The sequence below is a fragment of the Propithecus coquereli genome, unplaced genomic scaffold, assembly GCF_000956105.1.
Source record: "Propithecus coquereli isolate 6110/MARCELLA unplaced genomic scaffold, Pcoq_1.0 Scaffold224, whole genome shotgun sequence".
Lineage (NCBI taxonomy): Eukaryota > Metazoa > Chordata > Mammalia > Primates > Indriidae > Propithecus > Propithecus coquereli.
This window is the reverse complement of record NW_012147634.1, coordinates 5,381,994-5,454,082: the sequence shown is the minus strand read 5'-3', so window position 1 is coordinate 5,454,082 and position 72,089 is coordinate 5,381,994.

The window sequence follows — 72,089 nt, the reverse complement described above, 5'->3', positions numbered from 1 at the left end:
GTTAAGTCATAATCCACAGGGATATTATTATAAGCATTATTTTGCAGCTTTATTTTTTAAAGTGATAGCTAACGTGCTGTATTAAACACTAGCCTCCCAGGTGTTTATTTTTAAGGGTCTGTTACTAAGATTAAATTGATTCATGGATTCATTTGTTTCTCATATATTTTTTTATTTGTTCTAGGCAGTTGTTAATGCTTGAACTTATTTGTGGGGCTTATCTCTGTGTGACTTGGGACACATTTGTCCATGTTCTCAGAGGAATCGGCACTGACAATAGGCCTTCAGCACATCCCAAAGACAGCTGGTTGGAAAAATAAATATGCCTGGGCATGTATTCCCAGAAGTGGTGCCTGTCCCTGAATTGGAGTAAAAATTATAGGCAGCCTTAGGAAAACTATATTTGGAGACATTTTATCTTCCCCAAAGAGATGTTAATGATTTAATTCCTTACCCTGTGCTTTGGTATTAGCAAAAGCTTCTCAGGGTTGTGTGTGTTCTTAATTGTTAAAGACATGGATTTCTGTCACTCGCTGTTCTACCTATAGAATTTTTGCACAAGAAAGTTGCTTTGGCAAGGTGGGCATTATGTTTATTTTTACACTGAGTCCTCTAGGCCTGATACCGAAATGCTAATGCTAGAAATGCTAGAAGTGATTTCTAGGTTCTTGTCGGGTTGCGTTGGGGTCATTACCACCTTTGAGTCTTAACAATGTGGTACTTGGAGGCTTTATAACTGTTGGAGCAGTACCTCAGTGCCTGCTTTCTGCTAGAGAGAGGAGCCTCTGTCCCTCAGTGGAGGTGTTTCCTGTGTTCTTTTCCCTGTTAAGGAATGTGCTTTAAACTAGAGGAAGCCTCATCTCACCAAGGAAAAGTAGACAAATAAGTGGCTTCTGAGAATTGGGGCAGGGAACATTGGCATGGAATTTTTTTCCCTCAATTTCTGGTGTGTAGGTATGTATCTTAATAATTTACTAAACGTCTAACACAAATTTATGAGCAAGCTAAGTTATTCAGGTATATTTTATAACATTTATTATATAAGTAATACATGCCATTATAGACAAATTAGAAAATAAAATTCTGATGAGTAAAAGAAAATGAAAACTATTCCAATAATCCCACTGTCTGGAGATAGCCTCTGTTTTTAAAATAATGGATTTTGCTGTATAAGTTTCCTATTGTTTAGGTTTTTTTGTTTTTGTTTTTTTGTTTTTTTTTCAGAGACGGAGTCTCGCTCTGTTGCCTGGGCTAGAGTGCTGTGGCGTCAGCCTAGCTCACAGCAACCTCAAACTCCTGGGCTCAAGCAATCCTTCTCCCTCAGCCTCCTGAGTAGCTGGGACTACAGTCATGCGCCACCATGCCCGGCTAATTTTTCTATATATTTTTAGTTGTCCAGCTAATTTCTTTCTATTTTTAGTAGAGACGGGGTCTCACTCTTGCTTAGGCTGGTCTTGAACTCCTAACCTTGAGCAATCCTCCCACCTCAGCCTCCCAGAGTGCTAGGATTACAGGCGTGAGCCACCATGCCCAACCCTATTGTTTAGGTTTTTTTTTTTTTCAAAATACTTTCCCCTGTAGATTCAAAATGTCTCAAAACTGAAATTCATAAATAAAAATGCCTACATTTTTTATTTTGCATTCATTTATTCCAAATAATTGCCTGTTGTCATGGTGGAATTCTTATAATCATGGAATTCTACCATAACAGAATCCATAGAATTCCATAGCAGAAGAATCTTTGGAAAATCTTATGTCTCTAATGGTCCTTGGAAGGTGACTTGAGATGGTGATTTGGAAAGTGGGATAGCCCAGGATGATGTTCTAGTCACTCTGAGTTAGTGACACTTGAGAACTCAGAGTATCGGGGTGGCTTCCCTGTTTAGGGCTTGAAGGATTGGAAGGATTGGAAATCTGGAAAACACTAACTGCATTTTATTCGTGTTCTTTCCTGCTGCCTTTGGGGTCCGCATTGTGCATAGCTTGTAGCTGGAGGGCCAGATAATGGGCAATAAATCATGATGTGGGAAGTCTGGTCTCTGAACAGCTGTCAGCCAGCTGCTGTGCTGGAAACTGGGCAAACAGTGAGTTTTTATCTGATCATTTGAAATCGTGTCAGCGACAACAGAGCCATATTCTGATATCCTGAGTTCAAATCCTTCCTCTCCCCCGCGAATGGCTCTGTGACCACAGGCCAGTTCGAAAGCTCCTGAGCGTCAGTTTCCCCACGTGTCAGATGTTGGTGCTGTACCCACACCGTGGGACTGGCGTGAGGAAGGCGTTAAACACAATAATGCAGGGAGAGCAGCCAGCACATGCCTGGCTCATGATAATCGCTCGGCAAGTTCCTGTCCTCTGCCTGCTAGTGTGTTGTTACAGTTGCATGTAGGAGGGGTTTGAAGAGCTTATCCTTGGGATGAGTCTGTTCTAAGTTGATGTTACAAAAAGGTCCCCCAAATCTACACAGCCACTGCCCTTTCACTCTGCTACGTAGGAAGCTGGTCCAACACAGGAAGCATGTAGGTTAAATCTAATGTACACTGAATCCCTTTGCCAGAAAGAAGGGAGGATGTTGGTGAGGAAGGTTTTTTTTGTTTTGTTTTGTTTTTTTTTTAAGATCTTTCAAAATTAGGGATGCAGCCCCCCTCTGTCTGGGTGATACTGGAATTCTTTTATTCCCAAGAAGACACCTGGGTGGAGGCCAAACAGGAGACTGACCAGTAGTTTTCACATGAACTTTTATCCTCAGTGCTTTTAGTGTCTTCAGTTATCCAAAGTGTCCTGAGACCCCTGAGCCTGTTTTTCCTCAGTCTGGGCGGGCACAGCTGAGGGGCTGTGGGATTCCCTACAGCTCTCACTCATGGATGACTTTCTCCCGGCCGAGGCACGGACCCTTGGCAAAATTTAATTACATCTCCGCTTATGGCTGGACCTCAGCTGGCTGAGTCTCAGGGGCTTTAAACAAAAGCACAAGCCTCCCCAGCAGTGGATTAGGGAGACAACCATTCAGGCAGGGGATTTGGACATGTTAATTCTCCTCGGAGCAGATATCTGCCTGGGAAAGGGCCGTGTGACCTTATTTAGAAAAATGGCTCCACTTTGTTAACCTTTATTCCCTTAAGAAGGAAAAATCATTACATGGCAGAGGTTCAGGCCCCAGGGGGGATTTTCTGGATGATTCTCCGTTTTAAGAGTCGTGTCTCCCCAGATGTGATAAAATTATCAGTCACTTCTAACTCCACCCTCCCCTGCTCTTTTTAGTTGAAAAATAAAATCTCTATCCATATTTCTTGCATATCCTAGGCTTTTGTCCCTTCCTTTTCAGCTGTACACGTCAAGGATAAAGATTTTTTTTTTTTTTTTTTTAAAGGAAGAGGGGAAAAAGGCATGCATTGGAAAAGACATTGCCCTGTGTACTGCCCTCCCACCGTGCTTCGATTCTGTCCCGGAAAGCGGTCAGCGGATTCTAAGCAGACACAGCCCAGCAGAGCTGAGCAGTGACACTTGCTCCTTACTGTCAGCCTGCTCAGTGCCTCCAAGACGGACTCAGACTGCCCGGGGAACACTGTTCGCTTCTCTTACAGAGAAGTCCATTTGGGGCAAGGGAGACCACACTGACGTGGAGTTGGAAGACCCGGGCCCAAATGCAGGTTTTACCGTCTGCCAGCTGTGCAACTCTGGGCTCTCCACACTGGATTTCCTTCTCGGCGCTTGCAGTTCTGCTGCGCGGTGCCGTCTCAGTCTCCCGGCCGGAAAACTGAAGGACAGGATGTTGTTCATCCTGTTATTTCCAGTCATTTATCTAGTCATTCATTTCTTTATACAGTTACCCTTCGAGGACCCAAGAGTAGGGAGATGAACATGATACATCATGGCACGTGGTAGGAATTGCAAACTGCTGCTTGCTTTTTTTTTTTTAAGTGATCCACGTATGGTTGAGAAAGCGTTGACTCTTTCTCCCCAGAGCATGCCACTAGAGACAGGGAGCGGGACATGGCCCTGTCTGCTGACCCTGCCTGCGACACTCTGAAACCAATCTTAGGAAAGCCTCTCGTGGGAATGGCATTTCCAAGATTAGAGGTCAACTGAGACCTCTCTGTTGAAGTTTTCCTGCTTTCCTGCTCTCTGCCAGAGCCTACAGCCTGGAATGAGATGGGTAGAAATTGGGAGCATGGAACAGAATTTGAAGTGGCTTGTTAATGAAGAGAGGATGGAGGAAAATTCGAAATGCTGGTATTTCAGCTGGGCCCAGACCTATCACCTATTCCACCTGGGAGAAGGGTGGACTAGATGATAGGACAATAGGAGATTATTATTCCTCTTCCTTTTCTCAGAAGTAATTTTGTGTGTAAAAGCCCTGAAGGACCACATTCCACTGATCCCTTTTATTAACAAAATTGTACTTTGCGGCAAGGTGGGGTGTGGCCGCAGAGCCCTTTAGAGAGGGGAGCCCGTGGTCAGGGGGCTGCTTAATTGCATGTTTGCCTTTTGGCTTCTTTCCAGTCTTTCATTATGGATGACCCCTTATCTGTAATTTCTAGGCAAAAAAAAAAAAAAAAAAAGAAAAATTCTGTTTTTGCTCTCTGTGTGCTTTTTAGGAAGCTGAACAGCTTATGATCATGATCTAAGCACTGGCTTAGGAAAGCAATTACAGTGGATGGAAAGGGTCAAGAAGGATTCCCTGCCAGCTGTCAGCTGGGGAGGCTGTGGCTGCAGACGTCACCATGGTCGAGTTGACCAGTCTGGCCACTTAGCTGGGCCACCTCTTCCTGACTCACTGTCCTCTGGTTCTCTGGAAGCTGCTGGTTCTTACCTGTCTGTAGGGAGAACTGACTCATTTCCTGGGGTGAGGTGTGCCCAGAGAAGACCCACTTGACTGTAGTTCACAACTCTGGCTATATATACACCTCAGAATCACCCCTGCATCTTAATGCGCAAGTACAGGGAACCCAATCTCCTAGAGATTCGGTTTCAGATGAGAATTGACACTTGTATTGTTAAAGAGCCCCATCTGTGACTAGGATGGCCAGGACTGGGGACTGTAGGCCCCGCTTACCCTCCTCACCCTTGCTACTCAGAGTGTGGGCCGTGGCCCAGCACCTTCTGCCTCTCCTGGGGGTCAAGAAGGATTCCCTGCCAGGTGATTTGTGTGCACATTAAGGATGGAGAAGCCCTGCCTCAATATGGTGTGTGCTATGATCGGTGCTTGATTGTTCCTGGAAATGGATGATTGGCCCCGTGCATTGACTTGTTTGCTTTACCAACGCCTTTTCTCCTAAGAATTTGGCCCAAATTTGCATACACGGATGCAATTTTTTAAAAAATTAAAATGTGAATCGTCTCTTTGTGGATTGTGACCATTTTTACTTCTGAGTTGCTTTGCCTTCTGTTGTCCAGTACGTGCACAACAATGTGGTTCATTTGCATGTACTGAATTTGTAATGTGAGCTGTGTTGTGTAGGCAAGTAGGAGAATTTATGTTCTGCCTTTGTTGTGTGTGTTACCCTTGTCACTGTTCCCTGTGTTGTGACGTGGTCTCTGGTTGTGCCTCCCTCTCCCAGATGGAGGTGATTTCTTCCTCTGGATTCTGATTGTCCCTTATATACATGACTATTAGCACACTTATCCCATGTATTGGAATTTTTTGTTGACATTTCTGACACTGGTGGGAATGAGGCCCTTTTTTATTCATAGCCACGTCCCCTGTGTCTAAGGCGTATTTAATACTTAGTAGGGATTCAGTGCATGTTCACCGAGGGAGTGGATGAATGAATGAATGAGTGGTGGTGGTGATTGACAGCTCCCAGTATACTCTGAGTATGGACTTGTGTTTTCTCCATTCCTCCCTCCTCAAAATATCTGGGGTGGAGGGGGAAAATCACTTCATTTTCGATTTGAAATTGTGGTACTTGAATCAAGAAATTTAAGTCTATGAAGGTGAACACAATTAGGCTAAATGTATAGCCCCTTGATTAGATTGTTAGGACAGCCATTTAGGTTTGTATTGATTTGTATTGGTACTTTTCTCCGCTCCTTCTGGAACTCCAGCTGTTGCTCCTTGCCTGCCTATGGCTGCAAGATTCCTACTTCCTCAAAGTGGGAAGAATCCTGTTTCCAGGTCCAGCACTAGTTTCGGTTGATACTTCTTTTTGTTTGTTTGTTTTTTTCAGACAGGGTCTTGCTCTGTTGCCCAGGCTGGAGTACAGTGGTGTGATCATAGCTCACTGCAGCCTTGAACTCCTGGGCTCAAGCGATCTTCCCATCTTAGCCTCCTGAGTAGCTGTGACTACAGGTATACACCACCACACCTCGCTAACTTTTTTTGTATTTTTTGTAGAGATGAGTTCTCTTTATGTTGCCCAGGCTGGTCTTGAACTCCTGGCCTCAAGCAATCTTCCTGCCTCAGCCTCCCAAAGTGCTGGGATTACAGGCGTGAGCCACTATGCCTGGCTTGGTTGATACTTCTGAAACGAATTCTCAAGAGTTCTTTCCTAAAGTCATAACCATCCAGGACTGAATTAGCCACACATTGCTCAGTGATAGTGAGAGCCTCATTACAATATGATTTTTTTTCCCAAGGATGATTTTACGTTGAGAGACTCTACAGTCAATTTAATATAACTGTAAGCAATTCATACTTGAGAAGATATATTTATAGTTGAAAATTTTAAAGAGGATTGATTTCCAGTGCTCATCTAAGTTCTTTTTTCCGTGGCGGGGTTGCAGGTACTTTTCTATTAAACAGCATTCTGGCGCCTCTGTGCTGCTGACTTAAAACTGAGGGAAGGCCTGAGCTTCCTGTCTTAATTGAGAAATGTAAAGTATGGAGTTTTATACCTGTTAAAGATATAAGTAAGAATTAGATTATTTATTTTGAAGTGAATGCTCTGGTTCTTCTACCTGACCTGGACTTGCTTTCTAGGTATGTTTTGTGCAGGTTTCTTTAGGATTCGGAATGATTGGATCCTACAGAGAATGGCCTTAAACCTTTTATACAGTTTTAGTGTTCAACACTTTGGTTTTTTTACAGCTTTTTTGGCCTTGTGGTCAGTTCCTCTACACTCAACCTGCCTGTTGTTTCTTGCCTTCTTAGTCTCCTTGTGACCTGGCAGGAAGGCCCCTTGGCAAGTTTGTTGGGATCATCAATACACGATAATCAAAGTTCCGAGAGCAGGCGAAAGGAACTGGCTTTTGTAGGGAAGTGTGGAGCTATTGGGCAGTCTCTTCATTTGCCAAAGGATATGTTTTAAAAATATGCTTTTGGCTTGGTGGCTGTGTGCTGGAGAGCTGGGGTTACCACAAGTCTGACCTGTATCTGAGTATTAATCTCAGGAGTGTGAGGCATGTCCAGGTGTCAACTGGTCCCTAACATGTGGGATTTTGCTTCCTAGGAGGCTTTTTTCCCTTAAAATTTAATTCTTTTGATGGATAAATATTAATCAGTCACCAATCTATTACATTTTAGGAATGAGAGGGTCTGTGGAGGGCATGAAAAATTAAGAAAAATTTGGCAGAAGTATTCCTTTAAAGGAATTGCCACCATCTGGAGCGAGCCGTGTCGGGGTTATTGTTCTTGCTACACAGTCAAGATCAGTCGGTGGACTGTGGTAGAGCCTCAAGTCATTGCTGATTGAATGACCACAGTGAGAAGATTTGATTCTTGCCATTATATTTACTATGACTGAATCTGACTCGCCATGTTAACTTACCGAAGTTTCTGGGAATAAATTTGCTGACAGGGACTTTTTTTGCTTGGCCTACATTTATATTTTTAATCTGTTCTTTCTGCTCCCTGGGACATTATTTTTATTGATTACAAAACATGGAATAGAGAAATGGCCTGCATATGGCTTGATACTAGGCTTCCTTTAAGCAGATGTATTTTGAATTTGAGGAGAAAGGAGGCAGGGCAAACATGCAGACCGGTAAATGTAGTTTGCCATTCCTTAAAGGGCAAAATTTCCTCAAAAAATTCTTTAAAAGTTACAATTAGACTAGAGTAGGAGGAGTGAGTGTTCAAAATGGACGCGGCCATTGGTGGTTTAACAGCAATGCCGCAGGGCTTTCCTTGCCAAAATGGCTCCACGGAGCTTTAGTTGCTGGGGAGCAAATATTCATTGTCTCCAATGTGCTCAGAATATAGGGAGGCATTTTGGCTGGACTCCCTACCGCAAAACAAGAGGACACCTTTGCCGTGGATTAAAATGTTTAAACTGGGTTCCAGATGGGTCAGGGGGAGTCTGACTGGCCTTTGGACCGCTGGTGTCTAAACAGAGCCAGATTTATAGTAGGGAAACCTGAATCGAAGCAAAGGAAGAAAGATTTTTGTAAAGCAGAATTCCTTTAGAAATGGCTGAGAAAGACCCGGATATCCGTTGTGTCAATCTGAAGCCACGACAGTGCCCTCTTGGGTTTGGGCACGATGTGAAATTCCTTCTTGAGGGGGCTCTGTTGGGAAAGGAATTTTTGCCTCAATTGAGTAACTTTTCCCGGCTATTTAATATGCATACTCTTCTTGAGCATTTAAAGATGCAGAAGAAAGATAGCATTGTTCAAAGACAATCCTCCCAGGCTGCGCTTGGACTCTCTTCTGAGTGTGCCACAGTCCATATGTCAACACAGTTCTGTTTGTTTAGAATTTGGTAACCTGAGGGGGCTTGTGGTCTTGCCAGGGAACTTCTGTTCCTCACCAATAGTGCCACTGAAAAATACCTCTTGTGCAAGTTTGGGAGTTTAGAAATATTCTGCTTAAAAGTGCAATGTGCTATGGGGCGTGCTATAGACCATCCCAGTGAGCAGAAGACAAATGGCCTTTCTCAGAAGGCTGAGGGAGCCTGGGACAGGTAAGCTTCCCTCTGTTCATTGTTTAAGAAAAGGAGAAACTTGTATCTCTACTCCTTGCTTCCACTTGGCAGAAGGAAGTGGGCTGGGCCATCTACTGGCATACTCAAGGCTATACAAGTCCCTTTTGTTCCCCTTCCTCCTGAGCGGGTCACATGTGCTCTCTTTGCCTGAACTTCTCAAACGAGCCTCCAGCTGAGGCCAAGGGCAGGGCTGGGGTGGATGCCCATGACTGGCCATTGAGAACCCCCATCAGTTTCATCCCTGCTAGATTCTTACCAAAGGAGTGACCCTCCCACAAGTTTGCTCGATACCCTTGGCTGTTCGGTTGGCTCTCCAGAAATGAAGCCTGCACTCACACTAACAAAGAATTAAGGTTTTCCCAGGACAGCATTTGTCATGATTCTGTCATTTCCTGACTATAAGACCACCTGCTGTGGTGTAGAATATCTGAATTTCAAAAGTGACTGGCAAGTATTCCTTGGGAAGGAAGAAGCACAGTTAGATTCATCCACGCTGCTGGGAGTGAGTGTCCCCTCCCACCCAGTTGGATATGGTTTTACCAGCAGGATTGTAAGTTGGTAGATGATTTTATGCCATGACTAATGAAGGCTCACCAATCTTTTCATGTTGTTTAATTTAATTTTTAAGTATTTTGAAGAATTGAATAAGCCTTATGGCTGAATTTTGAGATGATTATTTTTAAGGTAGGGAATGAATGGCATCGTTTCCATAGAGGTCAAATACTAAGACACTAGTTGAAAACCAATGAAGATGTAGTTTGTGCACATTGGGGTCGGTGGGTTGGATACGGAGCACAGCATGTGGTATGGCTTCCTGACCTTTATTTTCTCTTTGTCCTAAGTCTGTGATGGGCCCAGTGGGAGAACCGGTCACAGGTGGTTTTGCTAGTCTGACATATGGATTGGAGGGCACTGCCACAAATTTCCTTAACTGATGGAAGCTTTATAGAATTTGGGGGCTTATTCCCCTGACAAATCTGTCACTTCCTTCTCATTTCCTTTTTAAAGCAAGATACGCGATGTTTTTTCTAGGGAAAGGCATGGGAGCTTGGATTTATTTGACAGCTTTTCTCAAATGACTTCAAAACATGACATTGCCAAAAAACAAAGGCTTGAACTGCTGACTTCCTTTTGAGAGGACGTGAATTTAGTTTTGGGATTTTTAAATTTCTGAGGAGGAAGGATGTTTTTGTGGGACAAGGCACTGGGTAGAGAGTTAGCCAGGATAGTCTGGCTGTGCCAACCGCTGCCTGGTGCCTGACCTGGGATAAGTCTCTCTAGGCTCTGGGCATTGGGTTTATTGCCAGAACGCTGGGCCTGGTGATAAGTGGGGTTGCCTGAAACCATGAATTTCAGGCAGAAATCAACTATACTTAGCTCCAAAGCCAGTTATCACAACTATATCGATCCATAAAGACTCATTACATGTCATCTGTCGCTTGGCTTCTGGCCTGGCTTGAGGAGAGGAGAGAGAGGCCACATCTGTGGCTCTGGATCCAGGTTTGCAGATGAAATTTGGAAGCATGAACACGTGGCAGGCTGTGAGAACTGCCACTTGCAAAAATGCAAGTGATTGTGCATTATAAAGGCCTAGTGATGGGTGGTCTTGGACCTCTCAGTTTTTAGGTCACCTCTGTCTCCCTTCCTTGCTCTTAAATGTTTGGTAACAACTTTGAGGCTAATCTTTTCATTTTGGTTGTCATGGAGCACAGAGACGGGTTGGAGGAAAACAATTTTCTGAAGCCCAGAATGTTTGACTTTATAGCTCTGTTTGCAGCATTTTCAAATACTACTTTATTAGCTGTCCTCTCTTCTAAGGCCAGGCGCTTTGTGCCCCATGGCCTGGCCACACTGATCCATATTGCTTGGATTTATGTGGCCAGATTTTGAACTCTGCTACAAAAGAGTTAACCAGCTCCCTCTGTGGCCATTAAAATATATATACATTAATTTTTTTTTTAAATTACAAAAGTACTATGTATTCTCTGTAGATAATCTATAAGATGTAGGAAAATATAAAGAGAATAAAAATCACCCACTCAGTGAAACAAACGAACTGACCCTCTTAGGAATTGGCCTGTAATTCTGTGTCACCAGCACTGAGATCTGAACCATCTGCAGACCCCGGACATCAGCAGGAGTTATCCACATCTTTGTGTGTGGTTTGTGATTAATCTACCCTGAACTTGAATCCTCTACTTAGTGCAACTTTTAGCACTGACTTGTCTGCTTAACTCAAATGTGCTTTTATACATGGAGAGACTTCTTAAGTGATTAGTGACTCACTCACTCCCATAGTCTATTAAAGCTTCTTAGGAAAGTGATTTTCTTTGTGTGGAGGGAAAAGGAAGTCACAATGCCTGCCCTGCTCCCCAGGCTTTCCCTTCTTGGAATTTCCCAGGCATCTTGGTGGCCATGCGTGTACCCTTGGCTCACCCTTGGCTGTGCTCTGCGGACCTCCCATAGTATGCCTGCCCCATTTCCTCTCTTGGCTCTTCTCCAGCGGAGGCCTTTCTAGAAAGATTTTCTTCCTGCTCTGAATTTTTCATCTTCTTTTATTGGTTTCTTTTTCCTCTCTGTCTGTGAGCCTGTCTGAGATCCTGGGAGCCTCACTTAGCTTCTGGGAGCAGATCCTATAGCTGGGCTCACACTCCTTCTCCAGTTCTTCTCTCCTGCCAACCTCCCTTTGATTCTTAGTTCTCAGCAAGCTGTGCAGCATCAGAGATCCTGGGATCTGAATTAGGGAAAGAGTACCTAGATTTGGGCTCTACATCTTACCTGCTTCTTGATCTGTGCTTTTTTTTGAGCCTGTATTTTTCTAGTAGTAGAATTAGTCGCATGTAAGGCTTATGAAAGAACTGTGTAAAATTGTAAATTACTTTGCAGATTGGGTGTTTTCCAGCTGTTCTCCCCTTCTTAACACACAAGGCAGTAGCTCTAGATTTTATGTTACTGTTCTTGTTCGATTCTGATAGATCCCTTAAAAAATGGAAAGAGATACCATGTTTATGTATTGGAAGACTTGATATTCTTAAGATGCCCCAAACTGATGTATGGGTTTAAAGCAATCTCATTCAGAACCCCAAAAGGAGAGTGTGTTTGTTTTATGAAATCAACAAACCGATTCTAAAATTTACATGGACGTGCAAAAGGCTCACAGTAGCCAAAACAATTTTAGAAAAGAACATAGTTGGAGGGCTTACATTACTTGATTTCAGGCTTTTCTGTAAAGCTTCGGAAATCAAGGCACTGTGATGTTGGTGTAAGGATAGACAGATTCATGAAACAGAGTCCAGAAATAGTCCCACACATAGACAATCAGCAGATTTTCATCAAAGGGGCCAAGGCAGTTCAATAGGGACTAGATGGGCTTTAGAACAAGTGATGCTATAACATTTGGGTCTCCACATGGAAAAAAGTGAACTTGATTCTTAGGTTATACCATATAAAAATTATCTCGAGATGGATCATAGATTTAAAGTAAGAACCCTGATAGTTCCATTAGGCTGTTTATTTACTGTAATCAGCATGAGGGAGGAGCCAGAGTGTTAAGTGCTGAGAGTATAAAAGGAAGTAGTTGGTGAGTTTGTGTGTGTGTGTGAGAGAGAGAGAGAGATACTGACTCTGGGCCATTCTACACACTGCCCTACTGCACTCTTTGTTGAGTAATAGCATTAAAACTCAAAAACATATTCCTTACTGGTACCTTCAGAGGATAGTTTTTGGTTCTCCCCTTCCTTTTATTTTATAGGCAAATCTTACTTTAGCTTATGCACTAAATCTGCTTTACATAAATTTAAACCTATTTTAAAATGTACTAGGAAATCCTGGTGTCACGTTAGTGAGCAAGGAATCCTTCTGTTTAGCCAGTGTTCTTCCAGAGTTCCTGTCCTTAGTGTCTGCCCACTGGAGCCCACCTGCCCCCTAATTGGGGTATGGGGGTGGGGAACACAGCTAGTGGGCAAATCCTCACACAGCTCTGTAATTTATCTGGTGGCCCTGGGCTGGGGCACTTCCTGGACTTTTCAGAACTACAGTGTTGGCCCTGTCTCATTTTATGCACATAGATTTTATGCACAAACGTGTTAGGTGAAACTTCAATCTCCCTCTTCCACATGCTCTGTTAAAGATTGATTTATGATATTTGTAGGGAGTAAATTAAGGAATTCACAACTGATATTCGAGGAAAGGTGAAAGTAGTTCTCCCTAAACTTCATCTGCCTCAGGGGGAGGGTGCTGAGGGGAGGGTCTGCCTCTGTGGGTAGCCTGAACTTGGTCCCAACATTAGCCAACTGTCACTGAGGCTAATTACATCATGGCTAAGTCAATGCCAGGTCTAGGATCATCCTTTCCTTTATTCTATTTATAGAACAAATATCAAGTGAGCATTTACTTTTTGGCAGGCATTGTTGTAGATGTGGGGAAAACAATTCTGAAAAAGACCTATAAAGATCTGGCCCTAATGGAGTCACCATTCTGGGAATAAAGGTTTCCTGGTACTTTGTATCTTGTGTTTTTCTCTAAAAGCCCAGCTCAAATCCAGCCAACTGTGGTATCTCCGAGAGGAAAGGGCCTCTCCATCCTCTGAAATCATTTTTGTGTTGCAGGTTCCCAGAGCGTGGCAGTTAGAGCACATGTAGTAGTGACTGTTTGTGTTAGGATTTAGGCTACCCTCTGGGAAACTGGACTGTGCCAGACCTTTTCTGGGTGTGGTGAGGGGGCAAAGAGTGAGGAGACTCTGCCATGGTGCCTTCCAAATAGGAAACGTTCAGCAAATATTTATCGAGCAAATGCATATCTGCATGAGGTAATCACAGGGTGGTACTGCAAACACCGGACTGGATTCCAGCTCTTCAGACTAACATTTTGAGTTCCTAGGAACTGTGCTGAACCAAGGAAAGATGAGAGCCCTCCTGCCAGGAGACCCTTTAGTTTGTTTCTGGAGCATTCCTAGTATGAAAGCTCTCCCGTGGAGGTTGGGAGAGTTTTAAATTGCCAGCGTGTTTGAAACAAGGGACATTGTCTCGTGACCTTTCCCTCGGGTCTTGCATACTTTGATATGGCAGAAGCAGGCATCGCTCTGAAGTTATAAATAACTCTGCAGCTTGAGAGTTACGCTCTAGGGCCCCGAGTTAGAACAGCTGATTCCACTCTTGCTGTAGAGCAGAAAAACATCTTTTCAGAATCATGTGTGAGCAGAACAGCATTCAAACAGGATATTAATCTTCCTAGAAATTATACCGGGAAAGCAGAATGCTGCTTCTTTGCCCCTCCCCTTTTACTTATTTAGTTAGTTTTTGCCTTATATATGTTTGTCATTTTAGCAGATGTGAAATGAACGACAAGATATTTTTTGTTATTTACCAGTGACAGATAATTAAATGTCTTCACTTCCTTTTAGCTTACAAACATTTGAGCTGCGATGATACTGATTTGAGGGTTAGAAGTGACCTTAAAACCATTTAATACAGTTTTCTCCAAAGATCTGATCCAAGAATTGGTATAAAGTCAAAAGGAGAAAAATAAGGATAATATTTTTTAAGATAAATTTAGAGGTTTGCTTTTCATTAAAAGATTTTGTCCTTTTTACTTTTTAGGTGTTAAAAATGTTTTTAATGAAATGGCGATCTGAGGTAGCTTTCTCCAGCACGTTAAAGAGGAAGTTATCAGTCAGTCCAATTTAGGAAGGGCGGGAAGATTATGCTCATCTAGTTGGAACCCCGTGTGATGCTCGAGTTGCCCGTCTCCCACTACGGAGTCCCCACCAAGTACTGGTGTTTGCACTGGGAGTCCCCTGTCCCAAGGCTTGTCTTTCTCTGCGCAGCTTAGCCCGAGGTTGGAGAAGAATTGGTGTTCTGTTGAACTTTCATAATCATAACCCAGGCAAATGCCTGGGAGGCAGAGCGTAGGCGGGAGGGGGGAGAATGCGGGTGGGCTTTGGGTCAACTCTTTGATTTCCGTGGCCAAAGCAGAAATGCCATGAGCTGGTGTTAGTGCCATGAGTTAATTGCATGGTAATTAAATGCTAACATGATTGATCAGAGGAACTGTATAATTGAAGCATAATAAAATATGACATGCTTAGTAAGCAATTGAGTTGTCTTCCCAAGGATGTAGGCAGTCCTAGGCAGGAGAAGCACAGATGTCTGTAACAAGCTGTTCTTTGCACAGTTTTGCCCTTTCGTCTTCTAAGGAAGATATATGAGGTGTTATTCTAAAATAATGAGCCCAATCCTACGTGTGATACCTGAGAACCAGATTCATAATTTTATGTGAAATACTCTTTATTTTATAGTACTTTGCATACTCTTTCTTTTTTTTTTTTTTTGCACACAGAATATTTACTTCTTGTCATTGGTAAAATTTCAAGATTTTTTGTGGTCAGAGATTTTTGATCTTTTCTCTAGATATTATTGAATGGGAGAATGTCCAAGAGGATTAAATTCTCTATAGTAGCTCTCTAAGTAAGTCTTGATTGATATGTTTGGTAGAGAGATAAATGAATATACCATTTAATCATGGTGGTAAATTTGAATATATGTTTCTTTCTAAATGAGTGAATATTTAAGCCCTGGACGTGATTATTGAAGTAAATATTCTTTTTAAAATCAGTGAGGACAATTTGAAACAAAGATGACCAAATTTGCTACCAATTTGAAAAGACTAGGGAAATACAATTTATTTAGTAAATAAAAGGTAATGACTTTGAATGAATGATAAAATGAAATAAAATTTTCATAACTTCGGTAACTATCTTAAATTCTTCTCAAAAAACTGGGTCCAGACTTTGAGCGTGAATTTTTAGTTGGTACAACATTTAGACTACTTATTTACTTTTTTAGCCTCCTAACACCCATATGAGGTAGGTCCTGTTTTCCACTCCATCGTAGTCCAAATTGAACCAGAGAAAGCTTAAGTCACCTGCTTAGGATCCTCTAAGCCAGGATTGGAACCAAGTTCTGGCTCTACAATCTGCGATCTTAACCATTACCCTTTATTTCCTATCTGTGTATACTAGTCATTCTGACAATTACAGATTTGAAGTGGTTCAGGATCTTGGAATAGCTGCTTAATAAAAATAGATGGCTTATTTTCTGTAAAGATGTTATGGTTTTGGAAAAAATGTATGTCGATACCTTATTTCGATAGCAGAGACACTTTGTTTAGTCAATCACAGGTAACAGCATTTGTTACAGGTTATTCCATTAATTGAGCTCTATTTCTGTTATTTATTTTATAAATGTTTATCTTGTGATGAGAATAATTAAAAACATACCCAGTTGGCATCTCCAATCTGTTTGACTTAGCCAACTTTCAAGGTGTCTTCTAATAAAATCTAGATTCCAGGGAACAACTTAGCCTTGGGAGTGCCCTTCCAGCACAGCATGTGGGTGCTGAGTGTCTGCCCCCACTCCTTTCCTTGGTGCGGTTTGCCAGGAACTCCAGTGTGCTCTGAAACCGGCCCTGCCCGGTCCCCTGGGCCTCCTTGTATCCTCTCGCTGATCACACAGAACCAGGGAGGACAGGGACTTTCGGGAACTCGTTAGGTCTTGGCCATCCACGCACCTCAAGTCTAGACAGGACCTCAGAAGCTGAGGGAGGCTGACGGGCCTGCCTGGGTCATCTCTCACCTCCCTGCCCGGAGATCCCTCCCTCCACTTCGACTCTTAGCTGCCTGGGCTCCCTTGAGAGAGAGAGAATCCAGTGGCTTTGAATCCAGTCTCCACACCTTGTTGTTTCCCAATCAGAAAAGGAAACACTTAGCTTGGGATTTGGATAGGGACCTTAGTTTCAAATTCATTCTGTATTTCAAAATTTTATTTCTGTAAGTCATTTGAAAAAAATATTTACATAGGAAAAGTTTTTAAGACTGTTGGGATCCTCCCTTCCAATAGCCTGTATTTTCTCATTCTTTTTGGTGTTTGTCACTGGCAGCCTTAGTTAAGCATTTTGCAAGACAGGGGCTAGTAAGATGTGGTCCCAGTACCCCAGATGGCTCATGTACAGCATCTCTTCTCATGATAGGTGCTGCCAACACCGCAGGGTCAGCACTGGGGACCCACCAGAGCATGCTGTCTTCTTCAGGGCCCCAGCAGAGAGGTTCAGAAGTTTTGGGCCCTTTGTGTGGTAAACCAGAGGGTGGGGGCACTGGACTTTGGAGTCAGTCACATTTGGGTGCTGCTTAGTAGCTTTGTGGCTTTGGGCAAGTCATTTAATCTTTCTGAGGCTCAGTTTCTTAAGCTGTAAAATGGGGTCATACTTGACTTACTCTATGTAATAGTTGAGGTAATTTAGATAATGGCGTAGAAATGGGCATGTGACAATATATGTATAATGTGTGGATCTTGCCCAACACATAGTAAGACACTACTCAGAGCTGGGCTTGTAAATTAGCATGTCATTTACTTCGCAAGTTATGGGTGTTATAATTTGGGGGCCCACACGGAGCCTCTGTTCCTTTTCCCCCACTATTCCATGCATGGTGATGTTTTACCTACGGGCAATGCTGTGGCCAGGTGATTGGGGGGTTTGCTGAACTTGCAGGAAAGACAGCAAGTGCCTGGCCACCAAGCAGCACCCTTTCTCTGCCCACTGGCTGCCTCCAGGTCCTTGGAATGCCTTCTTGAGAATTAATGTGCACTTACGGATGTGAAAGAAGACAACACCCAGAGAAGGTCAAACTAAAATGATCAGGGTAGCTATACTTGGTATCAATGATATACTAACATGGTAAAAATAAAAGCTTCTGAGAAGTTTGTTAGTCTGTTTTTCATGTTTTGAGATGTTTCCGAGTTAAGAAGAAGGGCCAATGAGAATGTAAGAATTATCCTATACTTTTGCATAAAAAAATCCAACACCTACCCCTAAAAGAATTAAGCCTAGGTCCAAACTGCCCATGTAGGCTTGTGAAAATTTCTTTGAATTCTCCCATATTTTTTCTTAAAAATACTTGGATTTCACATTATATCCATCCTATAGTGAATTGTATTTGTTTTAATCTTGAAATGATATTTTTCTTCCCGAATGTTGGAGGAGGGTTGATTTGCCTGGAAGAGATGACACACATTCATCCTGAAGTTCCCCAGCTGCCATGGACCCTGGGGGAGCAGAGTCCTCCTCCCCTCCCTATTCCACTTCACGCCCAGGGAGAGAAGGAATCCTTTCAGCCCCGAAGGAGGGATGTTTGTGGAAGCGTGTAGCCATATTCCATGGAGTTAACCCCTGAACACTAAGGATTAACCCCACTTTCCTTAATCATTATGGAACTTCTAGAGATTAACATATCTAACTCAGGATGGAATCATTTGTGTTTAAACCATTCTTTTGAGACAGGGTGGAATGAGCAATCCCATTTTCCTGGATTTCCTGTCTTAAGTTAAAACAAAAATAGATCTTTAACTTGCTTTCAGATGGTTTCTTTTGGATGTTTTTCTGAGAAGCCATTCTCATAAACCTAGAGTAACTCTGGCTGGTTTTGCACTCCTTTGTAGGGGACTGCCTAGAATGCTTCCTGTGCTGCCCTTGGTTTCCGTGTCTAGTCCTGGTCAGTGCCCTCAGGAATACCCTTCACTGCCCACCCGGCCACTGTCCTGGGTCAGAACTAGGAGTGGAAAAATCTGCCATTAGTATCATTTGGATGACTTTGTTATATTTTTGTACACATTTGCCACTTTAGACTCTTATAGTTCCTCAGTGTTTTTCTGTGTGGTTTGGATCTCTCATGGCGATACGGAATTTTAGTCTTTTAAAAAATGTATTTTTATTTTTTAGAGATAGAGTCTCACTGTGTCATCTAGGCTGGGGCGATCATAGCTCACCGCAACATCCAACTCCTGGGCTTAAGCGATCCTCCTGCCTCACCCTCCTGAGTAGCTGGGACTGTAGACGTGCGCCACCACACTGGCTAATTTTTTTTTTTTTTTTAAGAGATGGGATCTTGCTGTTTTGCTCAGACTGATCTCGAACTCTTGGCCTCAAGTGATCCTCCAGCCTTGGCCTCCCAAAGTGCTAGGATTACAGGTGTGAGCTACCACTCCTGGCAGAATTTTAGTCTTTAAATGGTGAAATGACTGCATTTCACTGAAAGGACATAATTTCTTGGGCCCTCTGGCTGAGTTTGTTGTCTATTCTCTTTGAGAGGCTTATATCAGGGCCATTCTTGGTTCAAAAATGTCTCTTGGTAGAAATTTTTTTCCCTTTTGTTTCCTACGTTCCTTTTTTCCATTCTGAATGTCATAACTGATCTGAAGTCGGGTGGTTATTCTTTCTAACAAGGCACCCAAAGTCCTACAGAAACATAGATTACCATAGAGACTTTTTATAACAAAATAGAAAACTCTTATTTCTTAAGATACTTATGGTATACCTAATAAAATTTAGATAGTAATTGCTCAAAGACATGATTTTCCCATCCAGAATGTACATTTTCTTTCTTCTAATGGGTGGCATTTGGAGTTCTGTAATGGTATTTGGGTGACAGAACCAATTATTAAAAATTCTTGGGTTCCCCTTGCATTGAAGTAAACCAGTGAAATTAGGGGACACTTGTCTAGATGTGATTTGCCCCTAGTATGCTCCAGTTTCTTAGGAGGAGAAACCATCCTACAGAAATTCTCGCTGCTACACTGCTGGTTTGGGTCGGATATTTTGGACATCTTCAGACTCATCTCTCCTGTTTGGACTGGCAACAATATCTGTTTCCCCTTCACCTGGCCTGCAGAACTGAACGCTAGTTAAATCCTGGTTTCTTAAATCCTCCTCTTCCAGCCTGTGTTTCTTTAGTCACAAAGTCACGTCCAGCCTGCTTTTCTGACTTCCTAGTTTCGAGATGGCTTCGGTTGGTGCCCCAGCCTCTAATCTCTCAGCAGTCTCCTTTTATGCATCCAGCCTGTCGCTGCTACACAAGAATTCCCAAGCCCCTCACCTTGTTCCAGCTGTTCTTCCTACCTCAAAACCCTCTGAAACTCTTCATCCCCGAATGGATGAAATACAAATCTAGCGGGTCATGCTGAGTCCTTCTTACAAGGATGACCCGAGTCCTGCTGTTCTGGCCCCATCTCCCCCCACTTTTGTCCAGCCAGTGCCCTCCTTGCTGCTCTGCAGGCCCTTGGCCTTCAGCATGTTTTTCCTTTGCTTGCTGTGCTTGTCTACCTGTTGCCGACATTGCTGTGCGCCCTGTTTCCCAAAGCCAGCTCCAGTGATTCCTCTTTTGTGGATCCTCCCGCTGCCTGCCTGCCTGCCAGGTGGGAGGCTCTGTTTTACGTGCATGAGCCTGTGTGACACATTGTCTCCAGAGTATTCTCCTGTCCTTTGCTTTGTGTTATCATTTCCCCACTCTGTTGCAAATATTGGATTTCCTTTTCCTTTGGGCAGAGAGAGGTGTTCTGTAGCCTGGGGTCAGCATGGGGCAGTAAGCATAGCCACCTGTAAGTAAATCTACATTTACTTCCTGCTTCTGCCCTTGGGCAAGTCACTTAACCTCCAGTTACCCCATCTGTGAAAGAATCCATTCTTCCCCCTGGGGTGATTGAGAGAATGAAAATGAGATGTCACACTGAGGGGCCTAGCAGAGTGTCTGGCACATTTGCAGAGCTCAGTAAATGCTAGTTCCTTCCCAATCTCCAATCCAAATATGGTCTAGAAGAAGCTCTGCATGAAATTGGTGTTCAGTAAATATTGATGGGCTTGCAAACCCTCCCAGAGCCCACATGGCATTTTGCAGGGACACATTAAGTTGGCATAAAAGCCCGTATCCCTGTCTGTTGGAGCTATGAATCTGGCTCTATTTCACTGATTTCTGTCTTTACTAGGGGCAGAGAATGTTCCAGATCTCTTATGTGTTAACCCGTCCTGCCTCCACTGACCAAAGCAAAAGAGAGAAAGACAGTACCTTGTTAGGGAGTGGGCAGAAACCCCAATATTACCTTTTGTGTAATTCGGACAACTTACCTGTCCACTTTCTTGCCTAGTAAGGCACACAGCACACACAGAACCTTGCCCTGTTCCTCTTGTCACCAGTCTCTTGGAGGCTACTAGTCTAGAATGCACACACCTCCAGCTTTTTCCTCAGTTCTTGCAATAATTAATTTCCTAGAGGCTCTCATTACTTGAACAAAACTTTGGAATAGACAGTGAGGTTTTACCTGATTTCATGATGTCGTCGTGATATGAAAACAGTGAAATATAATTCTATTTAAAAAGGTCAAATATCTGATGCTCTTGAGAAAAATCCTGAGTGTCCCTTTAAAAGTATGCGTGGTATGTTTGGAACAAAGCTTCAATGTGGCTTTTTTCTCTCAAAGGTCTTCTATAACTTGTATTAGGCAGATGAGCTTGTTTAATTAAGAGCGATAATTAATTCAGAGAAGTCATTAGCATGTAAACATAATCTGACCTTCAAGTAATGTAGAAGATATGTTAGCAGTTCATGGGCATTGACTTTTCAGGGCAGGAAGAAAACAGAAATTGTATCAGTCAGTTTGGTGTATTATTTCAAAACACAGAAATTAATTTTGTGTCAGGTTATGATTATAATTGAAGTGTTAAAGACTTCCGGAGTCAAAAGTTGCCTTTGATCTCTCAGCAGTCCTTAAGTAAGTATTCAACAGATATCGCTCTAATTAATTGGCATTGCTAATGAGAAGAGTTAAATCAGCTCTATTTTTTCGCCACCACTGGGGTGTAGAATTAAGAAACTGGGAGGCCGGGCGCGGTGGCTCACGCCTGTAATCCTAACACTATGGGAGGCCCAGGAGGGCGTGTTGTTTGAGCTCAGGAGTTTGAAACCAGCCTGAGCAAGAGCGAGATCCCGTCTCTACTAAAAATAGAAAGAAATTAATTGGACAACTAAAAATATATAGGAAAAATTAGCCGGGCATGGTGGTGCATGCCTGTAGTCCCAGCTACTTGGGAGGCTGAGGCAGGAGGATCGGTTAAGCCCAGGAGTTTGAGGTTGCTGTGAGCTAGGATGATGCCACAGCACTCTAGCCAGGGCAACACAGTGAGACTCTGTCAAAAAAAAAAAAAAAAAGAAACTGGGGAAGTGAAAACATTCCCAGAAGAGTGAATATGCAGGATGCACCTTTTCTCATATACCTCACTTGCACCAAGTAGAGCAGAAATGTAAGTTTGGAGCATTTTGTGGGGAGGAGCAGGTATGGTGCAAAGGCTCAAACCTGGGATGTCAAAGCATGTGACACTTCGAACTCCCCATCTGGCTGTTTCCTTCTCTGCCACATGAAGCTGCTGGAGAAGATCTAAGGCCCATTCTCATGCTCGGATTGTATGATTTCTATTTCTCCGATTTTTGTCATCTTCTAGTTAGATCTATGTGGTAGATGGCCGTCCTCAGTCATCCCCAATATAATTATAACAATCCTCCCCAAAAGTAAATGTATCACTTAGCTATCGCGGTTAGCTCAGCATTGTGTCGGTGAGATTTATCCATGTCGTTTGTATCACTAGTTTGTTCATTTTCATTGCTCCGTAGTAATTCATTGTGTGAATATATTAACACTATACTTTATCCATTTTACTGTCAATGGAAATTTGCATAGTTTCCAGACTTTGACTATTGCAAAAAGCCAGCAACTTGTGGTCTTGTTTTCTGGCATGCCTGTGCCCAGGAATTTAAAACTAACTTTCCTATTTTCGTCCAGATACAGCTACAGCAGATCCTATTATTTGCCAAGTTTAGTAGACTTTGTGATGAGTGTTCTCCTCAAGGAGGGCATTCCACAGGGTTTGAAGCATTGTTATATAGATACAAGAAATTATCCTTAGGCTTATCGCTGTCAGTGACTAAGGGATCTGTGTTATAGGGAAAACACACAGTCTGGTTTTGGGGTTTTAATTTTATCTTCATTTTAAGTGCCCTCTATTGATGATGGTTTTATTTTTCAAATATTTTTGTTTTTTGGTACATTGTTTTTACACCAACTGCACTTGCTGACATGTCCCTGTGTACAGTGGCTCTCTGAAACCCAAGCATTGCTGCTGATAAAACTCCCCATTCAGCAAGATCCTGGGTGGGGAAGGGCAGCTCCAACATGATGTGGCCATGACTACGAGAGAGCTAATCAGGTGTGTCGGGTGAATCCCCGAAACTGAAGATACTTGAAGGCAAGACTATACCTTGTGCATCATCCATCCAACCCAACCATCTCTGTTTACAGATGGAGATGTCGGTTTAGAGAGGTCAAGTGACTTCTCCAAGTAGAGCCCAGGTCTTTTCCTGCCATTTGTGTTGCAGCTTGTCTGACATTATTATTGATTGAGAGTAAGGCAGTATTGAGAGAGAACTTGCTGTACTTACAGCTTATTATTATGAACAGTTTTTGGCAATGGGAGCTTTTAAATTAAGTCCAGAATAACGTGAATTTCTGTCTTCTTTTTTTGCAAATGACACACAACATCCTTTCCTCCTTGGTTTATGCTCTCAGTGCTTTTATGTGGGTTGCAGGTTTATTCTGGTCCTAATGACATTACGTTGACATCTAGTTAGGAGTTTGCTGCTCTACCTAAAGAATTCTAAATTTCACTCGATTTGTTTTGACTACAAATAAGACAAAATTTGTCAGATGATGGAACACATTCACTCTATGGTATTGATAGTGACCTATAATTATCTCAAGTCTTTTGATTTCAACCTTGGGTGCATGCTTGCTTCCAGACAGCTGCCGCAGCCTCAGTTTTCCCCCAACCCCCCTCCTGTCTCTTTCCTTCCCGTGGCTGAAGGCCTGGTGTCCTTCTGCCTTTGGTACCGTCAGTCTCTGCCCACACAGCTTAATCGGACGGAAGCTCTGGGAAGCGGGTGATCAATCATACCACTACTCATTTGCCTGATGCTGTGCAATCATTCTTAGTAGCTGTGCCTCACATCATTTTGATAGGAGCAAAGTTTTTTTTTTTTTTTTGAGCTGTTTGTATAAGATTTCAGGTAGGAGATGAGGTAAGTAATTGCATGATGAAGAGGCAGAATTATGTTTGGATAAACTTGGCCCTGACTTTTATTGCAGGAGTGTAGGTTGGATAGAGAGGAGGGAGACATGGGTTTCATTCGGACCATCTGTTGGTGGTATTGCTCTGACTGTGATGCTGTAGACTGGAAGATTCTGCTGATGTGCCCCCTGCTCAATCACCCCGTGGGCCCCACCTCGCTGTTGCGATCGTTGAGGACCAGTGAATATGGATGAATGAGCTCATAAGCCTTCAGTGGAGGGTGGACGTTCTGAAGCCCAGGACAGCGAGAGGTTGCTGCGGATGCAGAGATCAATGAGTCCTCCCACCCCTCCTCCCCCCTTGTGCCTTTGCAGGGCCTGCTTTGTGTGCCGGTGGCTTTCCTCATGGAGCCTCTCTGTCTGTCTGTCCAGCCTGACTGCTTTGTCCTCTTCGTACATACCCTGATCTGCTGTTAATAGAAAACTGCAGTAAAGGTTGAGGTGTTGGTTCTATCTGGAATAAAATTGGATGTTTCTTTCTTTCCTTTTTTTTTCTTTTTTTGTGAAAAATGACTGAAAGTCTTATAGAAACAAATATAAAGACATCTTAAGCAAACTTGTTTCTGCTTTTGTTTTTAAATTTGCTGGATGCTGTGGTTGTCTACCGCCCACCTCCTTTTGTTGAGCAGTGGAGAAAAATTAGGTGGCGACTGCTGTTTTGTAATGAATCTGAATAATTATCCCCCCTAGACCCCCAATATTTTAATTTTGTGCCTTTTTTAAGCAGAAAATAACTTTGTACTGGAGATTGTTTGAGGATCTACCTATAACTTGTTTTTTAAAACTCAAACACACTGTTAAGGTTGTAAGAGAATTGGAGCTTCATGGCTTACCATACTACCCACTCTGAAAAACAAACTTACATGTTAACTCTTCTAAGGAACGTATACTGATTTGATGATACAAAAGTTTACCAGACCTATTGGGCAAGGCCGTCTGTCTTTTTTTTTTTTTTTTTCCCAATAAAACAATTAGGAGAGACTCTGCAGCCTTGTCCTAGCTTTACTACTTACTTAAATATCCCTGGCCATCTTACTCGAACTATCGAAGCCTCAGTTTTCTCATCTGAAAAATGGGAGATTGTTATGTGGAATGAGAGTGTATACAAAGCATTTACATTGGACCAAGCACACAGTGAACATGCATTAAATGTTGGCTAACAGCATTCGTTTTTAGTTACTTGTGGCTGAGGCAAGATGGAACACAGGGCTTGGAGAGGGAGGAGGAGTACAGCTTTTGCAGACAGACTTGGGTTCAGATTTTCGTCATTAGCATGTTTGGTAGATTTTAAACTTGTCCGAGCCTCAGGTTCATCGACTGAAAATTAAATTCCTATCTGCCTTATCAGAATGTTTTGAGAATGAAATGGGATAATGTATGCAAAAGTATGGTGTACAGTAGAAAGCCAGTAACTGTGTTAGCATTGCCCTCCCTTTTTTTTAGTGTGGGATAGGAGTATAATGCCAAAAGAATAGAAAATAATATTTAATATTCATTGAGTATTTCTATGTGCCACACACACAGAGTTCTAAACATGGTAAGAAATACTAAATTGTTTAAACTTCACAACAATTCTAAGAGGTAATTAATTACTATTATGCCCATTTTACAGATGAAGAAACTGAGATACTAAGTGGTTAAGCACCTTGGCCAAGGTCATAGGGCTGTAAGTGGCAGAGTTGGGTGAATTCGGGTCTGTAAGTGGAGCCCACAGTATTGACCACAGAGCAGGGGCTTTTAAATGAAACCCTTTCCTCCTGACTCTGCTTTTTAGATAAAAGGTAGACATTACGCCAACAGCCAGAGTTGGCTGGCTCAGTTGGGTGGGAGGTGGTTAAGTATCTCTCACTTAAATTGGTAAATATCTCATAAATATTAATGGAAACCAAGTCAAGTCTTGGCCTGGGCCACGTTGATTTTTCTGTTAGTGTTCACACCTTTATTTTAAGCTGTGTCTCTGGTGACTCATAAATGAGACACCGAGGGAATTTGCTTCCTATGCCTTTTCAATTGAAATTATTAGCCAGAGATGATGACAGCATATTAAATAGGCTTAACCTTGGAAGTTCTGCCTCTTTGCAAAACAGCCAGTGTTCTCCTGTCTTCCCAGGCTGATGCAGGTACGCCAGCTGCTAGAACCGGGCCAGAAAGCAAAAGTGATGGTGAAAGGAAAGTGGTGGGTCTCCTCAGTGGTGCAGGAGGAGGAGTATAATTTGTAGCAGCTAATTTCTGTTTGGTGGTTGAAGACTGTAAAATTGGCTACACAATTCTCAACGAAGCACATTCTCTAGAAGCGTGTGTGTTATATGCATGTAAAACTTAAGTTGTATTTCTAGGAAAATATTCCTCAAGCTTTTCAAAAATCTTTTAGTTAGTGTCTAAAAAAAAGTTTGAGCCAAGAGCTGCAGAACGTATGCCATCTTCCTTTGAGGTTCTGAAATCTTCGTCATTAGAGTTGTATGCCTTCCAAAGTTGTGTGATTAATTGTCCCTTCTGAAGGGAAATGGCACTTGTCCATCTCCCCTGCTGCTTGGAAGAACCCGAAATTTGCCCCTTAAGTTTGTTGAAGGCACCGAGCTGAGTAATATTTGCGTGTGTGTGTACAGTGTGTGCGTGTGCACAGGCACACAAACTTCCTTTAAGGAGCTAAAAAATATAGTTCTCAAGGCTTCTATCTCTAATGCATGGGGAATACACAATTATGAATAGGTTTTGTTATTTCTACCCCTCTGTTGACAGTGGGACACTAAGTCAACCTCTTCTTTCTTTGAAACAGGAAACATAGCCACAGCATAGAGACCAAGGAGGTGGTTGGAAAGATGACTGTATGTATCGTGAAGTGGGAAAGGAGCATCAAATTGCCAATTGAGGAGATTCAGTACTATTCAATTAATAGCTGCTTTTTTTTTTTTTTTTAAGTGTGTATGTAGCTGTTTTGGAAGTTCTATCTCCAGAGGGAGATTGAATGACTTAAAAAGTAATCTCTTTGGTGGCTATCATTTCACTTTTACTCGGTTGTTTTGTTAGGAACTTTTTAACTTTTATGTACTTGTTAAATTTTTGAAAGTACTGTGTGTGTTTAATTCCTTACATACTTCATCCTTGCCAGGGTGAACAGTTAAATGCCCAATGGCTTGGATGGAAGGAAGGAGAGAGTATTCCATTTTTAGCCTTCACCTTTTTTTTTTGTTTGTTTCCTTACACTTTCATTCCTTTGTCCCTCACGTAGATTGATAGGGAAGTGTGTCTGGTCCTTTGACTTCTGGGCGGAAGGTGCTTAAACTGCAAACCTAAAGCTTGAAGGGAAAGGTGATGATAAGAATAGTTTTTTGGTGAATGGTGGATTACATCCCACCCTTTTCTTTCTCCCCTGTGGCTGCTTTTCTCACGTCTGTACGGTGGTTTCGAGGAAAGCAAAGAATGGCTGATGTGGGAGCCCTGGAGTCGTTTTAGGGCCGGTCACTCAACTCTTTGACACATGGTGAGACTCTCGAGGATCAAAGGAAGCAGGGCAGGTCAGGGGCTGAGATGACTTCTCTTCTATTTTAGAGGGAAGATATCAAGAAATAAAAGAGGGAATCTATGTCAATGAATCCTGTGAAAAATTTTTTATTCTGGGTTTGACAAACTGTATGGTTGGTTGATGTCTACACTGCATCAAGAGTTCGGCTTCTGAATACAGTTGTAGGCTGTGGTGGTCCATGTGTCAGGTTCTCATGAATGAAATACAGGTCCTCTTGCCGAGGCCTTCACGGCCGCTGTTGGGTAGACCTGTGCCGGATCCTGGCAGCGGACCAAGTAACCTCCTGCAGACCTCGTGGGCTTTCTGAAGTTAACTGTTTCTGATGAATTTGGAGGTGAAAACCTTGTCACAGGAGTTGCTTCGCAGCAGGGGAGGATATTTCCGTCTTGTTTTGTTTATTTATTTTTTTTGGTTTTATTTTTGTTGTTGTTTTTTAAAGAGCAAATTTGGGACTCGCTAACCCCGGAGGCTTTCTGAGAATGGTCTTCTGTTTGACAGGGTGCTTGCTGGTTTATTCTGCCTTTTTCGTAGTATTTTTCTTCCCTTTCAGCTGACATTTTGAGGACGGAATGACTCCCAGGCGTCAATTTCAGAGTTCAAAAGCCAGAGAAGAAAATTGCATCTTCTTCCTCTGATGTGCAATTAAGTTTGACTTGGAGAGATTCACTCCCCAGCTGGGATGTGAGAGAATGTTATAGAGGATTTGGAAGCTGCTGAGAAAATGAATGGTCTGCCCTGAGCTTGCTTCCACACACACATTCCCCTTCCCAGCCCCCAAATTCCATGGATCCTAGGCCTGGGATAAGTCCTCAGAGGTTATCTATAGTTTGGATGCTAACTCTTGTCTGCTTTAAATATGCCAACAGTTTCTCAGAACCAGAAGTTTATAAAGTGCATCATGGCGCAGCTGTTTCAACAGAGCCCTGAAGCTGGCAGCAAGGGGAGATAAATTCCAGGGAGAACGTACTAAACTGGGCAATTACATTGGGGAGGATCAAGTTTTCGGCTGACATGTGATTTAACATCCCCAATGAGCTGTGGATGTGGCGGTGGTGTCCTGCACTTCCCTAACCATAAAGCCTTGGAATAAACACCTTCCACAGATCTGCCCCCCTCCCTCCATCTTGCTGCCTGATTCACAAGAGAAGAGGTCGGAGGGCTTTAAATCCACACTAGTGAATACCTGCATGACCTTAGGCAAGCGGTGGGCCATTTTATTAGCAGCTAGCATCTTTAGAGCTGAGCACTATGCTAAGTATATTACCTGTACTTTCATATTTAATCCTCATGAGAACCCTATGAGTTTCAAAGTAGATCTCCTTTTTATGGATAAGTGCGCTTAAGAGTAGGTGGTAGCATTGGGATTCACCCAAGTCTGTATGATTCCAAAGCTGTTGATGAAATGATCTGCCCAAAGCCATGTTGTAAATTTATAATATATGATAATTCTGAACATGTTTGCCCTTAATAGTACAGCTTTTTCCAGCCTGAGCAAGAGCGAGACTCCATATCTACAAAAAAAACCCAGAAAAATTAGCTAGGCGTGGTGACATGTGTCTGTAGTCCCAGGTACTGGGGAGGCTGAGGCAGGAGGATTGCTTGCGCCCAGGAGTTTGAGGTTGCAGTGAGCTGTGATGATGCCACTGTACTCTATCTGGGGTGACAGAGCACAGCTCTGTCTCAAGAAAAAAAAAATTTATATATATATATCTTTTTATATATGTATGTGTATATAAGGAAAGTAAAAATTGGCTGAATCTCAAAGGGAAAAGTTGACGAATCTGTTGGCATGGTGGCAGAATTTAACATACCTTTCCCAGTAATTAATATATCAGATGAGCAAAAAATAAAACAAAGATATAGAATAACTGGCTTGATCTAGTGCACATACATAGAACCACAGCCCCCATAACTTGGGGAGTACATATTCTTAAGCACACATGGAACATTTATGAAAGTGATATGTGTACACCTCAGCCATTTTAAAAGGTGAAGGATGTGTTCGTTTTGAAGAGAAACCAGAGTATACACCTCAATACTTTTAAAGAGTCAGTATCGTGTGGGCCACTTAAAAAAAATCAAAATCGATTAAGTTAGAAGTTAAAAGGCAAATAAATTGCGCAGTGCTATGTGAGTGTGAGATGTTCCTTAATTCCTCTCCCATACTGAGCATACTGACCCCAGCTGGAAAGAGGTCAGTCTTGGGGAGCAGACCTGGAAGGAGAGCAGTGTGAGAAAAGTCACCACCCCAGGGTCACTAGGATTAGATGCTGCTCCTATTTCCTTCTGAGGGTCCCAGGTTGGAAGGTGGTTTGACGTGGGAACCTCTCTCTCCTTCCCAGTTAGGCATTTTGTAAACATAAATCTCAGCTCTTCTACCCCCTTAGGAGGAAGAGCCCTGAAAACCACCTGGGACTCTTTGTGCGTGGGAATTCTGGGCTATTCCAGCATTCCTGTGCCCTGATAACATAGCCGTTTTCAATGCTGGGAAATACAAATGTCTTATTGCATTATGAATTAAAATCATTGGCTTTCACAGAGCTGTGAATAGGAGGAGCTTTGTAAGGGGCAGATTTTATACTCTGGGTTTTTCTGTTAATGTGACAATTCCCATTCTTAGAGGGTCTTGCACGTGTGTGCTTGTGTGTGTGGGAAGCAGTTTGGCACGGTCCCACCGCATCAGTGGTATTGAGGCAGCGTGATGTAGAGCGAGAAGACCCAGGCTTTGAAGCCAGGGAGACTGTGTCTCCTGGGATAGAAGCCAGTTGTTTCTCCTCCCCGAGCCTTACACGGGACTCCAGACCCCTACCTTGAAGTAGCCTCAAAAGGAATAGATGCAACCACATATTTTAAACGGTGATGTACTTGGCATGTGATAAGTGTCAATAAATGATACCTATTGAAATTATCATCACCTACAGCTTCATTAATTTGGATTCATAGCTTTAGAATTCTGAATCAGTTTGGCTGCATTCATATATACATTATATGCTTGCTTTTATGCATTCATTCTTATAGATGTTTGAGAAACTGCAGTAGGATGGGAAGGCTCAAGTTTGTATCCACTGTTGATGAGTCTCCCGAGCAAATGAACAGAGAAGAGCTTAGATTCAAAGGATTTTGAAGATGGAAAGAATTTTTGTCCTCTCGTTTTGCCCTCGAGGGGAAAAAAGGCCCACAAAATTAAAATGATTTGCCTTGAGTCATAGTTAGTGAAGGACAAGAATAACATGGTGGTAGGCATCCTCATGGTCGTCATGACAGCATCTATGTGCACGAATTCATTTCATAACATCCTTTTGAGAACACTGTTGCTAGTCTAAGTTTACATGTGAGGAAACCGAAGCTTGGCAAACGTAAGGCACTTGTCCAAGGTCACTTGGCTCCCCGCTGTTCATCTGGCTACTGATCTTACTTACCTTCCTATCCAGAGCCCTACGTGCACTGCCTCTTAGGTATATTTAATCTGCCTATTAAAGTTAATTTGCTAAAGCCATCCATGTGTCCTCAGACAAGGTGTCATCTTCTACAAAATGAGGATGATACATAAAATATTCTCAGCTCTCCCTGAAATGTATACCGATCTCTTAGAGATGATTTAAAACCAGCATGGGGTTGACTTGCGCATACGGATTTATGCAACTTGTTTCTGCTAGAACTTATTGAATATGTTCCCCTGTTCGCTTCTGAAATGGGGTCATTCATTAGGCCCCTGGGGACCACCCCACCCTGCCTCCCCCAGTCATATTTTCTCAGGCCATTGGCAGAACTGTTCTTGAGGTTAGTACAATGCCTTTTCTGTGGCAATGTTACAATTTAGTTTGATCTTTCCCTTGGCTATTAGAAATTGGCCAAAACTTACTGCAGTCACCCTTTTCTTGCCAGTTTTGTTTCTCCCACATTATTCTTTATGTTACCCCTTCAGTGACAGGGTGCCAGATACCTTGCAGAAAATAGGACATTGGCTTAGGCTTGTGGGCCATTTTGTCTGGAAGGACCCTTAGGGATCAGGAGACTTGGTCCCAGAGAGGTGATGTCCCCACATGTGCTGTTGCTTAGCAACACAGGTGAGGCCTGCCAGATGCTGCTCTCATCCCCCACGTCCACACCGCGCCCCTGCCCCTGGTTCAGGCCTGCCTGGTCAGCGTGCCCCCTCCCACCCTGCTGAGGGATTCTGGTGGTCTTCGGTCAGAACTCTTGGCAGGGTGGTGTTGCATCCGTACCTGCTGCCAGGGGGAACTGCAGCAAGAGAAGCTGAAAGAGGAGGCGATTAAAGCCTTCAGTCTTGCATTGGTGGTGGGGGTGGGGCAGGAAGGGGTGGGTGGGAGTGGGCAGTGATATGGTTCGTCATGTAAATTTTATATTTGTTGTTTTTTCTTATGTAAGCCATATGTTCAGTGAACCCAATAAGCAAAACATTTAAGGTAAAAATCATTGTTTCTTTTCTTTCTAATGATGAAATCAGTGCTGTATTTCCTCTAGATGAAAATATATGAACACGTGCAGCCATCGTCCTCGTGCGCTCCGACTAGATGGCAGGCATCCCCGGGGCTTCGCCTCTGCACCCCCTCACAGTCGCCTCTGGGGCCCTGAGCAGCCAGTGCTAGGACGCAGCCTACGCCCCTGGTTTGGAGTGGCCTGGCCAGTCACGGTGATCGCAGGGACCCTTCCCTCCGTGGGTCAAGAGTTCTCCTCCCCTGGGAAGGATCCCTTGGAGATCTTAAAGGTGTTCCACTTCCAAACTGAAACAAGAATTTGAAATTCCATGTCTTTATCAGCTTAAGAAGCTGGCCCCAAAGGACCTCTCCCAGACCCTGTTCCAAGTGATCTTTATTTCTGTTTAGAAGTTTGAAAGTGTTCTGTTTCTATGTGAGAGGTAATGTAAGGGTTACAGGTGCCGGTCCCTGTTCTCAGGGAGCTTATCCATCCTGTGTGTGTACAGACAAGCCATGGATGACTGCAAAGTGAAGCCACAGTGTTCACAAAGCTTAGGTGTCTGTGTGGGTATTATAGTATGTGTGCACACATACCAGTCTGCAGTCTGTATTTAGAGTCTGTACGTACATGTGTGTTTACAGTATACACACATATACACATGTGTACATGCAGATGTGGTATTGAAGAGACACAGAGTGATGAGCTTCCCTTTCATGCTTGGGAAGGCCTCCTCAGGGAAATTTTTGATACATAGGCCCTTAGTGGGGGATTGGATTTCGAAGTTGTAGGTGAGGGGTGCATACTACTTATAGCCGGTGGAATAGGGAAGACTGTGTTAGGTGTTTGGTGCCAGAATTTGAAGTTTTCTGTGGACTCCCCAGAGATCATTTAAGTGGTGATGATCGTGAGTGAGGTTTACCCTTCTGTGAGATGTATGCTGGGTTCCATGTGGCTTCCCTCCCAGCGTCCTGCCTGTTTGAGCTGGGACCGATATCCTTATATTGCTGTGGTTCTGGATAAAGTTCCCAGTGCGTCTACATCAGGAAACCATTGGCCTGTATTGTGATGCCAAAGCAAGCCCTGTTTAATGAAAAGCCCACCAGGCTTATCACCTGCTGTTGGGTAGAGGTATTTGAGTAGGGCAGGAGGGTCACTGGCCTCTCATATTGGTGACAGCAGCACATCCGTCATGGGAAAAAAAATGACCTCATAGCCTCAGGGAAATAGTGGTAAGTCATTCGCAAAGATGGACAGATGCCTTAGGGATTGATAGAAAATTTCCATCTCTTATTCCTGCAACAAGATAGGTAGACTCTGACAGATTTTATTTTAATATGGAAGGCATGGGAACTTAACGGCTGAGTATAGTAGGACTTTAACTATCAATTTCAGGACCAAGCTTTTAGCTGGTGGGGCTTATCCACTGCCAGCCACTTTTTCTCAAGGGGAGAAATGCTTTTGTGATCATAAAAAGATGATCACTACTGAAAGTACTATAAAAGTGGAAGAATAAAGTAGTTATTCTGAATCCTACAGCCATAGTTATCATTTTGATAGATTTCCTCCTAGTCTTTTTCTCTGTGTGTATTTAACAGTTTATAATTTTTCCAGATTATAAAAATAACACATGTGGAAAATACAAAAAATATTTTTAGAGTCACTCAAATATGTTACTTACATTGGAGATAACCATTGTTAACATTTTAGTGCATTTCCTTGAATTTTTTAAATAGAGGGATATGTGTATGTATTTTTCAATTTGATAAAATTAGGTTGTTTTTATATCATATTGTGTTCAACTTTATATTTTCATTTTTCATGGTGAGAATGCTTATGTTACTGAAGCTGAAATGTAATTTAAATTGATACTTAATTTGTTAAATGGATATATCAAAATTTCTGTAATCATTCCTTATATTAATCAGGGTAGGAAATTATCTTGATGTGATGGCAGCCTCCAAGGACACTCTCCTAGAAGTCACGAACAGATAGGCTCATAGAGCAAATTAAGATGATTGAACCTTTCAATTTATTAAGTGGATTTAAGTACGCAGTGAGAAACAAAAGGAAGGAGATGGGGTAGGTTAACACACTTGGTCTGTCAGGACAGATGGACCACATTGCTTATATTCCAGCTTGGGCAATATTCATATCCTGTCTCTTTGTCTGCCACACACCCTTCCCTACCGATAGTGAGGTCGTGAGGACCAGATCTGAGAATGAGCTGGGGCCCACACATGCCTTCCCTGTTGGAGACACACAGGGACACATGTCTGGCCACAAGTGTTGCTCATCAACAGCTCCTCTTGAGGTCCAGAGCTTTGCTTTGCTTGTCTCGGGCAGACAGGTTGGGCCAGAGTGGGGATCAGCAGTGGGCGGCCGATTTTGGATGTTGACTAATAGCGAGTCATCACTTGGTTCTTGTGTCCCTCCCTATGTTCAGACACATGCTCTTCTTCCTTTATCTATAGCTGCCCTGTCTCACAAGCCGCATCCTTGTCTACTTCTGTACTTCACACATCTTAGGGGTTTTATCCGTCCCAGCTGGTTGTGTTTTTCTTTTTCTCTACGGCAGAATGGAGCCTTCTTAAAGCACACATTTCACTGGTTGTTTCCAACTTTTCCTTAATCTAGGTAATGCTTGATGGACATCTTTGTACATAAAGCTTTTTCAGTAATCCAGGTTGGATTGCCAGAAGTGGAATTACTGGGGCTGAAGTAACATTTTTAAGGCTTTGATCGTGTATCGTAAAATCACTATTGAAGAGAGATGGGGAGAACTCCTACTGCGGTGTTATACTTGAGTAGTTGGTCTCTCCTGCCCTGTCCTGTCTGCAGTACCTGCCTCCCCTGCTTCTCTTGTTTTTTTCCTTATTTTAATGAGGTTTCTTTTCTTTCTGTTTTTTTTTTTTTTTAGAGGAGGATGTGGATACAGAGGGCAGATATGTGGGGAAAGTAATTATTCCCACTGCCTGTGTCTCTCAGGCACCAGTTTCCTTCCTCACAGGGAACCTTCTCTTCTTTGTGTGTATTTTTAAGCACAGGTGATAGCATGCCATATTTACTTTTCACTATTTTGATCAGTCTATTGGAGAACTTTGCACATAAGTAAATAAAGGACTTCTGGTTTGGGAGCTTTTTGAATGTCTGCTCAGTGTTCTGTCACGTGGATGCGTTGTGACTTATTTGCCAAGTTCCTATTGGTGGGCATTTTTTGGTCTCTGATATTTTCTTGTTCTTAATGAATATCTACAAACAAATAACATTTTGCATATATGTGAATTTATCAGATAAATTCCTAAAAGAATTGTTGGGTCAAAGAAATATAAATTTTAAAAATTGACAGGCACTAATTTCTCTTCTGGGACAAAAGATATAAGAGACGTCCTGTTTTCCACTCCTGTATCTACACTGTTATATTTTTTGATCTTTGTCTTTCTGAGAGATGAAAAATACTATCATATGTAGTTTTATTTTGCATTTCTCTTATAAATGGATTTGAGCATCTTTTCATTTTCTTGTCGAAGAATTGTCTTTTCTTTTTTCTTTTTGAGACAGAGTCTCACTGTGTTGCCTGGGCTAGAGTGCCATGGCATCATCCTAGCTCACAGCAACCTCAAACTCCTGGGCTCAAGCGATCCTCCTGCCTCAGCCTCCTGAGTAGCTGGGACTACAGGCATGCACCACCATGCCCGGCTAATTTTTTCTATGTATTTTTAGTTGTCCAATTAATTTCTTTCTAATTTTAGTAGAGATGGGGTCTCGCTCTTGCTCAGGCTGGTGTCGAACTCCTGAGCTCAAACAATCCGCCCGCCTTGGCCTCCCAGAGAGCTAGGATTACAGGCGTGAGCCACCGCGCCTGGCCAGAATTGTCTTTTCTAACAATTGTGTATACTTTTGTGCCTTTTTTCTGTTAGATTGTTGGTGTATTTCTTGTTAGAGCTCTTAATATAGTAAGAAAGTTTGTTTTGGTTATGAGTTATTTTTCCTAGTTTATCATTTGTCTTTGCACTTTGTTTATAGCATGTGTTGCCATTCAGATTTTTAAAAGATTAGATCCAGCAATCCCACTTCTGAGTATTTACCCAAAAGATTTGAAATCAGTATGTCAAAGAGATGTCTGTACCACCATGTTCATGGCAGCATTAGCCACAATAGCCAAGTTATAGAATCAACCTGCGTGTCCATCAGCAGAAGAATGGATAAAGAGAATGTGGTACATAGGTAATGAATATGTTCATTAGCTTGATTTAATTATCCTACATTATATGCATAAATCATAACATCACTTTGTACCCTATAAATATATGCAGCTATAATTTGTCAATTTATAATTAAAAAAATAAAAATTGAAATTTGTTAAAAGTTAGATTTAGCTGATTTTTTTTTTTTTTTTTTTTTTTGAGACAGAGTCTCATTTTGTCACCCAGGCTAAGGTGCAATGGCATCATAGCTCACTGCAACCTCAAACTCCCGGGCTCAAGTAATTCTCCTGCCTCAGCCTCCCAAGTACCTGGGACTATAGGCACACACCCTCACGCCTGGCTAATTTTTTCTATTTTTAGTAGAGATGGGGTCTTGCTCTTGCTCTTGCTCAGGCTGGTCTTGAACTTCTGGCCTCAAGCGATCCTCCCCACTCAGCCTCCCAGAGTGCTAGGATTACAAGCGTGAGCTACTGCACCTGGCCAATTCAGTTGAATTTAACCATCTTGTCTTACTTGGCTTCTAGTTTTTGTGTTATACTTCCGCCTTCCTTACTCAACTTGAAAACATGAGAGATTTTTATCCCCCTAAAACTATTATGGATTTGATTTTCATCCCAGAATCATTATCTCTGAGAGGCATGGGGCTCAGGAGTCTGTTTTTAGATGGAGCCTTAGGTGAGTTTTCTGAAGCTAGTCTGTTGGGAACCCTGGCCTTAGAGTAAGTGTGGGTGTCCCCATGTGATGAGCGACCCAGATTAACAGCATGGGAAGAAGAGTCTAAGCTACTTCAAATGGCGCTCACTGGGAATAATTTGAACTTCTCGGAAGCTAAATGAATGTTTATCAGGCCATCGGATTGTATTTGGTACCTGGACCCAGCCACAGCCATCTGCTCTCCAGAGCTTTTTATGACACGTTGCACGCTGACCCTATTGGCAGCATCCTGCCTTGGAAGTAGGTTTCAGAACTGTCTCTGAAATACTCCTACGAGAGAGACCAGATCTTTCTTTCTTAGAAAAGCATTGCTGTTGCTTCACATGGCAAAAAGTGATTTGGCAACAGGAACATACTTGTCTGTTTTCTGTGAATTTGCTGCAGTTGTCGAGTTGAAAGAGCCTCAGACGTGTGGTGTTTTAGCCATGGATGCTTATCTGCTGTGTGATCTTGGGCAGGGCAGTGAACTTCCCTGATTAGTTCTTCCTCAGAAAAGTGGGTATTGCAATTCCTCACAGTTGTGAAGATTAAGTAATGAGTCTGCTAATTCTCATGTAACTGTGTGCCTAGGTTGGGTGGCAGATGGACTCATATTTATGTGTGCAGGAATTCTGGGGGAAGGAGTTGTTAAACATGTAGTCCTGGGCCTGGAAATGTGCATTTTCAATGGTCCTCTTAAGTGATTCTCAAGCAGGTGGCCCATGACCCACACTTTGAGAAACTTTAGTAGAGTTAGGGAAGGCTGGTGGGCATGTATTCCTTTATGGCTACCTCAGGCCCTGACCCCCTCCCCCACAGCGATTCATTTGGATCCAGCTTACATTTAGTTGTAAGAACCCTAGTTCAGGTTTTTAGACGGTAAGAGCCATTATGGATATGGATATAGATAGCTAATTTATAGAGAGACACGTTAAGATGATTAGCTCCTTTTTGTCTGAAAGTGATTGTAGTTCTCTTTCTACTTCATTGGGTACTTAAAGAGTTTTACCCCCTGTGGTTATAAAAAAAAAATGCCAGGAGGGTTTGAATTATGACGGTATGTTTTTAGACGTCTTTATGTGTATTTTCAGGTGTTAGCACCAGGCCTATGAGCTTACCTGGCACTTTGCCAAAAGAGAGAACTTGATCTTTCTGTCCAGCAACCTGTGGGCAGTTGTTTAGAAAGGCCCCATATGGCAGGCCCTGTGAATAGTAACAGTGAGTTTGTGTTGTGACGTGCACCCCATTTCCTTTTTTTTTTTTTTTTTTGAGACAGTCTTGCTCTGTCACCCAGGCTAGAGTGCCGTGGCATCAGCCTAGCTCACAGGAACCTCAAACTCCTGGGCTCAAGTGATCCTCCTGCCTCAGGCTCCCGCTGGGTCTACAGGCGTGTGCTACCATGCACGGCTAATTTATTTTATTTTTAGTAGAGATGGGGTCTTGCTCTTGCTCAGGCTGGTCTCAAACTCTTGACCTCAAGCGATCCTCCTGCCTCAGCCTCCCAGAATGCTAGGATTACAGAGGTGAGCCACCACGCCTGGCCATGCACCCCATTTCTGTGGCTTCAGGGCTTAGGCGACTGGCTGCTATTTGCCTATGGTGTGACCCACAGACATTTGCTGATCATCTTGATGAGACATGGTCACTTGGCTCTGGGATAGTATTAACTCTAGGGCTTCCCAAATGTTAATGGGACATCGGTCACCAGGATTAAAATACAGATTCTCATTTAGCAGATCCAGGCAGGGACCTTATTGTCCAGGGACCTCACTTTGAGTAGCAAGGGATTGGAGTCAGACAGTTACACCTAGATTTAAAGCCCGGCTTTCCCATTTCTTGCTGTGCTACCTTGTGTGACTTTGTTTATTCAAGCTATCTTGCTTGAGGCTCTTTTCTTCTTAGTATGATTGAATGAGATAATATATATATAAAGCACTTAACTGGACAAATGCTAGCATTCTTCCAACTAGACAAGAGTTTATAAGATTAGGGAGAAGTAGGGAACGCTAACAATTGGCTCATCACCAAAATATATCAAAGCAATACATCCTGAACCAATCAGGAGGCTTACCCGTTGAACAGATTTTTGAAAATACCAAAGTAAAACATTTCAGTATTACGTAATGCCTGTGGTCAAGATGTTTTTCCTGGTAACATGTTGTTCATCCTGTCCTGAGACGTCCGAGAAATAGTTACCTATATAAAAACATTGTTGGCCAATATAATCTAGCAGTGTTGGTTTGGTCAGAGAGTAGAGGTTTGTGAGAATTAGATTTTCCGATTCCCAAGTTTCATAGTTTGATAGGTAGAAGCTGACTTTTAATTACTTTTTTGGTAACCTCTTTTTTTGGGAATAATGTTTGTGATTTTGATGGAGGCATGTTAAGGATATAGGAAAAAACAAATTCAGTTTTTCTTAATATACTCTCACGACACTCAACACAAAATACTTCTGTGACCTCTGATGGCCAAAATGTGTGGGGACGTCTACCCACTTGCCCACCAAGCAATCCTCCCTGTGGACTCTCCAGCAGACACCAGCTGGGTGTCTGTCTGCTAACAGTTCAAGTTTCTTTAGGACACTGGTCCTTCAGGAGCAGGACCAGCAACCCGAGGAGTTGTTGGAAATGCAGATTCTGGGGGCCCCGCTGCCAGACCTGAATCAGACGCTCCACGGTGGGGTCCTTAATCTCTGTTCTAACCAGCCCTCCAGGGGTTCTGATAGTTGAGAACTATGGCAGTGCTTTAAAAGTTTTCAGCAGGTTCTGAGACAGTTTAGTATGTTATCAGTGGGTATCAAAATGCCTTTCATGTTTGGTTTATGGATCTTGAAACCAACTGGGAATCGATAGGAAACAAAAGATGTTTGGAAACTTGGGTAGATTTCAGTGAACTGCCCTGAGTAAGTGGAAGGCAGGGGTAGATGTGATTTTATTGTTTGGGAGCCATACTCCCGTGGATAGGTATGTGTTGAGCTCACTTTTGCTGGGGATCTTCCTACCATTCTACAGAGAATTAGACATGGCCACCCACTGGGGTCACCTGGAATGCTTTTAAAGCTACTGATGCTCAGAACCTCCCCAAGATTTTGATGTGATTGATCTGGGCTGCAGCCCATGCATCAGGATTTTTAAAAGCTCCCTAGGTGATTCTGGTGTTCAGCCAAGATTGAGAATTACTGGATTAAATGAATAGATCACTGGATTTTTTTTTTCTTTGTATGCTTTCAATTTATTTTTAATTTTTATACAATAACTTTGTGTGTATGAGCAGTGCTATAAGTTTTGACAAATGCACAAGGTCTTGTAACCACCATCACACTCAAAATTCCTAGCATTCATTTTTCACAAACACACTTTGAGTTTTGCTCCTTAAAATGACAAAGTGAGACATATAGCCTTCCTGTGATATATATTATTACTGTTACTGTTGTTGTTACTGCCATTACTGTCTGAAATCCAGTGTCTTAAAATAAGCGTAAATTTCAAAACTGTTCCCCAGCCCTTACTTGCTATGTAGCTTGAGGACTCTTGTAATCGGTGGTTTGCAGTGTTGGCTGCACAGTAGAGTCACCTGGGAAGCTTGCACGACTACTACTAATGCTCAGGTCTTGGTCTTTATAAAACTGCCCAGGTGTTGCCAAGGGGCAGCCAGGCCTGAAATGATTCCATAGGATTCGCCCATAAATTAGTTCCAGGTCAAAGGTCATGGTTTTTGTCCCAATTCCCTTCTCTCTGCCATAGCTGCTTCTGACATTTGTATTTTCTTCCGTGGTACCAAGCTGGGTGCATTTTTGCAAAGAAGGAATCCAAGAAAAGGACTTATTAGTGCATATTGATTATTGAGGATCGTTAAATACTGTGCATAAATTTTTGTATCTTTGCCTACCTGCGGTGGAATCCTGCCGATCTGCACAACACGTTTGTTTTGTCTTTGCTCTGCAGGTTATCTCAGCAGCAGCGAAATAGTGCAGGTGGTAGTTGTGCCGACTGTGCGGTGTGATACCGTCGCAGTGATGTCCTGGCACGGGTTGCTTACTGGGCGAGTGCTGGAAGATATGGATGCACTTTGCCTGGGCTTGGCCAAGTCAGTGGAATGCTGTTCTGACTTAACTGTTTCTGAGAGTAGATGCTGTAATTGTAGTTTTCTAACTTTTTAAAAATTTTTAGTAGACTCATAATTGTACGTAGTTATGGGATACAGAGTGATATTTCAATATGTGTATACATGTGTAATTATCAAATCAGGGTAATTGGCATTTCTGTCACTTCAAACATTTATCATTTCTTTCTCTTGTGAACATTCAAAATTCTCTCTTCTAGCTTTTTGAGAATATACAATGAATTATAGTTAACCAGGTTCACCCTACAGTGCTGTAGGATACCAGAGCTCATTCTGTAATTGTAGGGTTTTTTTGTTGTTGTTATTTGTCTGCAGAGACAGAATCTCACCATGTTGCCCAGGCTGGTCTCATTGGTCTCAGACTCTTGGCCTTAAGTAATCCTCCCACCTCAGCCTCCCAAAGTGGTAGGATTACAGGCATGAGCCACTGCGCCCAGCTTATAATTGTAGTTTTTAAAAGGAGTTTGCTAAATAAGTGGCATTCAAGGAACACTTTCACCTCTAGGACTGAAAGCTCCTTGATATTCAGGGGTTGGGGGCTAATCTTTAGCAGTACTTAGTCCAGAAGTGGAACCAGCTTGCCTGGAGGTCTCAGCTTCTAGAAGGTGTGGTAATGCCATGCTTCATAGAAAGTTTCTAAAATGCTGTGAAGATGATGATCTTGTTTGATGCTTACAACAAACCCATTTTATGGATGAGGAAACCGAACTTCAAGGGAGGAAATGATTGGCTTGCTGGATTCACTGGATCTTACTTTTAGCCCAGTCTTCGATTGTTCACCCAGTGGGTAGGTTCATTTAAGAGGCTAGATGATGGATGAGAAAGTTAAAGGATAATTTTAAGGGGGGATAGTCCTGCCAACATCAGACCTGATTGATTGCCTTTTCCTCTGCTCTAGGGAATTTTTGATCTAAAGAGCCCAGCTCAGACATCTAAACAGGGCACCTTTTGCTTTTCTTGGTGTTAAAGAAGTTCACAGATGTCTGACCGAGTTCCTCTGTCACCATAACACTCCTCCTCCTGGGCTCTACTAAGAATACCAGCCTTTTGTTTTTACCATTCTAATTACCACTTCCATTCTTTTATCAAGAACTTAAGAATAGCCGGGTGCTTGTAATCCCAGCACTTTCGGAGGCTGAGGTGGGAGGATCGCTTGAGCTCAGGAGTTCGAGGTTACAGTGAGCTATGATCATGCCTCTGTACTCCAGCCTGGTATGCGACAGAGCAGGGCCCTGTCTCAAAAACAAAGAAAAAAAAAACAGTTTAAGAATAATGTAGTAATAGTCATGGCCATTGGATATTAAGCACCTGTGAGCACTTCCGCCCTGTTAGCCCTAATTCTTACAGGGCTACATCACTACTTTGCATTAGATGCAACATAACTTGTCCAAAAGGCCTCAGAGCTCGAAGTATTGGATTGGAACTCAGATGTGTCAGAAGAATAAATTATTTCCAAGTTGTGCAGTGGAAAGGTCATTTTGGGGACACATTTATGGGAGCAAATTTTGTCCCTGCCGTGTGAACTTGAGGGACTCTTTCAGACATCCTTCCTCCTTGGTGTTAGATTTGGGGTGTTTTATTTGTACATCTACAGGGTTCAACGTACACTTCCTAGAAGGCAAAAGAGAGATTAGTTCTACCTGTAAATTAGAATATTAAATCCTTCCCTCTGACCTTTTTTATGTGAGGAAATATATACCTACTTGATAGACTCAGGCCATTTGTGAATCAATAAACCTAGGACTGTCGTTCTGGAAAATATTAATAGCTACAACTTCTAAGAACAAATGGAATGCTTTAAGAAAACCTGGGGGGAAATATATCCCCTTTGATTTGCTCTGGAGAGAGGGCAAGTGTTTTATAACCTGCTGATTACCATAGTAAAACGTCTTTGTTCTTCAAAGAAATATAAAATGACAGTAAATCTTAAAGTAGAGTATCCTTACTTCTGGTGGGGGACTTGGGTGTTTCGGTTGTAATTTGCAAAGAGAGAATAACAGTGGCATCCAAATTTTAGGGCCAGCCTCCAAGTGGAAAACCAGAGCTGACCTGCAGGCAAAGACATGACTCTCTCTCTGCCCATCCCCTCTCCGCACTTACGTTGCAAGCAGACAATTGGGGAGCTCATATGATGAAATTCCAAGGCGGCGCTGATAGAACGAGGCATGCTTTGTTGGAAGCATTTTTGTTCTTTTATACGTGTAAGACGTTGGGAGTGGGAGAGGGTCGTCCTGTTAAATGATACCTGTGCTAAGACTGGCTGGTGGGTGGGATCGGTGTCTCCACCCACCAGGCCTTGAATAGTCCTCCTGGTGGTGATGGTGACATTTCTAACAAATCTATCACCGAGTGGGCCCATGTCCAGAGATGGACAATGTCTATGAGGGGGGTGATAGTGCACCTTCGGCGGGAGGGGACGCTCGAGAGATTAGGGGTCTGCAGTCAGATTCGGACAAGGGCCGATGTGATTAAAGTCAGCATGGCCGCGAAGGGTGCTGGCAGGGGCGTGCAGCTTGTCCATCAAAAGCCCAAGGCCTGGAATTAGTGGCATCCGTGTGACTGGAAGGAGGCAGTGCCAGCATGTGGGGGGCGGGTAACCTGAGGGGCTCATTACTGTGGGTGAATCATTCGGACAGTAAGCATCTACCTGGCATGAAGCACTTGTTGGGGGAGATTTTGAAGGTTTAAGGAGTGCTTCCTGCTGTCTCTCTGGCCATCATCCACCTTTTCATTTGTTCATTTTATTCATTAAACGTTAACTGAAGAACTACCATGTGCCAGGCCCTTTTTACGCACCGGAGATTTAAAAATGAGTAAAAGCGTATTTTAGCTTTACTAGACCTCCAATTGTTTATGTGAGGTAGGAGAATGGCTTGAGCCCAGAAGTTCTGGGCCAGCTGGGCAACATAGCAAGACCCTATCTCTAAAAAAAAAAAAAAAAGAAAAGAAAGAAGTAAAATTTTAAAAATGAGTAAACATCCCAGCCCTCAAGTAGTGCTCCATAAAATTGAGAGTGGGAGGCCTAAGAAGCAGTCACTCTAAAACAATGTGGCAGGTGTGCAGATGGAGAGCTGTGCAAGGCATGATGCGAATACACAGCGTTGGTACCCAACAGGCCCTGGTACGGGACGGTTGTTATGGGAGGCTTTCTGAACGAGGTGAGGAAAGAAGTGTTAGCCCTAGCCTGGTGGTTTAGGGACTGCGGTGGGTGCTGTTGAAGAGGGAAGACGTTCAGACAGAAGGCCGGGAGCTGGAGTTTGGAACTCCAAGATGTCCGTCGTCATTGGGGTTTTGGGAGTGGTGACGGACTTCAAAGATAGGTGAGTTCCAGAATGTGGCGGCCTTTCCACCTGGGGAGCAGTTTAGATTTGATCCTGAAGGGGTGTAGGCGGGTAGTTCACAGCGTCAGGATGCATGACCTAGGTAGAAAGACAAAATTAATACACTCACGGGGAAAATCACCAAGAAGTTCAGGCAGTAACAGAGCCAAGATATATCAATATGCCCCCCGTGATTTATGGGGGGCGGTTGGGATCTGGGGCTGTTGCCCTAATTGTTTGGATGTCAACTCTGCTGTCCCGCCGATGTTCGCTGTGGTCACTGTTGACAACATATCAGAAAGGTGGACTCTGTTCCTCCGCAGTCGAAGGGAGATTCATGTGCTTTAGGAACCAGGCCATAAACTTGTGAAGTCAAAATTAAGAGGCTGACTCAAATTTTTGCCCAGGCTTGCTGAGATGACTTACGTCTTGGGCTGGAGCTGGCAGTGAGGGGCAGTGGTGAGAAATGGATGGAGGGAGTAGAGATGAATCAACAATCACCCCGAGAAAATGATTTTTGTACCTCTGTTGTGGGTATGAGTTTTCATCGAACTGTTCTCTCTACTTTTGTGTATGTTTAAAATTTTCTGTTATAAAAAATGGGAGGATAATAGCTTTGTGGGTTTTTGTGAGAATTCAATGAGATCACACAAGTAACGATCATGTGTAGGACTGTTGCTGTCAGTCACTGGCCACTGTCTTGGCTGACTTTCATTTTTCCTTCTCCGCTGTTATTTCTTGCTTTTGACTTTCTTGGCCCTTTCTCCTGTTTCCGCCTTGGAATTCGCCCTGTGGATTTTGGACAATCTGGCTTTTCGGGTTTCGACCTTGGATCATAGTCCTAAGGACATGCCTGTAGCTCTTCTCTACCAACTACCTGTACCAACTCCCCCAGTCCTATGGCCCACCCCAGGGTCAGCCACACATGACTGAACCTTACATGCCCAGGTGCTGTGTGTGTGTGTGTGTGTGTGTGTGTGTGTGTGTGTGTGTTGGAGGGGACAGGAGGGTTTGAGAGGAAAAGAGAACGGGCTAAAGACAGCACAACTGGTAATAACCCCTTTCCTTTATACAATGGATGTCTTCTTGAAGTGTTTGCGACAATTAGATTTTCGTTGTACCATGTTTTTATTTACGGGTGTGTATGTATGCAGTAGTAAAGCCTGTGACTCTGTCGGCCTGTAGCCATTATTGTAGACGTTTATTACCACTTCAAGGATGTTCGTTTCCAGTTCGGATTGAGCCTCAATCGCCAGTGCCTGTCAATCATTTTACACGTGTACTTCTGGCTGCTCTGGCTGCTCTGGCTGCTTTGCCGTGTTGTAGATTATTGGGAAACAAGTTCTTTAATATAGTAGATGACAGATTATTTAAAGGAACCGTGCAGTGAATCCTTCCAGAAGAGGCAAAAATTATCTATTTAGGACCTGTCAAGTGCCAGACATTGTGCTAGGTCCTTTCCTGTCCCTCGCTGATCTGTAAGATACCCTCCTGAAGTAACTGCTGTCTCCATTTTTACTTTTCCAAGGTCACACAGTCTCCCCTTATCGTAAGGGGATACGTTCCAGGACCCCCAGCGGATGCCCGAAACCAAGGAGTGTTCCAAACCCAGTTGCCATCAGTCAGAACACGTTTCTGTTCATGTTTTCCACCCACGGATCTAATGTCTTTTCCATCTTAACTAAGCACTTACGCACTGTGGCTGTAGCTTTTGCAGGCTGAGGTGCAACAGCAAAACTAGCATGAATTTCTTTTTCCTTGTTCACAATTTCATGGATAAAAGATTTGTTCTCACCACAGATCTTAGCGACCTCAGCATATGATATTTTTTCTTTCCTTATTAAGCTGAGAGCTTTCACTTTTCATTTAAAGGACACACTTGATGGCTTCTCTTCGGCATAACTGAACTGCCGACGTCACTACTCTTGTGCTCCGGGCCGTTATGAAGTCAAATAAGGGTTGCTCAAACACAAGCCCTGTGATACCACGACGGTCGATCCGATAACCGAGCCCGCTACCGAGTGACTAACAGGCGTGTGGCATCTACAGCGTGGATCTGCCAAAGCGATGATTCACGTCCCAGGTGGGATGAAGCTGGACGGTGCGAGATTTCGTCATGCTACTCAGAATGGTGTGCAGTTGAAAACTTATGAATTGTTTATTTCTGGAACTTTCCATTTAGTATTTTTGGATCACAGTTTACTGCAGGCAACCAAAGCCATGGATGAGGGGGAAATGCTGCATATACTAGGATCCTTTTGGTTACAAGTGAAGGAACACCTGGCCCAGGCTGATCTAAATAAGAAGGAGAATTTAGTGGTTCTTTTGAGTGAGAAGCCCAGTGTTTCGGGTATGGTATGATGCCGAGATTTGAGTTGGTATCAGGAATCTGGTCCCATGTCCTAGGACTGCCTTGGTTCTGCCTTCCTCTGTATGTGGGCCTCACCCTCAAGCTGTCTTCCCTCAGGATAACAAAAACAGCCTTAGAAGTTTTAGTTCTTACGAATGAGCACCCATCAACCATGGAAGAGCCAGCAACATTGAACCAGCATCACAAGCAGAAGTCTTAAAATACAGTAAGATTGGACGGGTTCAAGTCATGTGTTTGCCTTAAACCAGTCACTGGGGCTGGAGGAACGGACTCCACTGCTTGGCTTGACCTGCGATGTGTCCAGAAGCTGAGGAGTGAAGTCAGCTTCAGGGACTGTTTGCTGGGTGCTGGGTAGGCATCCAGGGGTGTCCACTGTAGGGACAGGGCTGGGGCGTGAGTGTGGTGCGCTCTGTCCAGTTCCAGAGCCTTTTAACCAAAAGAATATCTCCTTTAAAGTGGCTTTCCCTACAGCAGTATTTGATACCTTCCCTGTCGGCGCTGTTCCTCAGGAAGCCTTGGGTCTTAGTCATTTGCATGTCAGTATCTAGTGATCGCCCACATCATCTAATTGTTCAGAAACTCAATTTTCTCTGTACTTCTTTAATAGTCCAATTAGTTCAGCATATATTTACTGAGTACCTACTACTTCAGGCTCTAGGTCAGGGGCTGGAGATGCCATTATATGCAGTGTGGACATGGCCTCTGCCCTCATGTGGCTTATTAACTAGTGGAAGAGACAGGACTTAATTGAATGAAAGACAGATGTAGGATGGGGCTCTGATACATGCGTGGCCCTGCATAGGGCCTTGGGAAATAGTTGTTGAATTAGTGAAGTAATCACACAAATACAGTTTTAAATTATGTTCAGTGCTCCTATAGGGACCCATGAGAGCGTCTACAGGGAGAACTATAATGAGTGAGACAAGAACCCAGGGTGGGGCCTTGGGGAACGTCCATGTTCAGAGCCTGGTGTGGAGGGCAGTGTAGCTCTTGAGGTCCCTTCTGGCCCTAACAGACTCTGATGTCCTCTTAGCCCCAAGATTCTCAGAGTTAATGAGGGATCCTGCTCTCTCTGGAAGTCATAAGAGAAGTTACCTATTTCACTTTGTGTATCTTTTGTGTTCTTAGAGTTCGTTAATCTCCATTTGAACCCACTCATTATGTTAACCAGATTTCACATTCCTTAAAAATGATGGTTCTTTTAAAAATATTGTGGAAGTTTCTTTCCTGTAAACAGGTGGGTACCTGGTAGCCCAAGAGCAGCTCAGTGCCTCTTCCCTGGTGCCCCACTCTCCCCAAGCTCGTGGCACTTCTTCCTCTGGACTCCCTAGCACTTGTGGTCTCTGCGTCCCACAGTGTGTCTGTGTCCTCGCCATCTTCCCATGGGTCTTTTCTGAAAGATTATAAGCAATGATAACTGGAACGGAAGGCATGGGGTTGTTTGTGGATTCCTAGAACACTCGTCATCACAGACACCTGGAAGAAAAACCTGCACAGCGTGGACAAGGAAGGATCATGTTTTCCTGAAAAGAAGACACGAATTCCCTAGCCTTGCAAGGGTTCTAAGTTCAGATGTGCTTTGGAACATTTTTCATTTCCTGGAGCACCCATTTCTAGCTTATCTGCCACAGGGCCATTCTCCATTTTCTCTTCTCTCCCTGTACCCTCTGGTCATCTTCCCTTTTTAGAGAAAAATCTTTTAGCAGCAAGTTGGAACAGAAAAACTTACTAAAAAAAAAATCACAAGCCTGAAGTTTCCATGGCAAGTTGCAATGGAAGTAAGAAATGGCGTCAGGGTAAGTTAGCTTTGTTCTGGTTTCCCTTGTTTCTTATCAATGCTAGCGGCAAATGGCGATTGCCCTGGACCTGTGCTAAGTCCGTGGAGATTTGAGGGTGACCTCAGGAGTGGTTTACTATGTGTGTTTTGATCTTTCTTTTATTGACTTGGGTGTATAGGAAACAGTAGATTTCTTCGCTCTTTCTTTCATAAATTTCTTGTAACAATGATTAAGGTGCCGAAACAAAAAAAGTTCACAGTCTTCTGTGGAAGAGGACAGAAGGAAAGAGTAAAAAGGAGAGGAAAAGGTAGATTAAACAGGATAGGAAACAGTTCTAGTGAATGTTTCTAACCTTGCATTTATGTAGTGTCTCTTACCCAACTCTGTGTGCGTGTGTGTGTGTCTTGTGTTCTTTCCTGAGTTTCATGGCAGGGTTCCAGGCATAGCAGAGCTGCAAATCTTTTGCAAATTTGCATATCCCTTTTATGCACAAGTGAATCAATAATGAACAATTGTTCCCTGTTGTTGGACAGAGGCCCGAAATCCATATTGCTCTGTGTGCACTGGCGAAACTTCATTATCTCAGAACCCTTACGTGCGAGCCTGCCCTAGCTGGAGTGTAGTGACAGGGCCTTGCTCTGACAGGGCACTCAATAAATATTGTTGCATGGGTACCCCGAATACCAACTTGAAGCTGGGGCAGTTTGTGTCCTAGTCTGTCCTGTCATTTCTTTCAGTGTGCTTTGGAAAGAGCACCAGGGAAGAAGAACTTGGCTATGTCTATGCATCCTGGCTCTGTGGATTCTCTTTCCTTTCTATACTCAGCTGTTTCTATGAAGCAGTAGAGCCAGCCAGGCAGGACATAAGGTGGGCCTGGAACATTCTGGAACACTGGAAACTTGATGACATGGGAACAGCTGTTTCTGCTTCTTGGGGCAAGAGCAGGTCCTCTGCTTTGACATGGTGGTGGACAGTGTGGGGAGGGAGGTAGACACTGGTTTCAGCCTTTACTTCCTCTGAAGGGGACTCTTTCCTGACCTGTTGGTGACAAAAGAAGTTGCTGCAAACCACTTGGCTTTATTGAAATAGATTTTTGCTTAGGATTCTCCTTTAGGAAGATGCCAGACAGGTGAGCTGGGAGGGACATGGCTGATCTGCCTCTGTGTTGGGTTCCTGGAAGGGGTTGAAAAACGTGAATGGAGATCTTGCGGTTGGTTGGTTTGCTTTTTCTCTGATTGAAAAACAGCTGTTTGGATCCAGCCCTCTGATTTTGCCATATTTAATTTTGTATTTCATTTCTCGCCCCATAGTTGTGAACTACTAAGAAGTTTTTGAAAGGAGAAGCAGAAAGGGAGGTGGTTCTTGACTGGCTTCTCAGGAGACAGTCTTCTTAGCATCATTCTGTACAAAGGTTTGTTCTTTCTGTCCAGTGACAAGGTCAGGATAGAGGGTCCCTCTTAGCGTCGAGCCAATGAGTGTCTGAGGTGCACGTGAAGCTGTCTTGGCATGATGGCCAGTAGGGGTGGAAAGGCAAAACCATTTTGATCACTGGCCACAGTCTTGTAGAGCAGGGGGAGCTTTGAGAACCATCTCTAGCAGCCAGACGGCTAAGAGTGAAGCTCAACTTTGAGAGCATTTATAGACTAGAGCAACGAGAACTAATCTCACGGTAATGCGATATGCACAGGCCGTGAGAAGGCATGCAACGTTTCGGTTGCCAGGCCCTTGATCTGTAACACTGCCGTTTGTTTACAAGCCCCTGCAGAATGTCCGCAGCCCTCTTCAGAACCTACTTAGGACCCAGGAAAAGGACAGTGTTAATCAGGGAATAAAGAGCATAAGGAAGCAGCACTGAAAGACTGAATCTGGACACTTAGCCAAGAAACTACTGTTCCTTATGAGGGGAGGATTAACTGTTAATAAGCTCTCAATCATTATAGGTATATACGTATTTGTAAGGTATTGCTTTATTCTCTAGGTCATTCATAGTGGTATTTTAAATTTTGTCAGGTAGCCATTTCATTTCTCTAATGTGTTGAAAAACGTGTTCAGATGCTGTTAATGTAGACCCTAACTGGGATGTCAAAATCCTTGTGCAGGTGAGGGACTTGTCATGCCACACACACACAAGGATTAGACCTTCAGTGGCCAGGATGATACCAATCCTGTAGCTTCGTTGACATCTTTGCTGCCTGTGCGAACACACATACACACTCCCACACTTACACCCCCTTTTCCCGTGCTCTTGCCATCGTCAGTGGAAATGGTACTAGGTCCTGATAGGACTTCTCATGTCCTCATTATCTCCTGACCGTCTTGGTGATGGGCATAGATCCCAACCTCTGTTTATTTCATGTCCCTCATTTAAATCTCATAGATGTACCCCCAGAGTGCTCCAGAGGGACCTGGAACTACGAGTGTGGAAGGGGACATGAAAGGCTTTGAAGGTGGTTGGAACCTATTGTTCTGTGGGTGCCTTGGACTGTGTTTTTTCATGTCTTCCATTCTGGTGTTGCCCCCAGGATGATTTTTATAGAGATGCTGGGAAGGTGTGGGTCTTTACTTTTTTAGAACATACTGAGTTAGCCTTCATCTCCATTGGAAGGACTTCAGCAGTTTGCAGACGGGAAAGTAGCCTGGTAAATTTCTGATCCTCATCCAGCTGTTACTGCCAGTCTGGTTGCGAAATGTGATGGGACCATGGCCAGCTGTATGATGTTGAAATATATTGCATCTGAAATTACTTTCCGTCCTCTGCATTGCTATGTGAATTAAGAGGAAAGACTGGCAGTGATCAGGAGGTCTAAATCACAGTTCGAATCTGCCTAAATAGGATTTATTGGTTTTCTGTTAATCACAAGACATTCTTCGGGGGGCCCTTTACAAGTGGTTGCGAACATGACATTCCAGCTTGAGACTATGCTTGGAAAAGGATAATTAAAAGTATGATGTAGGATATAGATGACAACTAGTATTGATAATCTACTCCAGGGTAGAGCTCAGATGAGACAAGAAAATTGTGGTCCTGGATGTCTGCCCTCAGAGAGATTAGGACTCCAGCCCAACTCTAGAAGACAAGACATGATTTGAATCATGGAGAGAGCAAGGGAAGAACATTTTAGGTGGGGGAATGACAGACAAAAATGTGGAGGTGGGAATGGATGAGGTGTGTTGGGGGATAGGATGCAGATTCTTGGAAGAGTGGGTTTATATATGTCCTAAGAGAATGGGTAAGATCAGACGGAAAAGTCGGGTGGGCACATATCATGCTGCTTTGCATGATAGGAAACCCAAATTGGCTTAAACAATAAAGACAACACATTGACACAACTGGAAAAAGGCCTGCTTTTCAGGTTGCAGACATGGTTCTCTAGGTCTGCTTTCCTATCCCTGGATTTCCTGTGTTCACAATAAAGCTGACAGCAGTATCCAGGGCTCGACATTTCTTTACTCACCTCTGTGAGCATCAAACAAAATACCTGAAATTTGTTCTTTGGACCAGTCTTAACTATCATGGCAGCCGGGGGGAAATCCCACTTGCTTAGAACTGGGTTTCTGCTTATCCTACAGCTAGTCAGAATGGGGGTGAAACTGTGCTGCCTAGGTTATGCCAGTAAAGGTCAGTCTTTGGAGCTAAGTTTGGGGCCAATACCCCCCAAATCCTGTGGCCGCTATATAGTGACTGCACAAAGGAAAATCTAGAAAGGCAGAAAGGAATGGCAGGATAGAAGATGCATTAACAACAAAAAGATGACCACCCAAGAGTAAAATTGTGGGTGAATCTGAATCCTAGGGTAAATGATCTTGACTAATTGTAGACTTTGTTTTGTAGGCAGATTCTCTTGGGGTTATTACTGTACTTGTGTTGGTCCTCAGTGATAAGAATATTTAATGTTTTTCTGCTTGCCTCAACTACATCTGCTTATGCTCAGAAAAGTTCTTCGGTAACAATTTACCTTCTCATCCTCATCATCTGTTTTAGCTCCTTACGAGGACTGTATGTGCTCAATTAGCTGACTTTTATTGAGACCCTAAAGAGTGGCAAACATGAATGGCTCTGGAGGGCTACCTTTCCTCCTTCCTGTGGGAGTCCTATCCCAGTTACTTAATTCCATTGAGTCTTCCATTTGTTCACATTGACATTAATCACAAATTATGCAGACTTGCTGGTTTAGTAGTGCCATGCATCCATCCATCCATCCAATGGTTTCCTACCATGTGCCTGGAACTGTGCTGGCCACTGGGGGTGAGTCCAGGTATGGCATGTGGTCCCTACCCTTGAGGTCCCTTGTTGGGGAATCTGACAAATCCATAATTTTGATTTTACGTGGTATATGTTGTATGTAGTATGCTGTGGAAGTTTAGAGAAGAGAGATTTCTCTCAACTGGAAGTGTTGGCCGATGACATTTCCTAGTGGAGGTGATGTTTAAAATGGGCCTGGAGGAGGAGGTTGGGCAGTGGGCAGGTGTTAGAGCAGAGGGAAATGTGGTAAATGAATCAAGGCTACAGCGATGCCATTTCCAGGAAGCCACAGGTGTTATCTATGGCTGGGGCTATAGTTCTTAAAAAACTGGGAGGTGGAATGGAAATGCAGATTCCCAAGCCTTCCCCCTCAGTTTCTGATCAGTGGATTCAGAATGTGGTCTAGGAATTGCATTTTAATCTTCACCCCCCTAGGTGGTTCTGATGATAGTGATCCAAAGAGTACCAGCCTGGGGAGCGGAGTGTAGGTGTGGGGCTGGGAGGGTTGAGGGCTGGCAGGGGCTGCAAGTGTAGGCTGGATGGGGAAAGAGCAGGAGTCTGGAGAGAGAGGCCAGAGAGGTTAAGGAAGGATGGAGGAGAGTTTCCAGGTCTGAGTGATCACCAGGACCCCGCAGAAAGTTGAAAGCATCAGCCAGCAGAGCATATCCTCTCCAACAGAGCATACTTACAACAGGAAATAATAGGCTTTTTTTTTTTTTCATGGTTGAGCTAAAACATATTTACAGGAAAAAAAAAAAAAACTGTTGAAATAATGACTTGGCTTGAAACTCATGCAGGCGAGAATTCAGGTTCCAAACTTCAAGTGCAGTTCTTAGTCTAGTCTGCCTCCCAGTTGGGAATTATTTATCTTGCTATATTAGCTCAGTGATTTCGGAATACTCTTGAGTAACTTTGGAAGCCACTCTACAAATTGCTTGATTCATTATTTAAAAATAGGATCAATTCAAGATTGAATAAATGTGTAATACCGAATTCACATGGGTGGGGCATGGAAGGGGGTGTGTAGCATCTATATAGTTAAGGATATTTGGGGGGAACCACTTAAATTGGGCCTCTTTTCATAGAATTATTAAGACTTAGCATGACATTTTAATTTTCTTCCTCAGGGTAACCATAAGAACCTTCTCAAACTGTTCTTGACTAACTCTGCAAACTGCTTGAAATGAGCTGGGTTTTTCATCTCATGGATGGTATATTATAGACTACACTTTACTTCCCGTGCATTGATAATTTTTTTTACTTGGTGTTAAAACAAGAACTAGATTTCAGACTGGCTCTCTGTTTTACGTTATTGTTGGAGTTACCCCGTCACCATCATAAGCTCAGTGGAAATGACTGGAAAAGCCACATATTTCAATATAGCTTTTAACGACTCTGTATCTTCAATTGCATTTAATAACATTATTCATTAGATAAGTTTAAAAATAAAGGGCCACTAAGCAATGAAGCATGAGAAGTGCTTCATCCTTGACATTTAAAATTATTTATTGTTTTAGGCATTAGAGTGTGGGTTGATAGAAGGTACAGGAAGGTACACTTAAAAAAAAATATTGACGTTAGTAGGTCAGGTAGCACAGGATTTCTCAATCTTGATACTGTTGACTTTTTGGGCCAGATAATTCTTTGTTGTTGGGAGCTGTCTTGGATGTTTTGCAGCATCCTGGTCTCTACCTACTAGACCTAGTTTTGACAATCAACAAAAGTCTCCCAACATTGCCAAATGTTCCCTGGGAAACAAAATAATCCCTGGTTGAGAACCACTGAGTTAGAAGAGATAAGAAAGCTTTTTTATGGACTATATTTTTATTCTGTTAATCTATCTTTTGAGAATTTTAACTATTAAAGTAATACATACAAGTTGATTCTTATTATTCATGGATTCCATATTTTGTAAATTTGCCTACTTGGTGGAATTTATTTGTAACCTCCAAACCAGTACTCTTGGCACTTTTGCAGTCATTTGTGGACATGCAGCAAAATATTTGACTTGATCAGTATGCACATTCCCAGCTGAGGTCAAACGAGGAAATGTCTGTCTTCTTGTTTTAGCTTTCATACTATAAACAAGTGTTCCTTTTGCAGTATGATTAATGCCATGTTTTTCACATTTTTATACATTTTATTGGTGATTTTGCCATTTAAAATGACCCCTAAGTGTAGCACTGAAGTGTTGTCTAGTGTTCCTAAGCTCAAGAAGGCTGTGATTGGCCGGGCACGGTGGCTCATGCCTGTAATCCTAGCACTCTGGGAGGCTGAGGCGGGTGGATCGCTCAAGGTCAGGAGTTCGAGACCAGCCTGAGTAAGAGCGAGACCTGTCTCTACTAAAAATAGAAAGAAATGATCTGGACAACTAAAAATATATATATAGAGAAAAAATTAGCCGGGTATGGTGGAGCACGCCTGTAGTCCCAGCTACTCGGGAGGCTGAGGCAGAAGGATTGCTTGAGCCCAGGAGTTTGAGGTTGCTGTGAGCTAAGCTGATGCCACGGCACTCACTCTAGCCCGGGCAACAAAGCGAGACTCTGTCTCAAAAAAAAAAAGGCTATGATGTGCCTTAGGGAAAAAATACAGGTGTTAGATATGCTTCGTTCAGGCATGAGTTACAGTGCTGCTGACCATGAGTTCAGTGTTAATGAATTGCCAGTGTATTAAATAAGGTGTCTTTAAACAGAAATGCATATAAAATAAGATTATGTATTGATCGGTTGACACAAATATGACCACAGGCTCACAGGAACCTAACCCAGTATTTCCCCTAGGAGCAGTGGTTCAGTATTTGCTAATTCAGTGTTCGTAGAGACTTTATAGAGCATACTACTACGGCGAACAATAAGAATTCACTGTGCATTTTTTTCCTAGCCTATTTCAGAAGCCTACATTTTAAAGATCTCATGTGATATGTGATTAAACTTGATTGCTTTTCTTTATAAAAAATAACATACCCACATTATAAAAACTTGTAAAAGTTTTATACAGTTTTTGCTGAGTCAAGGATATAAATATCTTTAAATATCGTTTCATGCCTTGTGAAATAGGTTGTACTGATTTACAATTCCAGCTTCAATGTGTGTTTACCTGCATTATTTTGCCTTTTTCATATTTTTAAAATAATGACAAAATTGATACATATGTGTTAGAGAAAATTCAAATCACACAGATATATTTAAAATACAACTTAAAAGTATTTCTCCTTTTAACCATGTCCCACTTCTTCCTTAATAGTATTAAGAATTTGGTACATGTTATTTCAAGCCTTTTTAGAAAATGCACATTAAAATAAATGCACTTATGCCTATAATTTAATATAAAAGGGACTGAATTACGTGTACTTTGCATTATGCTTTGTTCCTGCATATAGTTTAGGTGGAAAAATACTTCTTTATTTATAAAATACTTACTAAAATTACTTGTCAAGAGAAATTAGATAAATGATGCTTGTGTTTATAGCTGTTGTTTACTTTTTGGACTATGCAGTTAGCTTATGCTCTGTCTTTTAGTCTAACCTTTATTTTTTTTTTGTCTGTAGCTAAGGCTACAGAACATAACACAAATTCAGTCTTGCAATTTTTATTATTTTCTGTCACTAGGCTTGACAGAGGATTTCAAGAATTCCCTTTGCTGATAGAAAAGTAGTTAATGACTGTCTGCAATCGGGTAAACGTTATCTAGGATTAGTCAAGATGCTTAATCTAAATTAGTACAACAGATGTTTGTGGCATGATTACAATGTGCGGGAAACACTTCAGTGTCCCAGCAATTCTCTAACCCTCGCCCCCCTCACCGTGGCAGGAGGAAAGAGGACATTGAGGGTGGGTTGGTGCTCACTCGTGTGTTTCAGGCATCGGAGGGACTGCTTGGTATGACTAGAATTCCTGTGGATGAGATTCCCTTGATACCTCGTGTGAGGAAGTGAGACCTTGTACCAGCTGTTGATACCAGATATAGAATTTTGATTGAGTTTTAAGCGCTACTTATATCAGAAAGCTATAGTTTTAACTTAAGATGACTTAGAGATAGGTAATAAAAATGCTACTGGGAGAGACTAAAATTTTAGACTAAAATATTAGTAGTTTTGACTGATAGAAAAACTCAGGAGAATTGCAGACCTTTGATATAAGTGGTATCAGTTGTTTCTAGGATGGTGGGACAGAGAAAGGTTTAGGGTTACCTGTTTACTATTTAGAAAAAAATAAAATAAAAATGACTTTACCAAGGCCAGGAAAGATGACTTTTCTGGAAAGAATGGAAAAGACTGGGTAATGCTACTGACTGAGCTGAGGGGACAAGCTGCCCAATGGCCAGGCATCAGTTTCACCAAACGAGGAGATGGGCCTGGAGTATGTTTAAGGCCCATAGGATTCTGGTTTCCAGTCAGAGAGTATCACTCACACCTGCGATAACTTCACACCTCAATCCCAAATTCAGCACTCCAGCAAGATTTCAGTAGTTCTCCTTGCAGGTGTGAAGAAAATGTAAGGGTTTGGCAGTGATGGGGATTTAAAAAAACATCTTTTATACTGCATTTGCTATGAAAAATTCACAGAATTTTTGAAGTTTGTAAACTCTATCCAATTTAGAAAGAAAAAAAAAAACCCACGCTTCCCCCAGGTTAGGAATTATGAGACCTCTTCCCCAGGATGGTCTTAGCTTACTCTGGGATGATGTTTTGTTTGTTTACTAGTATAGGCATTCAGATAATCATCTAAGTCCTAGAGGCACACCCTTTGAAGTGCATAGTTTCTCTTTTAAAGCATCTATGGGAAAGGCACGGAGGAGATTGTTTAAAGGAAAATATTTCAGATAGTTGTCCACATTCCTCTCTTAATTTTATTCCTGAAAAATAGCAAGCAAACCTTGTTTTTACTCCACTAATTTTTAATTTGTAAATATTTAACAAAGTACTCAGTTGAAGTGCTCCTTTAAATTGCAACTTTTTGGTGAAACTGTTTTTTATATATAGCAATAATATTTTAATTCTTGTTTGTTACAAAAGACTTAAGCATTATAGAAAGCTTTGGAGCAAAAGTAATAGATCAGGTTAATCATGTTCCTCCTCAGAAAATTCTTTGTGCATAGTGTCTCTTTGTTGCTGTCTTTGAACATTATGAAGTATGGAAGGTTTTAACTGTTTGCCACATCAACGAATTTTTCTTTATCTTCTGGGTTTTGTAAATATAAATGATATTCTTCATACTTTTCTGGTAGTTTTATTTTTTAATATTTATATCTCCTATTTATCTACAGTTTGTTTTTGTGTATGATGGTGATAGGGCCATAACTTAATTTTTATATGGATATTTACTTTTTTCCATATGATATATCAAATAGTTTGCTCTTTTTGTACCAATTTTAAATGATGTCTTTATTGAACCCTAATATCTATGCATTTGCTTTCTGTACTCTCTAGCTTGTTCTAGTGATAATAGAATGTTTATTTCTGCGATGATATCACATTATTTTTGTTACCATTGCTTTACAGTATGCTTAGTTTTGTCACCGTTTCCTTTCATAATTTTTTTATAAAAACATTTTTTAGTCATCCTGAAGCTTTTTCTCTTCCAGTTGGACTTTAGAATTAACTTTATAAGTTGATGTTGGTTGGATTACATTGACTTTATACACTGATGAAGGGAGAATTGCTGTCTTATGGATATGGAATCTTCCTATCTGGGAAATGGTAGTTCTCTTCATTATTTGTATCTTTTATGTAAATTTAAAGTAAGACGGATTTGGCATATTTATGGGTAGGTTTATTTCTAGGAATTTTCTTTTTTTTCTTTCCCTCCCATCCTTCCTTCTTTCTCTTCTTGCTATTATGATGGAATTTTTTTTAATACTGTTTTCTAAATGGTTACTGTATCTGACCATCTATAATCCACTTGATTCTAGGCAGATAGGCATTTCATTTGCAAATATTCAACATTTTACTGCCTTCTTCCTAGTATTTTATTTCATATTTCTGTTCGTGTGGGTCAGAGGGTGAAATAAAATGTTGAATAGTAATAGCAGACATCCTTGTCTTCTTCCTGAATTTAATGGGCTACTACTTGTGATTCACCATGTGTTTGCTCATTTCCATACATTGCTGATTTACTTTATAAGGAAATACGTGACTTATAAGAAAGTATCAAATTAACTATAATCATGGGAAATATTTAAGCCATTTATTTTGTTTCCCAAATGAGTTGGCAGTGATGTGAGATATGTCAAGGTTAAAAAAAGGTTTTATGATTCATTAAGATTCTCCTGTTTGTCTCTTCTCTGAGGAATTCACAATGGTATAGGAGCAGGTTAAAGCATTCGAGGACTTACTAGAGTACAGAACCACTGAAGAAACCTTGGGAACACACTTTGAGCAAGGTTGACTTACGTGAACCTCACTGCTTTGTCTGGCTTTTCTGGAGGAGGGTGGAAGTGGAATAGAAGGGTCCAGCCAGTGGCAGTGCCTGGGCTGGAATGGAGTGTTCAGATGTGGAAGTCATGTTCTCTGAAGGCAGATGGAGGCACATTCTAAGTGGGCTCTGAGAAAACTGGTGGGGTTGAAATTCGGAAAATCTTTACTAATTGTCAGATCCAAAGGGACTTTGAGGGTTGTGTGGAAACACTGAATTTAAAGATGTCAAGTACCAGATATTCAAGAGGAAGAGAATGACACACCACATGTACGATGTGCTAGCCCAGGACCCAGACACTTGCACGCGTTGGGGTCCATACCTGTGTTGCTGAAGGAGTGGGCTGGCAGGGTTATAGCCAAAGGCTCAGAACCTAACCTCAAACCTTATAAACAATCATTCTTTTGTGCTAGTCAATTGGGCTGTCTGGGAACACTTTCATTAGGTAAATTTGAAATTGCTATGTGTGCCTGAAAGCTATAAGCCCTAATACCTTTAAATGAAAGGTTTTACAGGGATGATTTCCGGAGCCCTCCGTGTTCTGCAGGGGTGCCTGGTACCTGCAGGGTCGTAGGGCTCCCAGTCTCACCCCCCATCTCAACCAGAGCCACTCTGCTTTTATGAATCTGCTGCTTACTGGGCTTTTGCGGAGAATTACATTTGAAGAAAAGATTTTGTTGCTAAAAAGTTGGAGAGCTATCATTGTAATTCATTTACCGATGCATGTTTGTCTGGGTAATATTGATCTTGCATAACTATGGGCATTTTGTATTCCAACTTAATTGCATTTCTCCAGGAAAATTTTCTTGCATGCAGGATTTAAAAATGATTTCCTTATGTATCTAATGTAGACCTTATGGCATTTGGAGTGTGCAACCATGTGACTGGGTCAGTTGCGTGCATGTCATATTTCCTCTGATAAATGGTGAGCTTCTTAGACTTGCTTGTGTCTTATTTGTTTAGGTTTCTATCTCTGACCCTTTCTCCTGAATACCTATCACATAAATTCAGGACGTATTAATAATTCCTGTGGGGGAAGAAAAATAATTTTTTTCTTCAACCCTCATAGGTTCTTAGTTGGAACAGACGCCTGTAACAAAAGACAGGTTAACAAGAGCAAAACAGAAGTTTATGAACACGTATATTTCATATCAACTTTCAGACACCAGGGAATGGGTAGTTTTCAAAGAGGCGGCTTTGAATTCCAGCTTACATAGCATCTTCAACAAAGAACAGTAAATTTCTAGAGAAGCGAAAGGATGAAAGAAAAGGACTTTGAGTCTCTAAACGTGGCAACTTGTGGGAAGGCAAATAACTGGCAGATAAAGGCTAGGTAGTAAAGCTTGTTAATGTAGATTCCTCCGGTACCGTCTCCAGGCGGAGAAGGATCTAAAGCTATCTACGGTGGTTAATCTTTGCTCTCCCTGGTGAAAGAGGGGGCAGGATACCTTTAGTCTGTAAACCCATGTCCTGCTTTTAGGCAAATAGAAGGCAGAGAACTTCCCTGTGTCTGCTTCTTAATTGTCTTCAGTACAGTAATCCCTCATATTTTGGGGCAGCCTATTCTGGTCTCCCGCATTCCTGACTGGCACCCCTATGAATGAACATGTCGTTTCTCTTTGGCTAGTGATGTCACCGAGAAGGCAGGACAGGAGAAGTTTAGAGGGAGGAGTCCTTCAGCAGTCTGACTTCCCTCTTGACTCTCAGCATGCAGGGCAGTTGCTAAGAGAGCTCTAAATAGCCTCTTCTGGGGATTGCTGCATTTTACTAAGGTCACCAAAAATTGAGGCAAGAGCGCTTGCCAACAAAACCTCTCCCAGGTCTGTGTGGGCTACAGTCTAAGAGGCCAGCGGATGTGGACTGAGCCCGGAGGAATTGTGGTAAGGAGGCCTTGTTTCACAGTGGGATTATCAGTGTCGTCCTCAATGTTCAGCTACACCCTTCCTACTCTTCATGGCCAAATCGGAAACCTGTCTCTTAAGCAGCTCTTTCTAGCAAATCCAGCCCATAATAAGCTGTGCTCTCCATTCTTTAGCTAGACCACGTGTATTTTATCACTAGTATTTTCTCGCACCCGTGCTGCCATATTCTGCAGCTGTCCAGTAAGGGGCTGTGTCTTCCACAGTAGCTCTGAGGCAGCACTGTTGGTCACAGCACCAGATGCATGCCGAGTGCTTACGGCGCTTTGGCAGTAGAAACCCATCCATACCAGTTTGGTAAACAAGGAAATCCTCTGTATGTCTTTGGAAACAAAGGGTCTTGGGGATCACAGGAACGGGGCTGAGACACTCAACGTGTTCTCCTGGGCTCTCACTTCCCTGGTCTCTGTTTTGCGGTGTGCTTTATCCTCTCATTACACAGATGAACTTGCAAGATCATTATTACTTACCAGTTTGCCCTAGCCCTCTGAGGCTGTCCCAGTATTTGTGACTTCCTCATTGTCCAGCCACTCAGCTAGAGTTCCACTAATGAGACTGGCTCAGTTACTAGGGAGAATCCCAAGGGCCAAAATTGGCCTATTTGAGCCAGACCACACTAGTATTGGGTCCCTGGCCTGGGAATGGATTAGCTGCCACAGGGTCAGGCTCCACCCCTGCCCAGATGGCTTTGGTGGGAGTAGAAAGGTAGGGCACCCAAAGCAGCTCCTTTGGGCTGGGCAGACCACAATACACATATTACATTGTTCAAGTATTTGTATGATAAAGTGATTCATCCTATTTTCTAATTCTAATACTCAGTGTTTCAAAGTGAAATTTTCTTACACCCCCCGTCTTTGGTTGTAAGAATTACCATCATTCTGGAGTATGTGTTCCAGATGACCACCGCTGCCCTGCTCCTCAGCCCTTCTTTGGGGGTCAGACCCCAGCTGCATTGCATAATGAAGGTAAGCGTGGCAGGTCAGCACTGCCCTTCCTGCCAGGTGGCAGAGAGGAGAGCAGCTCTGCGGGTGACGGGACATGGAGCCTTCTTCACCCCTTCCTGCTGGCTGAGTGTGCAGAGCTGCAGCTGAGCAGCTCAGGGGCTGCAGACATAGCCTGGGGAGTGGTCCCCAGCTTGCATGGCTCTTTCTGGAGAGTGAAAGCGATTTGCCTTTTCCATTGGTACAGAATGTCCCTGCTTCCCACTCTTCCCCTACAGAAGAGGGAAGGGAAAAGGAATCATCGTTCTAAAACGAGAAAGAAAGAGAACTAGCCTCGTCCAGGGAAGTCAGGGTTCTGGCTGGGCTGCGCATTGCAACTGCACCAGACCCATGTGTTATTTTTGAGTGGCGGAATAATGGGACTTGCACCTAATCAAGGAAAGGAATTCCAAACAAAAGCTTGGGTGGGGTTTCCTGGGCAGGAGCATGATATTGTAATAAATGGGAAACAGTTCTGCAGTCCAATCTCTGGTCTGATTACACAAATTATAGCAGAGGCCCTGTTTTCAAAGGAATGTAACACACCCCACCTAGGCCCCTCCTCAGCGGGCGTGTCCGCATTTCCTCAAGCCCTCTCCTTAACAGTTAATGCTTTTGCCAGAGGAGCCCAGGGCCCTTTGCAGACGGAATAACTAGGATGCCTTCATTAGGGCCTCTGCCTTGGGGCCATTTACAGGTGAGTTTACCTTACCTTCGGGTCCTTTAGGGACTCCAGCACCTAAATTCTCCACCCTTCTCCTGCATTACTGAAGAGAAAGTGAATGCAGGAGTCTGATTTTCTAGTCATAATTGCAAACATTTCCAAGCACTACTGAGCCAGGCGCTTTCTGTGGGTAGAAAAAAGCATTTACACGAAAAATCTTTTCTTGCAAAATGAGCATCATTCTCCGCACCCATGTCTGGTGGCTGCTGCGGTCCTCAGTGTCCAGATTCCCGCCCGGCCTCCTCTCCTTCCCTTCCCCACTCCCTGGGCTCAGCCTGCAGAGCCACTTGAGGGTTTCCACCTCCCTCTGGAGCTCTCTCCTTGCCACTCCCTCTTGTAGTGTCCTGCCTCCTGCCTCCCACACTTACCCTCTTGTCTCTCCTTTCTCCCTGGTCTTCAGATCCAAACACCCTCTCCCTTGAGGAGGCTCCCCTCCCTGCCCCGCCTGAGCCCCCCAGCCTTTCTCAGCTCCCCAGCGCTCCCTGCCTTCACCTTTTCAGCTCTTATCTCACCCGGTGTTAAATGATGCCTTTACTTCTTTTTCCTTTTTAATTTACAAGCTCATTGGGGCCAAGGACTGTCCATCTTCAAATTCCCAATACCTGGCCCATGAGAGATACACTTGAGTAGCTTGGGGGATAGCCTCTTCTCTTACTAATTTTGTTTTTTACTAGAGCCAATTTATGCCCCATATCACATGTATTTGTATCATAGCCCTATCTATTTAGGATCTTAAAAATTTTTTTTCTTTATATCATTTTGCTTTGTTTTTACCCGTATGTCTGGCTGCCTTATCTCTGTTTGACTGCAGAATGCCAAGAGCCCAGTAACTGTGCAGCGAGGCATCACTGAGACAGTTGCCTGACACCTGGATCCTTGGTTGTGGCCCTCACTTTTCACTGAGGCTTTGTTATGGTTACAGCAGAACCATAAGGACAAGATGAAATCACACAGGTGGTGGTGCCCACCTCCTACCTGCCGCTTTGATGCAGCCTCCCTCTGTCCTTCCTGGGCCTGCCCCGTCCAGCCTTCCTGAGCTCCTCCCGTTCCTTTAAAACACCGGTACTTTTCACGGTGCTGTTTGCACATGCTGGGCCTTATGCCTGGATTGCCACCGTCCCTCTCCTGTTATGCAGAGCGTGTGACCTGTCATCCTACCAGAGGCAGCTTCACCTGGCCTCCTCTGGGAAACCTTCTGTGATGCCTTCAGCTTCCCCTACAGTTGTCCTTGGTGGCAAGGCTTATTTCAGTCTGCAAACTGGGAAGCATTTCCAGATGAATGAGAAAGGGGAGACGAAGTTCTGTGAGCACTAGAAAAGGTTGTGCTGAGGTTAGCCCCACCCTGGATTTGTATACCTTATAGGTTTTCTTACAGGTTTTACTTTTGTATTTTTCCTGCTCACATTAATTTTCCTGTGCTATGTAAAATACTGCATCACCCCCCACACCCCACACGTACTCAGAAATGCTTATAAATATCCCATTGTTGCCTGTGTAATTAGCCACAAGGAGGAGAGAGATGCATGTAGGAGCTGCTAATTTGTGCGTGTCTGCTTGCTAGAGATTCACCAGCAGCAAACGCAGACAAGCTGTTAATAAGTGTTAAACACCATGGGGTCTCCATGCTGGGTGACATCCCAGCTAACACTCAGGGGACAAAAATCTTTCCCTTGACGTGGCCTCTCTTGGTTATCAGGGGTGAGTAAGTTCATAAATACAATTTTGAGAAGTGTTTACAGTAGTCTTTTGGTATGGTAAAATTTCATTATTTTGGGATAATGGAAAGTCACCTAATATAGGGGATTATGTAATAGAGAAATTTAAAAACATTACTTAAAGTAATCCATAATAAATTGCACTAGACTGAAAGATGATATGCCTAAAAGAGGTTTTTGAAATATGATTGGTGACACAAATTTAAGACATTATTGCCCAATGGAGGATTTTAGGGGATCTATGCTAATGGATATTTAAGAGCAGCAATTAACATACCACTTCATAATTAAGTACTTCTGGATTGCTTAAGGGGGACTCTCTGGCAGCAGTTGGACCCTTAAATTCCTTGCATAGCCCAATGTTAATTTGAGTGAACTTAAAACTATTTTGATTGCCCTTGTTTTGCTAGACAGACCCTAGGTCTAGGGTTATCTCATATTATGAATTAATATGGCCCCTGTTAAAGACAGCCATCCCACTACATTTCAAATCAGCAAGTATTTGATTGTCTGCTATGTACAGCAGTATAGGTCAGCTTTCAAATAGTGATAAAATGTATTTCCTGCCCTCAAGAATTTTCTAGTCTACTGTGTAAGATAGAGAAACTGTCTTTTGGCCCTAGCAATAGCATTGTCAAGGTCTGGGCTCTGGAGTGAGACAGCTCTGCTGTTTTACTAGTTGTGTGAGTGTCCTCTTTCACCTCTTAAGCCTCAGTTTGTTCATCTGTAAAATGGGAATGATGATACCTCATAGGGTTATTGTGAGGAAAATGAGGTAAATGCTCAGACATCAGTGTTCATTGTTTATTTGGTGTGGCTGCTGCTAGTGTGGTAAGGAAATAACTGAGATATAATGTGGCAAGTGTTCTGTTAGACTACGTATGTGTTGTATTCCGAGAGAACACAAAGAGCTGTGAACAGATAACTCCTGTTGGGGGCGCGGGGCCAAGAGAGGCTGGTAGTTTGGGAAGACGCTGGAGAGGAGGCTGCATGTGAGCAGAACATTAGTGCTTTTTTGTTCGTTCATTCAACAAATATTTTTTTGAGCATTTACCATGTGTCAGAGACTTTGCCAGGCACTGGGATTACAGGAGTGACTCCAACCAGATAACAAGCCATGTCCGCTTGCAGCCTGCGTGCCAGTGGAAGAGAGTAGAAAGGCAGTACACGCCCACGTGTGGACAAACACTGAGGCGTGGAGGGCATAAGGCAGGGTCTAGGAAAATGAAGTAATTAAATGTGGCCGGAAGGTAGAGGGGGTGTGTGGGGTGGCGGGGTGATGGGGCTGAGGAGGGAAGGAGACACACACTTGGGAAAGGTCCTGTGCGTCTTTCTAAAAACTCTGGCAGCAGTGAGTAGCCATGGAGGCCTTGATTTTTTTTAAAATACATTTTTCTCTCCTCTAATTATAATTACCTATTCATTATAGAAAACATTTTAAAAATTAAAAAGTAAAAAAGAGAAATAAATACCCATAGCCACACCGCTTAGGGAAAATTTGTATTTTGACTAACTTCCTTTCAGATTTCCACCCCGTGGGGTTGGCTAGTTGATAATTCTTGAGTTGACATAGTGGTGATCATATCCTAAGTACAGTTTAGCTTTCTGTTTTTTCCATTTATTATAGAGTAAGCATTTTCTCAAGTTCTCATAAACAGTATTTTTTTGGTCAAGTCATATGTAATAGAATGAAACACGGCGTTTAACCAGCCCTTTTTCTGGATCATTGTTGCCACGTCCTTATTAGCATAAAGAATAAATGTTTAGCATCTTTATATATGAAAGCACTTCTGCGTCTAAGATTATTTCCTTATGTTAAAGCAGCAACATTGCAATTACCAGTTCGAGGGAACGGACGTTTTCAAAAATGTTTGAATGACATTGTCCGAGTACTTCCTTAGAAGACTGCACTGACCAAAAAGGTTCCTAAACTTACTCTACTTGTTGTAGAGACATTGGGAAGTGTGGTGGAGGGTGGGTGTGAGCAGGGAGGGGTTGGAGGGAGTCAAGAGCAGTTAGGAGACAAGGCTTCCCCCCAGGCAGTGGGGGGGAGAAAGAATGACAGGACCTTGCTTGAGTAGGAGATGAGTAGGTTTATGGCAGATCATTAACTCTGGCGGGGCAGGGAAGAGCGGGAGTCACTTTGAAGCTGAAGATGCCTTTGGTTTAGGGCCTCTGCATTCCTTCTTCCCTTGTCCCACTGTAGTTCTTACACTGTAACCATTTGCTTAAATGTCAGTGTCCCCTGTTGAGTTCTCTGAACCCATGATCCAGGACATCAGCATTTTTGTGCACCTAACTATTGTTTAAAGTCCATAAAATGTGGGGGTGATGGGAGAGAGAGCTGGGTGGGGGGTATGGCTTGGGCCAGGAATGTGGCCCTTGCCCTGTTGGGGCTGAGGCAGGGGCTGGGCAGAGAAGGGCAGGGACAGACCCACCCTGGCCAGGACACAGCAGAGTAGAGCTTGGGCAGGCAGAGACTGAAGACACTGGGCTCAGGAGTTGGCTCTTGGGTCATGGTTCTGGCTTCTCCAGTGACCAACTGAGTGACCTGGGGCAAACTGTTCAAGCTGTCCCGTGCTTCATTTTCCTCAGGAGATGTGCTAACGATGGCAGTCTGTTTTTAAATGTGACATGAAACAATTATTTTTAGGTCTAATGTAAGAGGTAGCAATTGAAAGAAAAGGCAGGGAAGGATGAAGTCAGACTGAGAATAGGTAGTCCTCTTAAGAATGTTGAAAGCCCAGTGTGTGGCCCATGGGAAGTGCCCAGTAAATATTAGCAACGGAGGCTGATCAGTCGCTAGTCATTGGAAGATACACAGGCATCGGAGTGGCTTTCTTGGTGACCATTTGGGAAGGGTTTGTTCTTTGCGTGGGGCTCTGCCCCGTGGCAGATAGAAACACTTTCTCTTTTGACTGTACCCCAGAGCTTGTCCTTGGGAAAGCATCCTTGGCCTGGGCTTTCAGAGCTGGTGGCATATCTTGCAGCTCCACCTTCCTGAGCTCTCCCGTGGCTGCAGGAAGAATCGCCCAGAGGATGCCAGCTGCACCCTGACCTGGCCATTCTGGAAACCTGAGGCTGGAAAGCCCAGTGTTAGACCAGCTGTCAGCTGCCGAGGGCTCCCGTGAGAAATGACCACAACTGGTGGCTTAGAACCACGGGAAATTATTCCACAGGCTCTAGAGGACAGGCCTTCCTCACTTCGTCCTGCTTCCGCTGGCTCCGGGTCTTTCTTGCCTGGTGGCTCCTTCACTCCAAACTCTGCCTCTGTCTTCGTACAATCTTCACCTGTTCTCTCTGCGTCATTTCTTCTGTCTCTTATAAGGATGCGTCTCATTGGATTCAGGGTTCCCCTGTGCAATCCAGGCTGCTCTCATCTCACATCCTTAATTACATCTGCAAAGACCCTTTTCTCAAATAAGGTCACATTCACAGGTTCTAGGAATTAAGATTTGGAAATATCTCTGGCAAGATATCATTCAACTCCTACAGGCCAAAGGTGGGTGTGTGCTCTCATGGGAGGACCAAAAGGGGTTCCCTCTGATGTCCCTCTGTGCCCTAAAGTCAAGGACACTTGGCCTGACCTTCTGGCTCTAGGGCCTCACTTCCCTTTTAGGAGAAGCTGGGAGATTGGGAAAGCTCCCACTGGGAGGCAGGCATTCACCCAGCATTTGGGGCCCAGGATTGCCTGGGCATTAGGATCACCTTCTCAGGCATGGCTAGACTTTCTAGAAGGATGACTCCTGAAGCTCACGTGGGAGGATAGTGCAGTCTGTAGTCAGAAATCTCTTTGCTTCTTGTGTAAGCGGGTGAACTCAATCGTAGTAATTGTAGCTATGATTGCATTTTTGCGGTAAAGGGGCGTGGCTAGGAAAAACAAGCTTGGTGGCATGTGGGAGAAATACTGTGATTGTGTTGCAGAGGCACAGCTGAATTTCAGTCACCAAAGCCGTTAAACACTTAGGTGAATGCAAACAGCATAATTCAAATGAAGAAGCTATGATTGGTCATTGTGGAGGTCAGCAGTGTGTTATATTTTAGGGTTAATCAGCTAAAGGTCGTCTCCCCTGACTTTGAAACTGCAGTTGATGGAGCAGTAATTGTGTATGAGGTTTTCCTTTCTCCCTTGTTCAGGTCAAAGCTCTGCTCAGTTATTTGGGGATAATTGTTCTCTCGCTCCCTCCTCCTCCACTTGCCTGTCCCTTTGGTTTTGTGTGTGCCGGTGCTCCCCTCTGTCCTCTTCTGAGAACCCTTCAGTGCTGCTGAAAATGTTCACGGGATTGCCCTGGTGATAGGAACGAGTTTCCAAAGTAGTTTCAAAGTGGCCATCGGAAGGCTTAGGTGGTGTTTAGGGATTGGCTTTCGTGGACCACACTGTCCCTCCACCACCCACGGGGAAGGGTGCCAGGCTGCTCCTCGGCTCTGTTCCAAGTGTGTCAACAGCCTGTTGGTTTCTAGTTCACCAAGAGCAGAATAATCTTGGGTAAACATGGCCGTTGGGAAAAAGCAAATATTTGTCTTGGCAGTTGTAGTCTGTCAAGTGTCTGCTGCCTCTTGTGTGACTGGATGGAGCAGGAGCTGCACCAGAGGGCATGGCATCAATACCACATCTGGTTACGAAGCATTAGTGGAAATACGTAAATAAAAGGCATTTAAAAGGCAGCGCTTTCTCCTTTCTCTCTCCCCCTCTCCCTCCCTTGTTCTCTGAACGAGTCTGAGTATTCCCTTGTCCCCAGTTTTAGTTGCTTAAACCAGGGCTCCTCAACTTTAGCCTGTTGACATTTTGGGCCAGATCATGTTTTGTTGTGTGGGGCTGTTCTGGGCATTGGAGGATGTTTAGCAGTGTCTTGGCCTCTACTCATCAGATGCCAGTAGCTCTCGTACCCAGTTGTGGCTACCAAAAGTGTCTCCAGACAGTGCCAAATGTCCCCTGGAGGGCAAAATCATCCTTGGTTGAGAACCACGGGCTAAGCCATTCCTCTCCAAGGTGGTAAGTGTACTACTGATGGTATGGGAGGAGCACCTGTGTGTGTGTAGGGAGGAGCGGCAGTGGGGTCTCTTAACCTTAACTCTTATTTCTTGAGTGTCACCTTCCACCCCAGCCGTGGTCAACATGGCCGTGATGTGGGTCTCACAGCAGCAAGGGCAGCTGGTGATGAGCACATCAACATTATAGGCTGTTAACTTTTACAGCAGGTATTAGCCGTCTTCTTCCCAGGCTTATTGCCATTCCTCCAGTGGTTTTAAATCGGGGATGCCAGTCACACTGAGGGTACTCAGGAGATGGGCTTGACACCTGGCACCTTTCTGTTGCTTTATTCCTCAGCCGGGCAGCAAAGCATGACAGGAGTCTGTTGCCCATCATGCCTGTGAGTCAGTCAGACTTGCCGCATGTCATCTGGGGGGAAGGTGCTGAGCTTTGATATCAAGGTGACATGCTGTTTGGGTATATGTAGTTCCTGGGCTTTCTCAAGCGTGACGGCACTTCTGTACAGCCCGCTAGTCCTGCTTCTTCAGAAAACTTAAGACTATCCCTGCAGAACCGCGGATCTACCTTTAAAGGCTTGAGCATTTTTGTCATTTTTAAAAATACACTTTCAGAGTTTTGAGTTTGTTGCAGTACTGTCATACTAACACAGTTAGGTCAAAACCAAAGTACTTTACCTTCATGTGTTGCCCCTTATTATGTTTGTTCGGTTGTCGTTTTAATTTTTTTTCTTGGAAATTGTGAAGATCTACAGAAGTTGAAAGAACAGGGTAGTAAGCCCCCATGCACCACCCGCAGCTTCCGTGATTATTAATACACAGCTCATCTTGTTATATCTATAGTCTCCCTTTCTCATTTGATTATTTTGAAGTAAATCCTCAACATCACACCATTTCATCTCTATATATTTCTGCACGCAGCTCTGGAGGGGCTCTTTTCTTAAACATAATGATTATAATCCCTAAAAAATGAGCCACCATCACACCTAAAATTCCTTAGTATTAAATGTCTGTCGCATTTGACTGATACGTCTCTTAGATCTCTTGTAGTCTGCTCTGTACTACCTCTTCGTTTAATCAAAATGCTCGAGGGCAGGGCAGGTTCTGGAAATCATCTTTCATGTCTCTGTGTCTGCTGTGCTGAGCCTCGTGCCTTGCGCCTCGCGCCTCGCGCCTGGCAGGAACCTTGCGGATACCTTGCTTTCGCTCTGCTACCGGACGCTGCGTCCTCCTTCCAGGCGCTCTGGCTTGGACGGGGCATGGCATTTTCTCAGGGGAGATGCCCAGCTGGCAGGTGCCTTGAATTGTCTGGCAGTTCCTCCCCATGTGCCTGCCCATGGGTGGGCTGCTGTCAGCCCTTTTTTCGCCCTTAGATGAAGACTTTTAAACCTGCTGTCTGCCAAACTTTTCTATGCCAGTATTTGTGGTACCAGCCAGAGTTCTGGACATACGTGAAAATGTAGTAGCTCTCTAAGCATTACAGAGCCCAGACTGAGCTCATCTTTCTGCTTCCAGATGCTTTTGGTGCAAGCTGCCTTCCTGGCCCTGCCTTCCTCTCTGTTGGCCTGTGTAGGCCGTGCCCCTCCCACACCCCCACAGGCCCTGGGGGTGCTGACTCCCTGGTACCTTTTCAGTAATGCTACCCTCTGTGCCAGCCCATCACCTCCTCCTACTGCACGCTCCCCTGTCTGGGCCCGATGGGTCCTCCCCAACCTGGCAGTCTTCTCCTGGCCTGTGCCTGGTGTCACCCTGGAGCTGGCCCTGCCCATGGGCCTTCCCAGCTCCCAGTCTCTATCTCGTAGCTGGCAGCCGTGGCACCCCTGCAGGCCAACCTTTCAATGACTCGGCCACACGTTGACCGTGAACTCTGAAAGCCTTTCTTTCCAGCCAGCAGCCAGTTTTCATAACTGCACCTGAGCCAGGCGTGGTTTCCCCAGAAATGGTGCTCCCTTGGCATTTTCTGTCCATCCTGATCACACCCTCCCAACTGCTCTTTGACCTCAGCGAAACCTCCCTGTTGTAACTTCTCTTTGTCCTCCTGCCCTGGTAGGCACCCCTGCTCCACTTGCTCCTTTACTCATCCTGCTCTGAGGAGCCTGGCTCCCTGATGCCCTCACCCTGAGCCTGCAGAAGGCAGGCAGCACGGCCTTCTCCACCTGGGGCCGGCCCGGCCCTCTGGGCGCATTACTAGATTGGTGCCAGCTCACATGACGACCCACCACCTCCGCTCGGCCCTTTGCCCACATGGCATCCTTTTAAGGGGCCCGGTGCACACATACTTGGGTTCCTCTGGAAACAAACAGCCCTCCCCCCTCCTCCTCGGCACCCGTGTTTTGAAGAGGGCCCCCTCCTATCGCATGGATAATAGAGGTCCCTACGTGCCGCCTGCCCCGTTTCCCTCTGCTCTCCCTTCCCGAGTTCCAGTCTGAGGGAAGAGAGCTTGGGTGGGAGAATCTGTCCCCTTCCCGTCTCCTCCAGGGTCTCCTTTCTCGAGGAATCTTCTCTTCCTTCCCTGGGCCATGGTTTCTCCCCACCTCCTTTCTGTTCTCCTTATCTTCAGTCCACAAATTGTCCAAATCCTGCAATTTTTTAACAACAGAATGAACCCTTCCTGGAACCCTGAGGGGAATGCATTAGTATTCCTTTTTTATAGATGGGGCCACAGGGCTCAGAGGGGGAGTAGCTGCCCAAGCTCGCGCCAGCTAGTTAAAGTTGGAGGTGGGCTGGGAGCTCAGCCCCCTGAATCCTCAGATGTGCCCTTCACCTCGGGTCCGAGGTGGGGGAAAGAGGCAGC